This window comes from Triturus cristatus, chromosome 7 (assembly GCF_964204655.1).
Source record: "Triturus cristatus chromosome 7, aTriCri1.1, whole genome shotgun sequence".
Lineage (NCBI taxonomy): Eukaryota > Metazoa > Chordata > Amphibia > Caudata > Salamandridae > Triturus > Triturus cristatus.
This window is the reverse complement of record NC_140590.1, coordinates 1,116,536,558-1,116,608,646: the sequence shown is the minus strand read 5'-3', so window position 1 is coordinate 1,116,608,646 and position 72,089 is coordinate 1,116,536,558.

Here is a 72,089-nt window from a genome sequence, read left to right as displayed (position 1 = left end):
CTCCAGACGTCTTCAAATACATCCTGGCCCTACGCAATCAGACCCGGCGCTTCAGAGAGATGGCCAAGGAGAACCTCGAGGCCAGCCAGGAGGACATGAAGAGGTGGTATGATCACAATGCCTCCTCCGTTGAGTTCGAGCCTGGACAACAAGTATGGGTGATGTCCCCCACCGAACCATGTGCCTTGCAAGATAAGTGGACGGGGCCCTTCAAAGTGGTCGAGCGCAAAAGCCCCGTCACTTACCTCATCGACCTGGGGACCTCCCGGAACCCCCTTCGGGTCCTCCACACCAACCGACTCAAACCACACTTTGTGCGCTCAGAACTCAGCCTCCTGATGGCTACGGACAGTGGGGCAGAGGAAGACTCCGAACCCCTCCCGGATCTTCTGAAGACTCAGGAGAATGACGGCTCCGTGGACGGGGTCCGGCTCTCTGACGCCCTCACTTCGGAGCAACGCCAGGGCTGCCGGAACCTCCTGCTGCAGTTCGCTACCCTGTTCTCCCTCACCCCCGGGGTCACCCCTTGGTGTTTGCACGACGTGGACACCGGGGACAGTCCCCCTGTCCGACACCGGGCCTACCGCGTACCAGATCGGGTACGGGCCTGCATACAGGAGGAAGTGGCCAAGATGCTCACAATCGGGGTCATCGAGCCCTCGGACAGTCCCTGGGCCAGTCCGGTTGTATTGGTTCCCAAAGCCGCTGCCCCCGGCACCGCACCTGAACTGAGATTCTGCGTCGACTACCGGGGCTTGAACGCTGTCACCCGGACCGACGCTCATCCGATCCCCCGAGCAGACGAGCTGATCGACCGGCTGGGGGCCGCCCGCTACCTCAGTATCTTCGACCTAACAGCGGGCTACTGGCAGATCGGCCTCACACCCAGGGCTCAGGAACGGTCAGCCTTCTCTACCCCCGATGGCCACTACCAATTCAAGGTCATGCCCTTCGGCATGAAGAATGCCCCCGCCACGTTTCAACGCCTCGTGAACCAGGTCTTGGCGGGGCTCGAAGAGTTCAGCACTGCCTACCTGGACGATATCGCTGTATACAGCCGCCACTGGCCCGACCACCTCCGTCACCTCCAAGAGGTCCTACAGGCCCTCCAGCGGGCCGGCCTCACAATTAAGGCCGGCAAGTGCCAAATTGGCCAAGGGTCTGTGACCTACCTTGGGCACCAAGTGGGAAGCGTGCTGGTGGCCCCGCTACAACTTAAGATTGCTGCCATCCAGTCCTGGCAGCCCCCCGTCACCCAGACCGAGGTCCGAGCCTTCTTGGGGCTCACCGGCTACTACCGGCGGTTCGTGAAGGACTACGGCAGCATCGTGGGGCCCCTCACGGGTCTCACGTCCAAGAACCAACCGAAGCGGATTAACTGGACCCCCGATTGTCAAGCGGCCTTCGAGAAGCTGAAGGCCGCCCTGTGCACCGCCCCTGTGCTCCAGGCCCCCGATTACAGTCGGGAATGTGTGGTACAGACCGACGCCTCCGACCACGGCATCGGAGCTGTCCTTTCTCAGTTAAACCCCGAAGGTCATGACCAGCCGGTGGCCTTCATCAGTCGACGTCTCCTGGCCCGAGAACAGCGCTGGAGCACCATCGAGAGGGAGGCCTTCGCAGTGGTGTGGGCCCTCAAAAAGCTCCGGCCCTATCTCTTCGGTACCCACTTCCGGGTACAAACCGACCATCGACCCCTGCAGTAGCTGATGCAGATGCGGGGGGAGAACCCAAAACTCTTGCGCTGGTCCATTTCCCTGCAGGGAATGGACTTCACTGTGGAGCACCGACCAGGCCAAGACCACGCCAACGCGGATGGCCTGTCCCGCTTTTTCTGCCTCGACGAAGAGAGTCCCCAAGGAGATGGGTGACTCTCCCCGCCTTCAGCTAGGGGGGACGCATGTTGGACAGGCCACACGAAGGGCTTGCTCCCTCCCCGCACGACAGGGCCCGAGCTCCGGACCACCAGGCATAACCCACGAAAAGCACCTGTACCCCGTCTCCCGACGGATCTTCTGCCCTCGGACCTCTACTCATCACGGGGCCCAGCCCCACCGGCTCCCCCGGCCGGTTCAAGCCGCCATCCTGGGCCCTGCACCACGAGGCCGCGTGGCCTCGCCCCGACCCTAACCCCGGGCCTGGCCGGCCCCGACATCCCGGCACCACCATCCACCCAGGAGGTGAGCGGACCACTTGGCAGGTCAATGGGAGAACGAAGTGTCAAGAGCTCTTTCCCCGCCAGGTGCCGATCGCCTCCAGCTCCCCCAGGCGCTGGCTCCACCCCCTGCTGGGTGTCTGGACACCTTCATCCCGGGCCCTCCGACCTCCAAGTGCGAGGGTCCGGACATCAAAGGGCGCCTGCCCTATAACTGGGGCAACTCCGGAGCAGGAAGGCAGTTGTATCCTGGAGTCGAGAGACACCGAGAGAACTCAGCCTTGACGGACTACTGGCGCTGCCGTAGCCCGCTCTTGTGAACCATCGTCCTGCCTGCTGGCGCTGCCGCGGCCTTCTGCAACATCCATCCTCGTCGGGACCTGCTGGCGCTGCCGCGGCCCGTTGTAATGACCATCCTCACCGGGACCTGCTGGCGCTGCCGCGGACCGTGTACCGACCATCTCGACCGGGACCTGCTGGCGCTGCAGCGGCCCGTACCAACTAAACCACCAAGCTCGAGGATTGTGAGCTAGTCATCATCTCATCCGAACTACCTGACTGGTAAACAGACTGTCCCGCTACCCCTTACCCTGCATTGAGAGACTTGAATCGAGGGGACCCCTGAGTCCAGACCTCCTTGTACCATTCAACCGTACCTGAAGGAGTGCTTATAAAGAACACTGAACCTTATCCGTGTGTGGTATCTGTCTGTGGGGGGGGGGGAAGTTACTTGTCTGTACGATCGCTGGAGACGGCTCTCCCCGGAGACCTCTCCACCTGACCCCGGCCGACCCTCCCGGTCCGTCTACCCTTTCTAACATACTTTAATTATGTCTTTTAAACCTGTAACATGTCGCCCATGCTGGCCTTTAATTCTCTGGATATTATTCCATTCTATCTTTTGTTTAGTACGGAGAGCCAATAATTTACCCACTGATTCTCCATATTCATAGCTATCCTCTTTATGCGCCTGGTACGCTGCTGCACACTTCTTTTTATGATAACTAGTCATTTCAGCTTTATTCATCGCAATTTCTTGCTGCAGGGATAATACTGTTGCCTGTTGCTTTTGACTGATTTCTAAGAGGTGGTCCTTTTTTAAAACCGTTAATCTACCGGTCAGACCCTCTATTTCCTCCTTTTCCTGGCGTCTCTTCGTCCCAACAAAGCTAATAACTTCCCCGCGTAGACCGGCCTTAAAGCTGTCCCAGACCATACTTTGAGAGGCACTAAAGCGGTTTACTTCAAAATATTGTAGAATCCATTGCCTGATAAGTTATATAAAGGGGACATTATAAATCAGCTTCCTATCAAGGTGCTGATTCCGATCCTGTAAAACCCGGGTACGAACCGTCGTACGGAGCGTTTTCTCCGTCCGACTCGTACCCGGTAAAACCACCTTACAAACCCGCAAGTACGATTCGTACAGAAATACCATTTCCGTACGAATCGTAAAAAACACCGACCGGCTAAAACATACCCACAATTCCAATCCGGGACACCGCATACGTGACGTCCGGATGGAGTCAGGCAGCGTTTTACGAACCAGCAAGTACGATTCGTGCCTACGTCACTCCGCACGGATAATATTTTAAGGCAGCCAAAAACTGCCGGGAAATTGAGGAGGACGCGAGAAAGGAGCACCTGTACGCAATGGACAGCCATGGACACCATCCTACGTGTCATCCCGGCCCTCATAGCCTACGACCTGGTGCACAGGAACCGACGCAGACGCCGCAGAAGGTCAGAACAACACCCAGGGGCAAAGGTGGGGGGCAGGGGCAGGAAACATAACCCCCACCCAAGGCAAAATGTATACATGCCCTGTACATACCGTACCTCCAGGGTCTGGTCACTTCGGGGAGGGGAGCGTGTCCACCAAGGCCTGTGTCCCACCACAACGGAAGTGGACGTGGACGCGTCCCGTCACCACAACAATTGTGGTACGCACCGTACCCACGCCTTAAGAGAGTGGGTACGGGTCGTACCATGCCTACCCCTACGTCACCCCAACATTGGGGGTACGGCCCGTACCCAGGCCTTAAGAGCGTGGGTACGGGTCATACCACGCCTACACCTACGTCACCCCAACAATGGTGGTACGGCCCGTGCACACGTTCTGAAGGCCTGCGTACAGGCCGTACCACCATTGTTGGGGTGACGTAGGGGTACGGCCCGTACCCAGGCATGAAGAGCATGGGTACGGGCCGTTCCACCATTGTTGGGGTGCCGTAGGGGTACGGCCCGTACCCAGGCCTACAGAACGTGGGTATGGGCTGTACCACCATTGTTGGGGTGACGTAGGAGTAGGCGTGGTATGACCCGTACCCACGCTCTTAAGGCCTGGGTACGGGCCGTGCCCCTACGGCACCCCAACAATGGTGGTACGGCCCGTACCCAGGCCTACAGAACGTGGGTACGGGTCGCACCACGCGTACCCCTACGGCACCCCAACAATGGTGGTACGGGCCATACCCACGTTCTGAAGGCCTGGGTACGGCCGTACCACCATTGTTGGGGTGACGTAGGGGTACGGCCCGTACCCAGGCCTAAAGAGCGTCGGTATGGGTCATACCACGCCTACCCCTACGTCACCCCAACAATGGTGGTACGGCCGGTACCCACATTCTGTAGGCCTGGGTACGGGCCGTTTTCACTACGGCACCCCAACAATGGTGGTACGGCCCATACCCACGCTCTTCATGCCTGGGTCCCGTCCGTACCCCTACGGCACCCCAACATTTGGGGTACGGCCCGTACCCAGGCCTGAAGAGGGTGTGGGCGGGTGGGTGGGTGTTGTGCTACAATCCACCTCAGTGGACAGAGACATAGAGGTGGGTGCCTATCACTCCCAGCAGTGCCCAGCCATCTGAGGGGTGGGTGCAGAGGACTCCCAGCAGTGCCCAGACATATGAGGGGTGGGTGCCTATCACTCCCAGCAGTGCCCAGACATATGAGGGGTGGGTGCAGAGGACCCCCAGCAGTGCCCAGACATATGAGGGGTGGGTGCCTATTACTCTCAGCAGTGCCCAGACATATGAGGGGTGATTGCAGAGGCCTCCCAGCAGTGGACAGAGACATGGGGGTGGGTGCCTATCACTCCCAGCAGTGCCCAGACATATGAGGGGTGGGTGCAGAGGACCCCCAGCAGTGCCCAGACATATGAGGGGTGGGTGCCTATCACTCCCAGCAGTGCCCAGACATATGAAGGGTGGGTGCCTATCACTCTCAGCAGTGCCCAGACATATGAGGGGTGGGTGCAGAGGATCCCCAGCAGTGCCCAGACATATGAGGGGTGGGTGCCTATCACTCCCAGCAGTGCCCAGACATATGAAGGGTGGGTGCCTATCACTCTCAGCAGTGCCCAGACATATGAGGGGTGGGTGTCTATCACTCCCAGCAGTGCCCAGACATATGAAGGGTGGGTGCAGAGGACTCCCAGCAGTGCCCAGACATATGATGGGTGGGTGACTATCACTCCCAGCAGTGCCCAGACATATGAGGGGTGGGTGCAGAGGACTCTCAGCAGTCCCCAGACATATGAGGGGTGGGTGCCTATCACTCTCAGCAGTGCCCAGATATATGTGGGGTGGGTGCAGAGGACTCCCAGCAGTGCCCAGACATGTGAGGGGTGGGTGCCTATCACTCCCAGCAGTGCCCAGACATATGAGGGGTGGATGCCTATCACTCCCAGCAGTGCCCAGACATATGAGGGGTGGGTGCCTATCACTCTCAGCAGTGCCCAGACATATGATGGGTGGGTGCAGAGGACGCCCAGCAGTGCCCAGACATATGAGGGGTGGATGCAGAGGACTTTCAGCAGTGCCCAGACATATGAGGGGTGGGTGCAGAGGACTCCCAGCAGTGCCCAGACATATGAGGGGTGGGTGCTTATCACTCCCAGCAGTGCCCAGACATATGAGGGGTGGGTGCAGAGGACCCCCACCAGTGCCCAGACATATGATGGGTGGGTGCCTATCACTCTCAGCAGTGTCCAGACATATGAGGGGTGGGTGCAGAGGCCTCCCAGCAGTGGACAGAGACAGGGGGGTGGGTGCCTATCACTCCCAGCAGTGCCCAGACATATGAGGGGTGGGTGCAGAGGACCCCCAGCAGTGCCCAGACATATGAGGGGTGGGTGCCTATCACTCCCAGCAGTGCCCAGACATATGAGGGGTGGGTGCAGAGGACTCTCAGCAGTGGACAGCCATATGAGGGGTGGGTGCCTATCACTCTCAGCAGTGCCCAGACATATGAGGGGTGAGTGCAGAGTATCCCCAGCAGTGCCCAGACATATGAGCGGTGGGTACCTATCACTCCCAGCAGTTCCCAGACATATGAGGGGTGGGTGCCTATCACTCTCAGCAGTGCCCAGACATATGAGGGTTGGGTGCCTATCACTCCCAGCAGTGCCCAGACATATGAGGGGTGGGTGCCTATCACTCTCAGCAGTGCACAGACATATGAGGGGTGGGTGCAGAGGACCCCCAGCAGTGCCCAGACATATGAGGGGTGGGTGCCTATCACTCCCAGCAGTGCCCAGACATATGAGGGGTGGGTGCAGAGGACCCCCAGCGGTGCCCAGATATATGAAGGGTGGGTGCCTATCACTCCCAGTAGTGCCCAGACATATGAGGGGTGGGTGCAGAGGACTCCCAGCAGTGCCCAGACATATGAGGGGTTGGTGACTATCACTCCCAGCAGTGCCCAGATATATTAGGTGTTGGTGCAGAGGACTCTCAGCAGTGCCCAGACATATGAGGGGTGGGTGCCTATCACTCTCAGCAGTGCCCAGCCATATGTGGGGTGGGTGCAGAGGACTCCCAGCAATGCCCAGACATATGAGGGGTGGGTGCCTATCACTCCCAGCAAGTACCCAGACATATGAGGGGTGGGTGCCTATCACTCCCAGCAGTGCCCAGACATATGAGGGGTGGGTGCCTATCACTCTCAGCAGTGCCCAGACATATGAGGGGTGGGTGCAGAGGACCCCCAGCAGTGCCCAGACATATGAGGGGTGGGTGCCTATTACTCTCAGCAGTGCCCAGACATATGAGGGGTGGGTGCAGAGGCCTCCCAGCAGTGGACAGAGACATGGGGGTGGGTGCCTATCACTCCCAGCAGTGCCCAGACATATGAGGGGTGGGTGCAGAGGACCCCCAGCAGTGCCCAGACATATGAGGGGTGGGTGCCTATCACTCCCAGCAGTGCCCATACATATGAGGGGTGGGTGCAGAGGACTCTCAGCAGTGGACAGACATATGAGGAGTGGGTGCCTATCACTCTCAGCAGTGCCCAGACATATGAGGGGTGGGTGCAGAGGATCCCCAGCAGTGCCCAGACATATGAGGGGTGGGTGCCTATCACTCCCAGCAGTGCCCAGACATATGAAGGGTGGGTGCCTATCACTCGCAGCAGTGCCCAGACATATGAGGGGTGGGTGCCTATCACTCCCATCAGTGCCCAGACATTTGAGGGGTGGGTGCCTTTCACTCTCAGCAGTGCCCAGACATATGAGGGGTGGGTGCAGAGGACCCCCAGCAGTGCCCAGACATATGAGGGGTGGGTGGTTATCACTCCCAGCAGTGCCCAGACATATGAAGGGTGGGTGCAGAGGACTCCCAGCAGTGCCCAGACATATGAGGGGTGGGTGACTATCACTCCCAGCAGTGCCCAGACATATGAGGGGTGGGTGCAGAGGACTCTCAGCAGTCCCCAGACATATGAGGGGTGGGTGCCTATCACTCTCAGCAGTGCCCAGATATATGTGGGGTGGGAGCAGAGGACTCCCAGCAGTGCCCAGACATGTGAGGGGTGGGTGCCTATCACTCTCAGCAGTGCCCAGACATATGAGGGGTGGGTGCAGAGGACCCCCAGCAGTGCCCAGACATATGAGGGGTGGGTGCCTATTACTCTCAGCAGTGCCCAGACATATGAGGGGTGGGTGCAGAGGCCTCCCAGCAGTGGACAGAGACATGGGGGTGGGTGCCTATCACTCCCAGCAGTGCCCAGACATATGAGGGGTGGGTGCAGAGGACCCCCAGCAGTGCCCAGACATATGAGGGGTGGGTGCCTATCACTCCCAGCAGTGCCCATACATATGAGGGGTGGGCGCAGAGGACTCTCAGCAGTGGACAGACATATGAGGGGTGGGTGCCTATCACTCTCAGCAGTGCCCAGACATATGAGGGGTGGGTGCAGAGGATCCCCAGCAGTGCCCAGACATATGAGGGGTGGGTGCCTATCACTCCCAGCAGTGCCCAGACATATGAAGGGTGGGTGCCTATCACTCTCAGCAGTGCCCAGACATATGAGGGGTGGGTGCCTATCTCTCCCATCAGTGCCCAGACATATGAGGGGTGGGTGCCTTTCACTCTCAGCAGTGCCCAGACATATGAGGGGTGGGTGCAGAGGACCCCCAGCAGTGCCCAGACATATGAGGGGTGGGTGTCTATCACTCCCAGCAGTGCCCAGACATATGAAGGGTGGGTGCAGAGGACTCCCAGCAGTGCCCAGACATATGAGGGGTGGGTGACTATCACTCCCAGCAGTGCCCAGACATATTAGGGGTGGGTGCAGAGGACTCTCAGCAGTCCCCAGACATATGAGGGGTGGGTGCCTATCACTCTCAGCAGTGCCCAGATATATGTGGGGTGGGTGCAGAGGACTCCCAGCAGTGCCCAGACATGTGAGGGGTGGGTGCCTATCACTCCCAGCAGTGCCCAGACATATGAGGGGTGGGTGCCTATCACTCCCAGCAGTGCCCAGACATATGAGGGGTGGGTGCCTATCACTCTCAGCAGTGCCCAGACATATGATGGGTGGGTGCAGAGGACGCCCAGCAGTGCCCAGACATATGAGGGGTGGATGCCTATCACTCCCAGCAGTGCCCATACATATGAGGGGTGGGCGCAGAGGACTCTCAGCAGTGGACAGACATATGAGGGGTGGGAGCCTATCACTCTCAGCAGTGCAAAGACATATGAGGGGTGGGTGCAGAGGATCCCCAGCAGTGCCCAGACATATGAGGGGTGGGTGCCTATCACTCCCAGCAGTGCCCAGACATATGAAGGGTGGGTGCCTATCACTCTCAGCAGTGCCCAGACATATGAGGGGTGGGTGCCTATCACTCCCATCAGTGCCCAGACATATGAGGGGTGGGTGCCTTTCACTCTCAGCAGTGCCCAGACATATGAGGGGTGGGTGCAGAGGACCCCCAGCAGTGCCCAGACATATGAGGGGTGGGTGTCTATCACTCCCAGCAGTGCCCAGACATATGAAGGGTGGGTGCAGGGGACTCCCAGCAGTGCCCAGACATATGAGCGGTGGGTGACTATCACTCCCAGCAGTGCCCAGACATATTAGGGGTGGGTGCAGAGGACTCTCAGCAGTCCCCAGACATATGAGGGGTGGGTGCCTATCACTCTCAGCAGTGCCCAGATATATGTGGGGTGGGTGCAGAGGACTCCCAGCAGTGCCCAGACATGTGAGGGGTGGGTGCCTATCACTCCCAGCAGTGCCCAGACATATGAGGGGTGGGTGCCTATCACTCCCAGCAGTGCCCAGACATATGAGGGGTGGGTGCCTATCACTCTCAGCAGTGCCCAGACATATGAGGGGTGGGTGCAGAGGACCCCCAGCAGTGCCCAGACATATGAGGGGTGGGTGCCTATCACTCCCAGCAGTGCCAAGACATATGAGGGGTGGGTGCAGAGGACCCCCAGCGGTGCCCAGACATATGAGGGGTGGGTGCCTATCACTCCCAGTAGTGCCCAGACATATGAGGGGTGGGTGCAGAGGACTCCCAGCAGTGCCCAGACATATGAGGGGTGGGTGACTATCACTCCCAGCAGTGCCCAGATATATTAGATGTTGGTGCAGAGGACTCTCAGCAGTGCCCAAACATATGAGGGGTGGGTGCCTATCACTCTCAGCAGTGCCCAGACATATGTGGGGTGGGTGCAGAGGACTCCCAGCAATGCCCAGACATATGAGGGGTGGGTGCCTATCACTCCCAGCAAGTACCCAGACATATGAGGGGTGGGTGCCTATCACTCCCAGCAGTGCCCAGACATATGAGGGGTGGGTGCCTATCACTCTCAGCAGTGCCCAGACATATGAGGGGTGGATGCAGAGGACCCCCAGCAGTGCCCAGACATATGAGGGGTGGGTGCAGAGGACCCCCAGCAGTGCCCAGACATATGAGGGGTGGGTGCCTATTACTCTCAGCAGTGCCTAGACATATGAGGGGTGGGTGCAGAGGCCTCCCAGCAGTGGACAGAGACATGGGGGTGGGTGCCTATCACTCCCAGCAGTGCCCAGACATATGAGGGGTGGGTGCAGAGGACCCCCAGCAGTGCCCAGACATATGAGGGGTGGGTGCCTATCACTCCCAGCAGTGCCCATACATATGAGGGGTGGGTGCAGAGGACTCTCAGCAGTGGACAGACATATGAGGGGTGGGTGCCTATCACTCTCAGCAGTGCCCAGACATATGAGGGGTGGGTGCAGAGGATCCCCAGCAGTGCCCAGACATATGAGGGGTGGGTGCCTATCACTCCCAGCAGTGCCCAGACATATGAAGGGTGGGTGCCTATCACTCTCAGCAGTGCCCAGACATATGAGGGGTGGGTACCTATCACTCCCATCAGTGCCCAGACATATGAGGGGTGGGTGCCTATCACTATCAGCAGTGCCCAGACATATGTGGGGTGGGTGCAGAGGACCCCCAGCAGTGCCCAGACATATGAGGGGTGGGTGTCTATCACTCCCAGCAGTGCCCAGACATATGAAGGGTGGGTGCAGAGGACTCCCAGCAGTGCCCAGACATATGAGGGGTGGGTGACTATCACTCCCAGCAGTGCCCAGACATATGAGGGGTGGGTGCAGAGGACTCTCAGCAGTCCCCAGACATATGAGGGGTGGGTGCCTATCACTCTCAGTAGTGCCCAGATATATGTGGGGTGGGTGCAGAGGACTCCCAGCAGTGCCCAGACATGTGAGGGGTGGGTGCCTATCACTCCCAGCAGCGCCCAGACATATGAGGGGTGGGTGCCTATCACTCCCAGCAGTGCCCAGACATATGAGGGGTGGGTGCCTATCACTCTCAGCAGTGCCCAGACATATGATGGGTGGGTGCAGAGGACGCCCAGCAGTGCCCAGACATATGAGGGGTGGATGCAGAGGACTTTCAGCAGGGTCCAGACATATGAGGGGAGGGTGCAGAGGACTCCCAGCAGTGCCCAGACATATGAGGGGTGGGTGCCTATCACTCCCAGCAGTGCCCAGACATATGAGGGGTGGGTGCAGAGGACCCCCAGCAGTGCCCAGACATATGAGGGGTGGGTGCCTATCACTCTCAGCGGTGTCCAGACATATGAGGGGTGGATGCAGAGGCCTCCCAGCAGTGGACAGAGACATGGGGGTGGGTGCCTATCACTCCCAGCAGTGCCCAGACATATGAGGGGTGGGTGCAGAGGACCCCCAGCAGTGCCCAGACATATGAGGGGTGGGTGCTTATCACTCCCAGCAGTGCCCAGACATATGAGGGGTGGGTGCAGAGGACTCTCAGCAGTGGACAGCCATATGAGGGGTGGGTGCCTATCACTCTCAGCAGTGCCCAGACATATGAGGGGTGGGTGCAGAGGATCCCCAGCAGTGCCCAGACATATGAGGGGTGGGTGCCTATCACTCCCAGCAGTGCCCAGACATATGAGGGGTGGGTGCCTATCACTCTCGGCAGTGCCCAGACATATGAGGGGTGGGTGCAGAGGACCCCCAGCAGTGCCCAGACATATGAGTCGTGAGTGCAGAGAACCCTTAGCAGTGCCCAGACATATGAGGGGTGGGTGCCTATCACTCCCAGTAGTGCCCAGACATATGAGGGGTGGGTGCAGAGGACTCCCAGCAGTGCCCAGACATATGAGGGGTGGGTGACTATCACTCCCAGCAGTGCCCAGATATATTAGGTGTTGGTGCAGAGGACTCTCAGCAGTGCCCAGACATATGAGGGGTGGGTGCCTATCACTCTCAGCAGTGCCCAGACATATGTGGGGTGGGTGTAGAGGACTCCCAGCAATGCCCAGACATATGAGGGGTGGGTGCCTATCACTCCCAGCAAGTACGCAGACATATGAGGGGTGGGTGCCTATCACTCCCAGCAGTGCCCAGACATATGAGGGGTGGGTGCCTATCACTCTCAGCAGTGCCCAGACATATGAGGGGTGGGTGCAGAGGACCCCCAGCAGTGCCCAGACATATGAGGGGTGGGTGCAGAGGACTTCCAGCAGTGCCCAGACATATGAGGGGTGGGTGCAGAGGACTCCCAGCAGTGCCCAGACATATGAGGGGTGGGTGCCTATGACTCCCAGCAGTGCCCAGACATATGAGGGGTGGGTGCCTATCACTCTCAGCAGTGCCCAGACATATGAGGGGTGGGTGCATAGGACTCCCAGCAGTGCCCAGGCATATGAGGGTTGGGTGCCTATCACTCCCAGCAGTGCCCAGCGTGGGTACGGGTCATACCACGCCTAACCCTACATCACCCCAACAATTGTGGTACAGCCCGTACCCACGTTCTGTAGGCCTGGGTACGGGCCGTACCCCTACGGCACCCCAACAATGGTGGTACGGCCCGTACCCACGCTCTTCATGCCTGGGTACGGGCAGTACCCCTGCGTCACCCCAACAATGGTGGTACGGCCCATACCCAGGCCTTCAGAACGTGGGTACGGGCTGTACCACCATGGTTGGGGTGACGTAGGGGTAGGCGTTGCACGACCCGTACCCACGCTCTTAAAGCCTGGGTATGGGCCGTACCCCTACGGCACCCCAACAATGGTGATACGGCCCGTACCCACATCCTGTAGTCCTGGGTACGGGCCGTACCCCTATGGCACCCCAACAATGGTGGTACGACCCGTACCCACGCTCTTCAGGCCTAGGTACGGGCCGTACCACCATTCTTGGGGTGATGTAGGGGTACGTGTGGTGCGAGCCGTACCCACGCTCTGAAGGCCTGGGTACGGTCCGTACCCCTATGGCACCCCAACATTTGGGGTACGGCCCGTACCCAGGCCTGAAGAGGGTGTGGGCGGGTGGGTGCGTGTCATGCTACGATCCACATCAGTGGACAGAGACATAGGGGTGGGTGCCTATCACTCCCAGCAGTGCCCAGACATCTGAGGGGTGGGTGCAGAGGACTCCCAGCAGTGCCCAGACATATGAGGGGTGGGTGCCTATCACTCTCAGCAGTGCCCAGACATATGAGGGGTGGGTGCAGAGGCCTCCCAGCAGTGGACAGAGACATGGGGGTGGGTGCCTATCACTCCCAGCAGTGCCCAGACATATGAGGGGTGGGTGCAGAGGACCCCCAGCAGTGCCCAGACATATTAGGGGTGGGTGCCTATCACTCCCAGCAGTGCCCAGACATATGAGGGGTGGGTGCAGAGGACTCTCAACAGTGGACAGACATATGAGGGGTGGGTGCCTATCACTCTCAGCAGTGCCCAGACATATGTGGGGTGGGTGCAGAGGATCCCCAGCAGTGCCCAGATATATGAGGGGTGGGTGCCTATCACTCCCAGCAGTGCCCAGACATATGAAGGGTGGGTGCCTATCACTCTCAGCAGTGCCCAGACATATGAGGGGTGGGTGCCTATCACTCCCATCAGTGCCCAGACATATGAGGGGTGGGTGCCTATCACTCTCAGCAGTGCCCAGACATATGAGGGGTGGGTGCAGAGGACCCCCAGCAGTGCCCAGACATATGAGGGGTGGGTGCCTATCACTCCCAGCAGTGCCCAGACATATGAGGGGTGGGTGCAGAGGACTCCCAGCAGTGCCCAGACATATGAGGGGTGGGTGACTATCACTCCCAGCAGTGCCCAGACATATGAGGGGTGGGTGCAGAGGACTCTCAGCAGTGCCCAGACATATGAGGGGTGGGTGCCTATCACTCTCAGCAGTGCCCAGATATATGAGGGGTGGGTGCAGAGGACTCCCAGCAGTGCCCAGACATGTGAGGGGTGGGTGCCTATCACTCTCAGCAGTGCCCAGACATATGAGGGGTGGGTGCAGAGGACCCCCAGCAGTGCCCAGACATATGAGGGGTGGGTGCCTATTACTCTCAGCAGTGCCCAGACATATGAGGGGTGGGTGCAGAGGCCTCCCAGCAGTGGACAGAGACATGGGGGTGGGTGCCTATCACTCCCAGCAGTGCCTAGACATATGAGGGGTGGGTGCAGAGGACCCCCAGCAGTGCCCAGACATATGAGGGGTGGGTGCCTATCACTCCCAGCAGTGCCCATACATATGAGGGGTGGGTGCAGAGGACTCTCAGCAGTGGGCAGACATATGCGGGGTGGGTGCCTATCACTCTCAGCAGTGCCCAGACATATGAGGGGTGGGTGCAGAGGATCCCCAGCAGTGCCCAGACATATGAGGGGTGGGTGCCTATCACTCCCAGCAGTGCCCAGACATATGAAGGGTGGGTGCCTATCACTCGCAGCAGTGCCCAGACATATGAGGGGTGGGTGCCTATCACTCCCATCAGTGCCCAGACATATGAGGGGTGGGTGCCTTTCACTCTCAGCAGTGCCCAGACATATGAGGGGTGGGTGCAGAGGACCCCCAGCAGTGCCCAGACATATGAGGGGTGGGTGTCTATCACTCCCAGCAGTGCCCAGACATATGAAGGGTGGGTGCAGAGGACTCCCAGCAGTGCCCAGACATATGAGGGGTGGGTGACTATCACTCCCAGCAGTGCCCAGACATATGAGGGGTGGGTGCAGAGGACTCTCAGCAGTCCCCAGACATATGAGGGGTGGGTGCCTATCACTCTCAGCAGTGCCCAGATATATGTGGGGTGGGTGCAGAGGACTCCCAGCAGTGCCCAGACATGTAAAGGGTGGGTGCCTATCACTCTCAGCAGTGCCCAGACATATGAGGGGTGGGTGCAGAGGACCCCCAGCAGTGCCCAGACATATGAGGGGTGGGTGCCTATTACTCTCAGCAGTGCCCAGACATATGAGGGGTGGGTGCAGAGGCCTCCCAGCAGTGGACAGAGACATGGGGGTGGGTGCCTATCACTCCCAGCAGTGCCCAGACATATGAGGGGTGGGTGCAGAGGACCCCCAGCAGTGCCCAGACATATGAGGGGTGGGTGCCTATCACTCCCAGCAGTGCCCATACATATGAGGGGTGGGCGCAGAGGACTCTCAGCAGTGGACAGACATATGAGGGGTGGGTGCCTATCACTCTCAGCAGTGCCCAGACATATGAGGGGTGGGTGCAGAGGATCCGCAGCAGTGCCCAGACATATGAGGGGTGGGTGCCTATCACTCCCAGCAGTGCCCAGACATATGAAGGGTGGGTGCCTATCACTCTCAGCAGTGCCCAGACATATGAGGGGTGGGTGCCTTTCACTCCCATCAGTGCCCAGACATATGAGGGGTGGGTGCAGAGGACCCCCAGCAGTGCCCAGACATATGAGGGGTGGGTGTCTATCACTCCCAGCAGTGCCCAGACATATGAAGGGTGGGTGCCTATCACTCTCAGCAGTGCCCAGACATATGAGGGGTGGGATCCTTTCACTCTCAGCAGTGCCCAGACATATGAGGGGTGGGTGCAGAGGACCCCCAGCAGTGCCCAGACATATGAGGGGTGGGTGTCTATCACTCCCAGCAGTGCCCAGACATATGAAGGGTGGGTGCAGAGGACTCCCAGCAGTGCCCAGACATATGAGGGGTGGGTGACTATCACTCCCAGCAGTGCCCAGACATATTAGGGGTGGGTGCAGAGGACTCTCAGCAGTCCCCAGACATATGAGGGGTGGGTGCCTATCACTCTCAGCAGTGCCCAGATATATGTGGGGTGGGTGCAGAGGACTCCCAGCAGTGCCCAGACATGTGAGGGGTGGGTGCCCATCACTCCCAGCAGTGCCCAGACATATGAGGGGTGGGTGCCTATCACTCCCAGCAGTGCCCAGACATATGAGGGGTGGGTGCCTATCACTCTCAGCAGTGCCCAGACATATGATGGGTGGGTGCAGAGGACGCCCAGCAGTGCCCAGACATATGAGGGGTGGATGCAGAGGACTTTCAGCAGTGCCCAGACATATGAGGGGTGGGTGCAGAGGACTCCCAGCAGTGCCCAGACATATGAGGGGTGGCTGCCTATCACTCCCAGCAGTGCCCAGACATATGAGGGGTGGGTGCAGAGGACCCCCAGCAGTGCCCAGACATATGAGGGGTGGGTGCCTATCACTCTCAGCGGTGTCCAGACATATGAGGGGTGGGTGCAGAGGCCTCCCAGCAGTGGACAGAGACATGGGGGTGGGTGCCTATCACTCCCAGCAGTGCCCAGACATATGAGGGGTGGGTGCAGAGGACCCCCAGCAGTGCCCAGACATATGAGGGGTGGGTGCCTATCACTCCCAGCAGTGCCCAGACATATGAGGGGTGGGTGCAGAGGACTCTCAGCAGTGGACAGCCATATGAGGGGTGGGTGCCTATCACTCTCAGCAGTGCCCAGACATATGAGGGGTGGGTGCAGAGGATCCCCAGCAGTGCCCAGACATATGAGGGGTGGGTGCCTATCACTCTCAGCAGTGCCCAGACATATGAGGGGTGGGTGCAGAGGACCCCCAGCAGTGCCCAGACATATGAGGGGTGGGTGCCTATCACTCCCAGCAGTGCCAAGACATATGAGGGGTGGATGCAGAGGACCCCCAGCGGTGCCCAGACATATGAGGGGTGGGTGCCTATCACTCCCAGTAGTGCCCAGACATATGAGGGGTGGGTGCAGAGGACTCCCAGCAGTGACCAGACATATAAGGGGTGGGTGACTATCACTCCCAGCAGTGCCCAGATATATTAGATGTTGGTGCAGAGGACTCTCAGCAGTGCCCAGACATATGAGGGGTGGGTGCCTATCACTCTCAGCAGTGCCCAGACATATGTGGGGAGGGTGCAGAGGACTCCCAGCAATGCTCAGACATATGAGGGGTGGGTGCCTATCACTCCCAGCAAGTACCCAGACATATGAGGGGTGGGTGCCTATCACTCCCAGCAGTGCCCAGACATATGAGGGGTGGGTGCCTATCACTCTCAGCAGTGCCCAGACATATGAGGGGTGGGTGCCTATCACTCCCAGCAGTGCCCAGACATATGAGGGGTGGGTGCAGAGGACCGCCAGCAGTGCCCAGACATATGAGGGGTGGGTGCCTATCACTCCCAGCAGTGCCCAGACATATGAGGGGTGGGTGCCTATCACTCTCAGCAGTGCCCAGACATATGAGGGGTGGGTGCAGAGGACCCCCAGCAGTGCCCAGACATATGAGGGGTGGGTGCAGAGGACCCCCAGCGGTGCCCAGACATATGAGGGGTGGGTGCCTATCACTCCCAGTAGTGCCCAGACATATGAGGGGTGGGTGCAGAGGACTCCCAGCAGTGACCAGACATATAAGGGGTGGGTGACTATCACTCCCAGCAGTGCCCAGATATATTAGGTGTTGGTGCAGAGGACTCTCAGCAGTGCCCAGACATATGAGGGGTGGGTGCCTATCACTCTCAGCAGTGCCCAGACATATGTGGGGTGGGTGTAGAGGACTCCCAGCAATGCCCAGACATATGAGGGGTGGGTGCCTATCACTCCCAGCAAGTACCCAGACATATGAGGGGTGGGTGCCTATCACTCCCAGCAGTGCCCAGACATATGAGGGGTGGGTGCAGAGGACCCCCAGCAGTGCCCAGACATATGAGGGGTGGGTGCAGAGGACTTCCAGCAGTGCCCAGACATATGAGGGGTGGGTGCAGAGGACTCCCAGCAGTGCCCAGACATATGAGGGGTGGGTGCCTATGACTCTCAGCAGTGCCCAGACATATGAGGGGTGGGTGCCTATCACTCTCAGCAGTGCCCAGACATATGAGGGGTGGGTGCATAGGACTCCCAGCAGTGCCCAGGCATATGAGGGTTGGGTGCCTATCACTCCCAGCAGTGCCCAGCGTGGGTACGGGTCATACCACGCCTAACCCTACATCACCCCAACAATTGTGGTACAGCCCGTACCCACGTTCTGTAGGCCTGGGTACGGGCCGTACCCCTACGGCACCCCAACAATGGTGGTACGGCCCGTACCCACGCTCTTCATGCCTGGGTACGGGCCGTACCCCTGCGTCACCCCAACAATGGTGGTACGGCCCATACCCAGGCCTTCAGAACGTGGGTACGGGCTGTACCATCATGGTTGGGGTGACGTAGGGGTAGGCGTTGCACGACCCGTACCCACGCTCTTAAGGCCTGGGTATGGGCCATACCCCTACGGCACCCCAACAATGGTGATACGGCCCGTACCCACATCCTGTAGGCCTGGGTACGGGCCGTACCCCTATGGCACCCCAACAATGGTGGTACGACCCGTACCCACGCTCTTCAGGCCTAGGTACGGGCCGTACCACCATTCTTGGGGTGACGTAGGGGTACGTGTGGTGCGAGCCATACCCACGCTCTGAAGGCCTGGGTACGGTCCGTACCCCTATGGCACCCCAACATTTGGGGTACGGCCGGTACCCAGGCCTGAAGAGGGTGTGGGCGGGTGGGTGCGTGTCATGCTACGATCCACATCAGTGGACAGAGACATAGGGGTGGGTGCCTATCACTCCCAGCAGTGCCCAGACATCTGAGGGGTGGGTGCAGAGGACTCCCAGCAGTGCCCAGACATATGAGGGGTGGGTGCCTATCACTCTCAGCAGTGCCCAGACATATGAGGGGTGGGTGCAGAGGCCTCCCAGCAGTGGACAGAGACATGGGGGTGGGTGCCTATCACTCCCAGCAGTGCCCAGACATATGAGGGGTGGGTGCAGAGGACCCCCAGCAGTGCCCAGACATATTAGGGGTGGGTGCCTATCACTCCCAGCAGTGCCCAGACATATGAGGGGTGGGTGCAGAGGACTCTCAACAGTGGACAGACATATGAGGGGGGGGTGCCTATCACTCTCAGCAGTGCCCAGACATATGTGGGGTGGGTGCAGAGGATCCCCAGCAGTGCCCAGATATATGAGGGGTGGGTGCCTATCACTCCCAGCAGTGCCCAGACATATGAAGGGTGGGTGCCTATCACTCTCAGCAGTGCCCAGACATATGAGGGGTGGGTGCCTATCAATCCCATCAGTGCCCAGACATATGAGGGGTGGGTGCCTATCACTCTCAGCAGTGCCCAGACATATGAGGGGTGGGTGCAGAGGACCCCCAGCAGTGCCCAGACATATGAGGGGTGGGTGCCTATCACTCCCAGCAGTGCCCAGACATATGAGGGGTGGGTGCAGAGGACTCCCAGCAGTGCCCAGACATATGAGGGGTGGGTGACTATCACTCCCAGCAGTGCCCAGACATATGAGGGGTGGGTGCAGAGGACTCTCAGCAGTGCCCAGACATATGAGGGGTGGGTGCCTATCACTCTCAGCAGTGCCCATATATATGAGGGGTGGGTGCAGAGGACTCCCAGCGGTGCCCAGACATGTGAGGGGTGGGTGCCTATCACTCTCAGCAGTGCCCAGACATATGAGGGGTGGGTGCAGAGGACCCCCAGCAGTGCCCAGACATATGAGGGGTGGGTGCCTATTACTCTCAGCAGTGCCCAGACATATGAGGGGTGGGTGCAGAGGCCTCGCAGCAGTGGACAGAGACATGGGGGTGGGTGCCTATCACTCCCAGCAGTGCCCAGACATATGAGGGGTGGGTGCAGAGGACCCCCAGCAGTGCCCAGACATATGAGGGGTGGGTGCCTATCACTCCCAGCAGTGCCCATACATATGAGGGGTGGGTGCAGAGGACTCTCAGCAGTGGACAGACATATGCGGGGTGGGTGCCTATCACTCTCAGCAGTGCCCAGACATATGAGGGGTGGGTGCAGAGGATCCCCAGCAGTGCCCAGACATATGAGGGGTGGGTGCCTATCACTCCCAGCAGTGCCCAGACATATGAAGGGTGGGTGCCTATCACTCGCAGCAGTGCCCAGACATATGAGGGGTGGGTGCCTATCACTCCCATCAGTGCCCAGACATATGAGGGGTGGGTGCCTTTCACTCTCAGCAGTGCCCAGACATATGAGGGGTGGGTGCAGAGGACCCCCAGCAGTGCCCAGACATATGAGGGGTGGGTGTCTATCACTCCCAGCAGTGCCCAGACATATGAAGGGTGGGTGCAGAGGACTCCCAGCAGTGCCCAGACATATGAGGGGTGGGTGACTATCACTCCCAGCAGTGCCCAGACATATGAGGGGTGGGTGCAGAGGACTCTCAGCAGTCCCCAGACATATGAGGGGTGGGTGCCTATCACTCTCAGCAGTGCCCAGATATATGTGGGGTGGGTGCAGAGGACTCCCAGCAGTGCTCAGACATGTAAAGGGTGGGTGCCTATCACTCTCAGCAGTGCCCAGACATATGAGGGGTGGGTGCAGAGGACCCCCAGCAGTGCCCAGACATATGAGGGGTGGGTGCCTATTACTCTCAGCAGTGCCCAGACATATGAGGGGTGGGTGCAGAGGCCTCCCAGCAGTGGACAGAGACATGGGGGTGGGTGCCTATCACTCCCAGCAGTGCCCAGACATATGAGGGGTGGGTGCAGAGGACCCCCAGCAGTGCCCAGACATATGAGGGGTGGGTGCCTATCACTCCCAGCAGTGCCCATACATATGAGGGGTGGGCGCAGAGGACTCTCAGCAGTGGACAGACATATGAGGGGTGGGTGCCTATCACTCTCAGCAGTGCCCAGACATATGAGGGGTGGGTGCAGAGGATCCCCAGCAGTGCCCAGACATATGAGGGGTGGGTGCCTATCACTCCCAGCAGTGCCCAGACATATGAAGGGTGGGTGCCTATCACTCTCCGCAGTGCCCAGACATATGAGGGGTGGGTGCCTTTCACTCCCATCAGTGCCCAGACATATGAGGGGTGGGTGCCTTTCACTCTCAGCAGTGCCCAGACATATGAGGGGTGGGTGCAGAGGACCCCCAGCAGTGCCCAGACATATGAGGGGTGGGTGTCTATCACTCCCAGCAGTGCCCAGACATATGAAGGGTGGGTGCAGAGGACTCCCAGCAGTGCCCAGACATATGAGGGGTGGGTGACTATCACTCCCAGCAGTGCCCAGACATATTAGGGGTGGGTGCAGAGGACTCTCAGCAGTCCCCAGACATATGAGGGGTGGGTGCCTATCACTCTCAGCAGTGCCCAGATATATGTGGGGTGGGTGCAGAGGACTCCCAGCAGTGCCCAGACATGTGAGGGGTGGGTGCCTATCACTCCCAGCAGTGCCCAGACATATGAGGGGTGGGTGCCTATCACTCCCAGCAGTGCCCAGACATATGAGGGGTGGGTGCCTATCACTCTCAGCAGTGCCCAGACATATGATGGGTGGGTGCAGAGGACGCCCAGCAGTGCCCAGACATATGAGAGGTGGATGCAGAGGACGCCCAGCAGTGCCCAGACATATGAGGGGTGGGTGCAGAGGACTCCCAGCAGTGCCCAGACATATGAGGGGTGGGTGCCTATCACTCCCAGCAGTGCCCAGACATATGAGGGGTGGGTGCAGAGGACCCCCAGCAGTGCCCAGACATATGAGGGGTGGGTGCCTATCACTCTCAGCGGTGTCCAGACATATGAGGGGTGGGTGCAGAGGCCTCCCAGCAGTGGACAGAGACATGGGGGTGGGTGCCTATCACTCCCAGCAGTGCCCAGACATATGAGGGGTGGGTGCAGAGGACCCCCAGCAGTGCCCAGACATATGAGGGGTGGGTGCCTATCACTCCCAGCAGTGCCCAGACATATGAGGGGTGGGTGCAGAGGACTCTCAGCAGTGGACAGCCATATGAGGGGTGGGTGCCTATCACTCTCAGCAGTGCCCAGACATATGAGGGGTGGGTGCAGAGGATCCCCAGCAGTGCCCAAACATATGAGGGGTGGGTGCCTATCACTCTCAGCAGTGCCCAGACATATGAGGGGTGGGTGCAGAGGACCCCCAGCAGTGCCCAGACATATGAGGGGTGGGTGCCTATCACTCCCAGCAGTGCCAAGACATATGAGGGGTGGGTGCAGAGGACCCCCAGCGGTGCCCAGACATATGAGGGGTGGGTGCCTATCACTCCCAGTAGTGCCCAGACATATGAGGGGTGGGTGCAGAGGACTCCCAGCAGTGACCAGACATATAAGGGGTGGGTGACTATCACTCCCAGCAGTGCCCAGATATATTAGATGTTGGTGCAGAGGACTCTCAGCAGTGCCCAGACATATGAGGGGTGGGTGCCTATCACTCTCAGCAGTGCCCAGACATATGTGGGGAGGGTGCAGAGGACTCCCAGCAATGCCCAGACATATGAGGGGTGGGTGCCTATCACTCCCAGCAAGTACCCAGACATATGAGGGGTGGGTGCCTATCACTCCCAGCAGTGCCCAGACATATGAGGGGTGGGTGCCTATCACTCTCAGCAGTGCCCAGACATATGAGGGGTGGGTGCCTATCACTCCCAGCAGTGCCCAGACATATGAGGGGTGGGTGCAGAGGACCCCCAGCAGTGCCCAGACATATGAGGGGTGGGTGCCTATTACTCTCAGCAGTGCCCAGACATATGAGGGGTGGGTGCAGAGGCCTCCCAGCAGTGGACAGAGACATGGGGGTGGGTGCCTATCACTCCCAGCAGTGCCCAGACATATGAGGGGTGGGTGCAGAGGACCCCCAGCAGTGCCCAGACATATGAGGGGTGGGTGCCTATCACTCCCAGCAGTGCCCATACATATGAGGGGTGGGTGCAGAGGACTCTCAGCAGTGGACAGACATATGAGGGGTGGGTGCCTATCACTCTCAGCAGTGCCCAGACATATGAGGGGTGGGTGCAGAGGATCCCCAGCAGTGCCCAGACATATGAGGGGTGGGTGCCTATCACTCCCAGCAGTGCCCAGACATATGAAGGGTGGGTGCCTATCACTCTCAGCAGTGCCCAGACTTATGAGGGGTGGGTGCCTATCACTCCCATCAGTGCCCAGACATATGAGGGGTGGGTGCCTATCACTCTCAGCAGTGCCCAGACATATGAGGGGTGGGTGCAGAGGACCCCCAGGAGTGCCCAGACATATGAGGGGTGGGTGTCTATCACTCCCAGCAGTGCCCAGACATATGAAGGGTGGGTGCAGAGGACTCCCAGCAGTGCCCAGACATATGAGGGGTGGGTGACTATCACTCTCAGCAGTGCCCAGACATATGAGGGGTGGGTGCAGAGGACTCTCAGCAGTCCCCAGACATATGAGGGGTGGGTGCCTATCACTCTCAGCAGTGCCCAGATATATGTGGGGTGGGTGCAGAGGACTCCCAGCAGTGCCCAGACATGTGAGGGGTGGGTGCCTATCACTCCCAGCAGCGCCCAGACATATGAGGGGTGGGTGCCTATCACTCCCAGCAGTGCCCAGACATATGAGGGGTGGGTGCCTATCACTCTCAGCAGTGCCCAGACATATGATGGGTGGGTGCAGAGGACGCCCAGCAGTGCCCAGACATATGAGGGGTGGATGCAGAGGACTTTCAGCAGGGTCCAGACATATGAGGGGAGGGTGCAGAGGACTCCCAGCAGTGCCCAGACATATGAGGGGTGGGTGCCTATCACTCCCAGCAGTGCCCAGACATATGAGGTGTGGGTGCAGAGGACCCCCAGCAGTGCCCAGACATATGAGGGGTGGGTGCCTATAACTCTCAGCGGTGTCCAGACATATGAGGGGTGGGTGCAGAGGCCTCCCAGCAGTGGACAGAGACATGGGGGTGGGTGCCTATCACTCCCAGCAGTGCCCAGACATATGAGGGGTGGGTGCAGAGGACCCCCAGCAGTGCCCAGACATATGAGGGGTGGGTGCCTATCACTCCCAGCAGTGCCCAGACATATGAGGGGTGGGTGCAGAGGACTCTCAGCAGTGGACAGCCATATGAGGGGTGGGTGCCTATCACTCTCAGCAGTGCCCAGACATATGAGGGGTGGGTGCAGAGGATCCCCAGCAGTGCCCAGACATATGAGGGGTGGGTGCCTATCACTCCCAGCAGTGCCCAGACATATGAGGGGTGGGTGCCTATCACTCTCAGCAGTGCCCAGACATATGAGGGGTGGGTGCAGAGGACCCCCAGCAGTGCCCAGACATATGAGGGGTGGGTGCCTATCACTCCCAGCAGTGCCCAGACATATGAGGGGTGGGTGCAGAGGACCCCCAGCGGTGCCCAGACATATGAGGGGTGGGTGCCTATCACTCCCAGTAGTGCCCAGACATATGAGGGGTGGGTGCAGAGGACTCCCAGCAGTGCCCAGACATATGAGGGGTGGGTGACTAGCACTCCCAGCAGTGCCCAGATATATTAGGTGTTGGTGCAGAGGACTCTCAGCAGTGCCCAGACATATGAGGGGTGGGTGCCTATCACTCTCAGCAGTGCCCAGACATATGTGGGGTGGGTGCAGAGGACTCCCAGCAATGCCCAGACATATGAGGGGTGGGTGCCTATCACTCCCAGCAAGTACCCAGACATATGAGGGGTGGGTGCCTATCACTCCCAGCAGTGCCCAGACATATGAGGGGTGGGTGCCTATCACTCTCAGCAGTGCCCAGACATATGAGGGGTGGGTGCAGAGGACCCCCAGCAGTGCCCAGACATATGAGGGGTGGGTGCAGAGGACTTCCAGCAGTGCCCAGACATATGAGGGGTGGGTGCAGAGGACTCCCAGCAGTGCCCAGACATATGAGGGGTGGGTGCCTATGACTCTCAGCAGTGCCCAGACATATGAGGGGTGGGTGCCTATCACTCTCAGCAGTGCCCAGACATATGAGGGGTGGGTGCATAGGACTCCCAGCAGTGCCCAGGCATATGAGGGTTGGGTGCCTATCACTCCCAGCAGTGCCCAGCGTGGGTACGGGTCATACCACGCCTAACCCTACATCACCCCAACAATTGTGGTACAGCCCGTACCCACGTTCTGTAGGCCTGGGTACGGGCCGTACCCCTACGGCACCCCAACAATGGTGGTACGGCCCGTACCCACGCTCTTCATGCCTGGGTACGGGCCGTACCCCTGCGTCACCCCAACAATGGTGGTACGGCCCATACCCAGGCCTTCAGAACGTGGGTACGGGCTGTACCACCATGGTTGGGGTGACGTAGGGGTAGGCGTTGCACGACCCGTACCCACGCTCTTAAGGCCTGGGTATGGGCCGTACCCCTACGGCACCCCAACAATGGTGATACGGCCCGTACCCACATCCTGTAGGCCTGGGTACGGGCCGTACCCCTATGGCACCCCAACAATGGTGGTACGACCCGTACCCACGCTCTTCAGGCCTAGGTACGGGCCGTACCACCATTCTTGGGGTGACGTAGGGGTACGTGTGGTGCGAGCCGTACCCACGCTCTGAAGGCCTGGGTACGGTCCGTACCCCTATGGCACCCCAACATTTGGGGTACGGCCCGTACCCAGGCCTGAAGAGGGTGTGGGCGGGTGGGTGCGTGTCATGCTACGATCCACATCAGTGGACAGAGACATAGGGGTGGGTGCCTATCACTCCCAGCAGTGCCCAGACATCTGAGGGGTGGGTGCAGAGGACTCCCAGGGTGCCCAGACATATGAGGGGTGGGTGCCTATCACTCTCAGCAGTGCCCAGACATATGAGGGGTGGGTGCAGAGGCCTCCCAGCAGTGGACAGAGACATGGGGGTGGGTGCCCATCACTCCCAGCAGTGCCCAGACATATGAGGGGTGAGTGCAGAGGACCCCCAGCAGTGCACAGACATATTAGGGGTGGGTGCCTATCACTCCCAGCAGTGCCCAGACATATGAGGGGTGGGTGCAGAGGACTCTCAACAGTGGACAGACATATGAGGGGTGGGTGCCTATCACTCTCAGCAGTGCCCAGACATATGAGGGGTGGGTGCCTATCACTCTCAGCAGTGCCCAGACATATGAGGGGTGGGTGCAGAGGACCCCCAGCAGTGCCCAGACATATGAGGGGTGGGTGCCTATCACTCCCAGCAGTGCCCAGACATATGAGGGGTGGGTGCAGAGGACTCCCAGCAGTGCCCAGACATATGAGGGTTGGGTGACTATCACTCCCAGCAGTGCCCAGACATATGAGGGGTGGGTGCAGAGGACTCTCAGCAGTGCCCAGACATATGAGGGGTGGGTGCCTATCACTCTCAGCAGTGCCCAGATATATGTGGGGTGGGTGCAGAGGACTCCCAGCAGTGCCCAGACATGTGAGGGGTGGGTGCCTATCACTCCCAGCAGTGCCCAGACATATGAGGGGTGGGTGCAGAGGACCCCCAGCAGTGCCCAGACATATGAGGGGTGGGTGCCTATCACTCCCAGCAGTGCCCAGACATATGAGGGGTGGGTGCAGAGGACTCCCAGCAGTGCCCAGACATATGAGGGGTGGGTGACTATCACTCCCAGCAGTGCCCAGACATATGAGGGGTGGGTGCAGAGGACTCTCAGCAGTGCCCAGACATATGAGGGGTGGGTGCCTATCACTCTCAGCAGTGCCCAGATATATGTGGGGTGGGTGCAGAGGACTCCCAGCAGTGCCCAGACATGTGAGGGGTGGGTGCCTATCACTCCCAGCAGTGCCCAGACATATGAGGGGTGGGTGCCTATCACTCCCAGCAGTGCCCAGACATATGAGGGGTGGGTGCCTATCACTCTCAGCAGTGCCCAGACATATGAGGGGTGGGTGCAGAGGACCCCCAGCAGTGCCCAGACATATGAGGGGTGGATGCAGAGGACTTTCAGCAGTGCCCAGACATATGAGGGGTGGATACAGAGGACTCCCAGCAGTGCCCAGACATATGAGGGATGGGTGCCTATCACTCCCAGCAGTGCCCAGACATATGAGGGGTGGGTGCAGAGGACCCCCAGCAGTGCCCAGACATATGAGGGGTGGGTGCCTATCACTCTCAGCAGTGCCCAGACATATGAGGGGTGGGTGCAGAGGCCTCCCAGCAGTGGACAGAGACATGGGGGTGGGTGCCTATCACTCCCAGCAGTGCCCAGACATATGAGGGGTGGGTGCAGAGGACCCCCAGCAGTGCCCAGACATATGAGGGGTGGGTGCCTATCACTCCCAGCAGTGCCCAGACATATGAGGGGTGGGTGCAGAGGACTCTCAGCAGTGGACAGCCATATGAGGGGTGGGTGCCTATCACTTTCAGCAGTGCCCAGACATATGAGGGGTGGGTGCAGAGGATCCCCAGCAGTGCCCAGACATATGAGGGGTGGCTGCCTATCACTCCCAGCAGTGCCCAGACATATGAGGGGTGGGTGCCTATCACTCTCAGCAGTGCCCAGACATATGAGGGGTGGGTGCAGAGGACCCCCAGCGGTGCCCAGACATATGAGGGGTAGGTGCCTATCTCTCCCAGTAGTGCCCAGACATATGAGGGGTGGGTGCAGAGGACTCCCAGCAGTGCCCAGACATATGAGGGGTGGGTGACTATCACTCCCAGCAGTGCCCAGATATATTAGATGTTGGTGCAGAGGACTCTCAGCAGTGCCCAGACATATGAGGGGTGGGTGCCTATCACTCTCAGCAGTGCCCAGACATATGTGGGGCAGGTGCAGAGGACTCCCAGCAATGCCCAGACATATGAGGGGTGGGTGCCTATCACTCCCAGCAAGTACCCAGACATATGAGGGGTGGGTGCCTATCACTCCCAGCAGTGCCCAGACATATGAGGGGTGGGTGCCTATCACTCTCAGCAGTGCCCAGACATATGAGGGGTGGGTGCAGAGGACCCCCAGCAGTGCCCAGACATATGAGGGGTGGGTGCAGAGGACCCTCAGCAGTGCCCAGACATATGAGGGGTGGGTGCCTATTACTCTCAGCAGTGCCCAGACATATGAGGGGTGGGTGCAGAGGCCTCCCAGCAGTGGACAAAGACATGGGGGTGGGTGTGCCTATCACTCCCAGCAGTGCCCAGACATATGAGGGGTGGGTGCAGAGGACCCCCAGCAGTGCCCAGACATATGAGGGGTGGGTGCCTATCACTCCCAGCAGTGCCCAGACATATGAGGGGTGGGTGCAGAGGACTCTAAGCAGTGGACAGACATATGAGGGGTGGGTGCCTATCACTCTCAGCAGTGCCCAGACATATGAGGGGTGGGTGCAGAGGATCCCCAGCAGTGCCCAGACATATGAGGGGTGGGTGCCTATCACTCCCAGCAGTGCCCAGGCATATGAAGGGTGGGTGCCTATCACTCTCAGCAGTGCCCAGACATATGAGGGGTGGGTGCCTATCACTCCCATCAGTGCCCAGACATATGAGGGGTGGGTGCCTATCACTCTCAGCAGTGCCCAGACATATGAGAGGTGGGTGCAGAGGACCCCCAGCAGTGCCCAGACATATGAGGGGTGGGTGTCTATCACTCCCAGCAGTGCCCAGACATATGAAGGGTGGGTGCAGAGGACTCCCAGCAGTGCCCAGACATATGAGGGGTGGGTGACTATCACTCCCAGCAGTGCCCAGACATATGAGGGGTGGGTGCAGAGGACTCTCAGCAGTCCCCAGACATATGAGGGGTGGGTGCCTATCACTCTCAGCAGTGCCCAGATATATGTGGGGTGGGTGCAGAGGACTCCCAGCAGTGCCCAGACATGTGAGGGGTGGGTGCCTATCACTCCCAGCAGTGCCCAGACATATGAGGGGTGGGTGCCTATCACTCCCAGCAGTGCCCAGACATATGAGGGGTGGGTGCCTATCACTCTCAGCAGTGCCCAGACATATGATGGGTGGGTGCAGAGGACGCCCAGCAGTGCCCAGACATATGAGGGGTGGATATAGAGGACTTTCAGCAGTGCCCAGACATATGAGGGGAGGGTGCAGAGGACTCCCAGCAGTGCCCAGACATATGAGGGGTGGGTGCCTATCACTCCCAGCAGTGCCCAGACATATGAGGGGTGGGTGCAGAGGACCCCCAGCAGTGCCCAGACATATGAGGGGTGGGTGCCTATCACTCTCAGCGGTGTCCAGACATATGAGGGGTGGGTGCAGAGGCCTCCCAGCAGTGGACAGAGACATGGGGGTGGGTGCCTATCACTCCCAGCAGTGCCCAGACATATGAGGGGTGGGTGCAGAGGACCCCCAGCAGTGCCCAGACATATGAGGGGTGGGTGCCTATCACTCCCAGCAGTGCCCAGACATATGAGGGGTGGGTGCAGAGGACTCTCAGCAGTGGACAGCCATATGAGGGGTGGGTGTGTTGTAAATTGAAACCACGATGTGATTAAGCATTTACTAAAGACATGAATTCTCCTTCCTTAGAAATGTCTCTTTCGTTATGTTGACTAAAGTCTGGACTCCATTTTGTATTGTCATGTCTCCACGTGCTCAACATGAGAAGAGTCCTATCTTCGTGTTAGTTGCTCTTGTAATCTGCCTAGTAACAGTCTATAAATAGTTCCTTTGTCCGCCTGGCGCATGCCCAGGCTTGACCACATCTGTTATCAGTTAGTCCTTGCTTGACCATGTTTTCGCGGGCTCAAGGAGTATGTCAGCTCCGCCCACATATTGATCTTGTATCGAAAATGTCCATAAAAGGTAACATTCCTTGCCTCATGTTGTATCCTCCCACTTATGAGCCCCTCTGTTGTGTATAAAAGGGGACCGTGTACGCAAGTTCTGTGTGCTACTCTATGCAATACCGAAGGGTATTGTATGGATTGTAGGACCACCCTTAAGGGTTAATAAACTTTGTCTTTGTACTTTGCAGTTTCCGTGCCAACTTCCTTGTAGATTCCATTGCAGGAGAGCGAACCCTTGTGTCCTGCGGGCCTAGCTGGGGCCTGTATTCATCAATTGGCACCCGTCACGTGGGGCTCATCGGCGACTCGGATGCTCGAAGGATTGGTCGCGACGAAGGTGAGGAATTTGGCCGGGGATGTGATCACTGCCAGAGGCACTTTAGTCCTGGCATCCCGAGGTTTTTCTTCCTTCCCTTCCGAGCTGCCCATCTGGGTGGCGCCGGTCCTCGACTGAGACCTCTTCTGTCGGTCCTGCCGTGACAGCCGTTTGGGCGAATTTTGGAGCTTGGCAGTTGGAATCTGGACTCTTGATTGGTAAGAACAGTTGTACGGTACTTGCTCCGAGTTTTTGAAGCCTGGTTTGGCTATTTGACTTTGATTTGTGATGACCGGTCATATCTTGTATTGGTTATTGTGAGAATATATGCGTTGCAACACATATAGGCAGGTAATGTGGAGATATTTCTCCGGAATTGTGTAACTTTGAACGGCACAAAGTTTAAGTGCCATTTTTGATAATACTGCATATTTTGCATTATTTTTGAGCATGCCTGCTTTTAGCGCACTCCGTAAGTGGTGCTGCTGTTTTGGAAACCGGTTAAACCTCGAGGAATCTGCTCCAGCTCCCCCAGAGGGGACTCCTAATAGGGATATGTATGTGAAGCATGGTCTTTCCTCCATAATGTACAGCACAGTATGGAGGAAATATACCAGAAAGGATCCTGAGCTACGGTGGCCGTTGTATGGGTCGTTTGATATGCGTAAGATTGAGTATGTGGAACAGTGTATGTGTAAGCGGCGTGCTCGGCAAGACATGTTTGAATGTGTGCGATTATGGGTGAAGGAAGTGCGTGAGCGTGAGAAACGTGAGAAAGCGCTGTTTGATAAAGAGCAACGGAAGAATGATCATGTGAGAGCACAGGAAGCAAAGCGTCGGGAGGAGCGAGAACAGACGGAGAGGCAAGAGAAAGAGCGTAGGTTACAAGTCTCGGGTCAATATGCTGTTCGTCAGTCATTTTATCCTGTCCTTGATAATCATGACGATGATTTTTATTTATTAGATCGTTCTCCGCCTCCTTATGTCGGTGCGTCTGCCCCGAGGCCACAAGATTCTGGATCGAGTTCGGGTAAGGTAGACACGCGGTCCATGTTATCGGCTGACCGAATGGGTGAGCTTCGGCAAGTTTCCTATCGTGCACTCAAGGGCAAGTTATCCCTTGCTGAGTTGTTGAATTCCTGGGAGTTGTGGCAGGATAGAGAAAGGTTGGGTTTTTTGGGTCACTTTTCTGAGGAAGTGATTGCTGCTTTCCGGAAATATTCCAGTGTCTTTGAGCCTGACGATGTGGTATTAGATGCTAAAGCATTGCGTAATGGTGTTTTCTCTCCCTCTAAGGCGCCTGATGCGGTTCGGCGGCTGTTTGCGTTGCGGGACGCGGCGAGGGACCTTAAAGAGAAAGCACGCCAACAAGCTGAGGAGGAGAAGCGGTCGGATTCGCGTACCGGAGATGGCCATTCATCCACCTCTCAGTCAGATAAGAGCGACCTAGTGCATGCTAAACCAATGCGAGAGGCGGCGCCTTTGTATGTTCCTTCTAAAGGAGCGGGGACTAGCTCGGATATTACCTCCGCCGATGCTAAGGGATATTTTGTGTATAATTGGGTTTATACTCCCTGGCACAGGGCTGACGTCATGGCATTAAAGAATGCGTTGCCTGATCCCCGCAAGAATCCAGCGGCCTTTTACGAAGAAGTCGAGGGGGCCTTGAATTCTTGTACTATGACCTTAGCAGATATAGATTTGTTCTTTGGGCTTATTTTACCACCAGATACGTGGCGATCTGTGCGGAAGGTGGATGATGTTGCCGCTTTTAAGGCTCGGTGGTCTGAGCTTGAGGATGAGGATAGGGAGAGGAAGCCCGCGCAGAAACCACCTCAGATTATCTTAGATCTCCCCGCTGCTATTCTGACTAAGTTGAAGACAATCATTCCCCCTAAAAAGATTGACTGGAATATGCTAGCCTCGTGTAAGCAGAAAGTTGATGAATCAGTTGCAGATTTCTTTACGCGCTTTGAGGAGACGTTTCATGATTTTAGTGGTCAGTCACTTACGGATGATACGGGTCGACACCTTTTTGCTGATAAATATGTGGTGAATTTACTACCGGCGATCGCAGCCCGCTTAAAAGCGAGTGAAAGTTCTTGGTCCACTGCGACCCCGACAGCCCTCCTGACTATAGCTCAGTACTATGAGCGCCAGGAGCAAGAAGCGAAGGGGCAGGAGGAGAAGAAATCGAAGGATTTAAAAACGAAGGTGATGTTAGCGCAAGTATATGGTCCGCCCCGCCGGGGTGTCAATAGAGGTAGGGGAGGATTTTATGGTCCTACCTCGGGTCGATCTGATTTGAACAGGAATCAATGTGCGTATTGTAAGCAATCGGGACACTGGGCCAGAGATTGCCCGGCGTTGCATACTTCGCGGCAGGGACACAATCAGGGTGGCCCGAGAGGTAGAGGGGGTTTCTCGAATTTTAGAGGGAATTCTGTCGATCACGCTCGTTTTGACCCTGCCGGGCAGCAACGAGATAGGCCTAATGTTTTCGATCGACAAAACCAGTATCAAGTGTCGGGGATTGACCGTTCTGGGTACCATGATTCTCAGCATGCATAGGAATGCGTTGGATGGGGGTTAGAATCAGTTGAGGTGCCGGTTGATCAGAAGGGTCCTTACGTATCAGCTGAGGTTTTGGGTTCTACTGATCAGTTCCTAGTGGATACAGGAGCGACTCGTAGTGCGCTGTCTAAACAATTGGTTCCGAGGGCTCCCCCATCTGGCTTAATGGTTACATCGGTAGGGTTTGATGGTACACCCTCCCGAAGCCCTCTTTCGCGGCCCCTCACATTTCAGGTTGATTCTTTTTCTGCACCCTGTCCATTTCTGCTTGCCCCGAACACGCCGGACAATATTATGGGCCTTGATATGTTGAAGCACTTCAGAGCTACGATCCGCTGCTCCCCTGCTGGAGTGCGGGTGATATTAAATGACAATTACCCCCTGTCTGAACGGATGTGTGTGGTTGCAGAAGATGCTGTGTTAGCTACCCTCCCTTGTGCTTTGTGGGCCACCTCGGATACTGATGTGGGACAGATGGTGATTCCGCCTGTTCACATTAGTGTCCAGGAGGGGGCGGTGTTACCACGCCTTCCACAGTATCGTATTTCGCAGGAGGGGGAAGAGGCTCTTATACAGATTGTGCAGGATTTGATTAAGGTGGGAGTAGTGGAGGAAGTTCCCTACAATGTCTGTAATAGCCCGATTCTACCCATTTTGAAAAAGGATACGGATGCTAAAGTCTATCGGTTTATAATTGACTTGAGGGAAGTGAACAAGATCGTGATACCTCAGTACCCAGTGGTTTCTGATATCACGACGTTGCTTACTTTGGTCCCGCCGACGGCGACCACGTTTTCAGTTATCGATTTGAAAAATGCCTTCTTTTCAATTCCTATTCATCCCGATAGTCGATACCTCTTTGGTTTCACTCTAAATAATAGGTCTTACCGATTTTGTAGAATCCCTCAGGGTTACACGGAAAGCCCTAGCATTTACAGTCAAGCTTTGAAAAGACAATTGGACTCCTTTGTTCTGCCCGAGGGTGTCGCCCTCATTCAATATGTCGATGACATCTTGCTGGCGGCCGACACTCCGGAGTTGTGTGAAACGAGTACGTTGTCTTTACTTTCCTTTTTGGCATCCCACAATCACAAAGTATCTCGGAAAAAGTTACAGTTCTGTAGACCAAAGGTGACTTATCTGGGTCACCTTTTGTCTAAGGAGGGGCGTGCACTCACACCAGATCGTGTCCAAGTAATTCTGGACACGCCGACGCCGTCCACGCAGAAGGACGTGCGTGCATTTTTGGGTCTTGTGTCGTTTTGTAGGCAATGGATACTAGGGTTTTCACACATAGCTAAGCCATTGTTAGCCCTTTTGACAAAAGACACACCTATCCCGCTTCCTTGGACGAATGAGTGTGACACTGCCTTTCAGAAATTGCGACAGGCCCTCTGTTCAGCACCAGTGTTAGGGACTCCTGATTATACCAAACCTTTTTCGCTGTATGTGCATGAGAAAGATGGATGTGCATTATCAGTTTTAGTGCAGATGCACGGCGACAAGCAGTGCCCTTGTGCATATTTTTCGGCTGTACTTGATCCTGTTGCCCGAGCATTGCCTGGTTGTTTTCGCTCGGTTGCGGCGACAGCTGTGTCAATACGTCAAAGTGAGGGAATTGTGTTATCTCATAAGCTGTTGGTATTAGTCCCCCATGCTGTTGATGCCCTGCTTAATCAGACAAAGACGCAGCATTTGACCAGTGCCCGTTTAACGGGATATGAGCTGACGCTTTTGGCTCCTCATATTACGTTAAAGAGGTGCGTAACGTTAAATCCGGCCACATTGTTGCCGTACCCCGAGACTCAGTCTGAGGCACGGAAAGCACATGATTGTATTCTTGTGACTGAGGAACAAACAAAGGGTCGTATTGATCTCCAGGATACGCCCTTTTCAGATGTAGATGGAGAACTGTGGGTGGACGGGTCATGCCTGAAGCTACCAGATGGTACGACTTCAGCAGCGTATGCAATTGCCACATTGCAAACAATAGTGGAGACAGCACGCATACCACAGAAATCAGCTCAAGCAGCGGAACTGATAGCATTAACACGAGCGTGTGAGCTCAGTACAGGATTGTGTGTGAATGTTTATACAGATAGCCGGTATGCCTTCGGAGTAGCGCACGATTTCGGCCTGCTCTGGAAGGAGAGAGGGTTTTTAACGTCACATGGAGTACAAATAATGCATGCGGAGTTAGTTCATAATCTTTTAACTGCATTGACATATCCGAAGAAAATTGCCATCGTTAAATGTAGCGCCCATAGGAAAGTAGTCGATAAAGTTGGAGAGGGGAATGCGTTAGCAGACCGGGTGGCACGGGAGACTGCGATGCAGCCTGGTGCTACTGCCATGTATGTAGTGAAGTCGCAAGTAGAAAGATGGCACGATGCGAAGGAAGAAGTGCGAGAAATACAGAGGACCGCTTCTGATAAAGAACGGGAGCAATGGTCCGGTGAGGGAGAATTGGATGATGAGGGTTGCTGGAGAAATAAGCAGATGGATAGATGGAAATTACCCACGGCTTTTGTACAACCTATGGTTCAGATGGCACATGGGCTAGCACATGTTGGAGCTTCCGCAATTGTAAAATTGCTTACCCAAGTCTGGGAGCATCCAGAGATTGCTAGCACGGCAAAGAGAGTGGTGCAGACCTGTATGATCTGCCTGAGGTACAACCCAGGAAAGGGTACTCGAACTCCAGCAGGAGGATTTGTAACGCCCACTGCACCCTTTGAGGTTTTGCAGATGGATTACATCCAGCTTGAGCGCTGTAACAATTTGAAGTATGTTCTAGTAGTGGTTTGTGCCTTTAGCAAATGGGTTGAGGCATACCCTACGAAAGACAATACTGCAATGACTACCGCCAAGATGCTGTTGAAGGAGTTCTTCCCTCGATATGGCGTTTGTAGACTTCTGTGGAGTGATAACGGACCCCACTTTATAGCGGATGTTATAAAGTATGTTTTGAAGGGTCTGGGCATCACCCAGAAGTTCCACGCAGTGTTTCACCCTCAATCTGCAGGACTAGTCGAGAAGTATAATGGTACACTGAAGCTCAAGATCGCTAAAATCCAAGGTTCGACATCTTTGACTTGGCCAGATGCTTTACCACTGGCGTTATTGTCAATTAGGTCGGTACCGCACTCTCGAACCGGTCTTACACCGTACGAGATTGTCTTTGGACGTCCAATGAATATTTGGGGTCCACCAAAACCTAAGACTGTGTATGATGTACCTTGTGTAATGATGAATGATTATCTGGCACAGTTAACGGATAACTTGGTTTCTATTCATCAACAGGTCCGGGAGGCGCTCCCTGATCGGTCCACCGGTGAAGGACATGGTCTCCGGCCTGGCGACCATGTCATGATAAAAATCTTTGACAGGACGAACAGCCTGGAGCCGAGATGGGTTGGTCCTGAGCAAGTCCTACTGGCAACGAGGACGGCTGTGCGAGTTTCCAACAGAAAGAATTGGATTCATTCCCTGCACTGCCGCAAAGTACCGCCCGGATTGGTGGAGCCTGCTGTATTGACCGATCAACGAGAGATTCTGACCACAGAGAAAGGCCGTGCTGTGGAACCGAACGACGCTGAGGAGCTCTTTCCGGACCACGTGACTCCTGGAGGAAAGCGATATCATCTCAGGCCAAGGAAGTGAACTCTTCAGTATCGGGACATGATGTCAGAACGGCCCTTGGGTTAGTGAAATGGAGAGCCAATGAGGCAAGGGGGGGGATCAGCCCTGCATTAGTGTAGCGACACCCGTCTTGGCCCGTTGGTGAAGAAATCGACCGCTGCCCAAGGGGAAGAGTTCTGACAAACTTTTAGTTTCAGGAAGATATTGATTCTTTATCTTGACATGGAGAAAAAGAAGATCCTTTGTGCAACAGGTTTTATGCTTACAGTAGCTATTGTTGGGATAACCACATGGTTTGTGGAGGATGTGACTCCTGCTCGAGAGTTACTTGTGTTGACCACTCCAGTGCCTGAGGAGCACTACTTCTATACCCTTCCGTATCAAGAATTGAAGCATCGTCAGTCTTATTTGAATAACACTTTCATCCAGATGTTGCATCATACCCACGTTGCCACGAATGCTACGAACTGTTGGATATGTGGTATGATGCCAGCTCATCAGAAGAAAGGAGGAACGCCATTCATACCTCTTCCTTTCTCTCATAATGGCTCTTGTAGAGCATGGTACACTTTGCTTTTTGCCACCCGGAAACCCACAGTGGGACGATTACTCTTCAGACTCAATAAAGAATGTCATCAGGATAAAGATGGATATCCGCAAGCGAATGGGACAATTTGGGAATGGGAAGAGTATCGACCAGACAATGAATCGATTCCTTATATTTTCACGAACACCAGAGACACTGTGGGAAAAGACAAATTTGTGATTCAAGTGGCACAAGCTCAAGCGGACCTGTGTGTCCAGAGTGTGGGTTATATTCCTGTTGGTGTTAGTGATTGCATTACCATATTAAACATCGACGGGTTGAATAACAGTACCTTCTTAGCATCCCATAATACATACTTCGTATGTGGAAATAAAGTTTATTACCGTTTGCCAGCCGGTTGGTCCGGAGTATGTTATGTAGCCTTCCTATTGCCTCCTGTATTTTTGGCGCCTGCATCCTATCATAAGGATTTGAAGTTGTTAAATAATGTGACTGTAAATAGGTACAAACGTACTCTATCAATTGATGATGTGGACCAGACTGACACCAGTCTGCAGCAGTACATTGATTTTAATTTAGGATTGTTTTTCTTCGTTGGAGCTGCCCTAAATAGTAGGAAAGTTCGAAGGTTAACAAGAGTGGTAGAGGCTGTGACAAACCAAACCGCTGCTGCTCTTGGGAATCTTACGGAAGAATTGCAGATTACTAGAATTGTTGCATTACAGAATCGCATGGTGTTAGATGTTATGTTAGCTGACCGAGGTGGAGCTTGTAAAATTATCGGAAGTAGTTGCTGTGTGTTTATCCCTGACCACACGCCGTCAGTCTATAATGCAATCAACAGGTTGCATAAAATTGCAGCTGAAATCCATACAGAAAACGGCACTTGGTCCTTTTCTGGATGGTTTTGGGCATTGATCACTGCTTGGGGTTGGAAGGTTTTAACTGGTCTCTGTATAATTATAGCAGTTCTGTTTTCTTGTTGCATCTGTGTTCAATGTGGTCCTTTGCTCTGTTCTTTATGTGTATCATTCTGTATTCCTGATAAGAAAGCTATTGCCAATGTCACCTATCAGAAACGTTTAGCTAAAGAAGTAGAAGAAATGATGGCAATTGACATATACGATGATTATCCTAATAAACCGGATGTCTTCAGTAAATGCTGAAAGGGTCGTCTGTTGTAAATTGAAACCACGATGTGATTAAGCATTTACTAAAGACATGAATTCTCCTTCCTTAGAAATGTCTCTTTCGTTATGTTGACTAAAGTCTGGACTCCATTTTGTATTGTCATGTCTCCACGTGCTCAACATGAGAAGAGTCCTATCTTCGTGTTAGTTGCTCTTGTAATCTGCCTAGTAACAGTCTATAAATAGTTCCTTTGTCCGCCTGGCGCATGCCCAGGCTTGACCACATCTGTTATCAGTTAGTCCTTGCTTGACCATGTTTTCGCGGGCTCAAGGAGTATGTCAGCTCCGCCCACATATTGATCTTGTATCGAAAATGTCCATAAAAGGTAACATTCCTTGCCTCATGTTGTATCCTCCCACTTATGAGCCCCTCTGTTGTGTATAAAAGGGGACCGTGTACGCAAGTTCTGTGTGCTACTCTATGCAATACCGAAGGGTATTGTATGGATTGTAGGACCACCCTTAAGGGTTAATAAACTTTGTCTTTGTACTTTGCAGTTTCCGTGCCAACTTCCTTGTAGATTCCATTGCAGGAGAGCGAACCCTTGTGTCCTGCGGGCCTAGCTGGGGCCTGTATTCATCAGGTGCCTATCACTCTCAGCAGTGCCCAGACATATGAGGGGTGGGTGCAGAGGATCCCCAGCAGTGCCCAGACATATGAGGGGTGGGTGCCTATCACTCCCAGCAGTGCCCAGACATATGAGGGGTGGGTGCCTATCACTCTAAACAGTGCCCAGACATATGAGGGGTGGGTGCAGAGGACCCCCACCAGTGCCCAGACATATGAGGGGTGGGTGCCTATCACTCCCAGAAGTGCCCAGACATATGAGGGGTGGGTGCAGAGGACCCCCAGTGGTGCCCAGACATATGAGGGGTGGGTGCCTATCACTCCCAGTAGTGCCCAGACATATGAGGGGTGGGTGCAGAGGACTCCCAGCAGTGGACAGAGACATGGGGGTGGGTGCCTATCACTCCCAGCAGTGCCCAGACATATGAGGGGTGGGTGCAGAGGACCCCCAGCAGTGCCCAGACATATGAGGGGTGGGTGCCTATCACTCCCAGCAGTGCCCAGACATATGAGGGGTGGGTGCAGAGGACTCTCAGCAGTGGACAGCCATATGAGGGGTGGGTGCCTATCACTCTCAGCAGTGCCCAGACATATGAGGGGTGGGTGCAGAGGATCCCCAGCAGTGCCCAGACATATGAGGGGTGGGTGCCTATCACTCCCAGCAGTGCCCAGACATATGAGGGGTGGGTGCCTATCACTCTCAGCTGTGCCCAGCCATATGAGGGGTGGGTGCAGAGGACCCCCAGCAGTGCCCAGACATATGAGGGGTGGGTGCCTATCACTCCCAGCAGTGCCCAGACATATGAGGGGTGGGTGCAGAGGACCCCCAGTGGTGCCCAGACATATGAGGGGTGGGTGCCTATCACTCCCAGTAGTGCCCAGACATATGAGGGGTGGGTGACTATCACTCCCAGCAGTGCCCAGATATATTAGGTGTTGGTGCAGAGGACTCTCAGCAGTGCCCAGACATATGAGGGGTGGGTGCCTATCACTCTCAGCAGTGCCCAGACATATGTGGGGTGGGTGCAGAGGACTCCCAGCAATGCCCAGACATATGAGGGGTGGGTGCCTATCACTCCCAGCAAGTACCCAGACATATGAGGTGTGGGTGCCTATCACTCCCAGCAGTGCCCAGACATATGAGGGGTGGGTGCCTATCACTCTCAGCAGTGCCCAGACATATGAGGGGTGGGTGCAGAGGACCCCCAGCAGTGCCCAGACATATGAGGGGTGGGTGCAGAGGACTTCCAGCAGTGCCCAGACATATGAGGGGTGGGTGCAGAGGACTCCCAGCAGTGCCCAGACATATGAGGGGTGGGTGCCTATGACTCTCAGCAGTGCCCAGACATATGAGGGGTGGGTGCCTATCACTCTCAGCAGTGCCCAGACATATGAGGGGTGGGTGCATAGGACTCCCCGCAGTGCCCAGGCATATGAGGGTTGGGTGCCTATCACTCCCAGCAGTGCCCAGCGTGGGTACGGGTCATACCACGCCTAACCTTACATCACCCCAACAATTGTGGTACAGCCCGTACCCACGTTCTGTAGGCCTGGGTACGGGCCGTACCCCTACGGAACCCCAACAATGGTGGTACGGCCCGTACCCACGCTCTTCATGCCTGGGTACGGGCCGTACCCCTGCGTCACCCCAACAATGGTGGTACGGCCCATACCCAGGCCTTCAGAATGTGGGTACGGGCTGTACCACCATTGTTGGGGTGACGTAGGGGTAGGCGTTGCACGACCCGTACCCACGCTCTTAAGGCCTGGGTATGGGCCGTACCACTACGGCACCCCAACAATGGTGATACGGCCTGTACCCACATCCTGTAGGCCTGGGTACGTGCCGTACCCCTATGGCACCCCAACAATGGTGGTACGACCCGTACCCACGCTCTTCAGGCCTAGGTACGGGCCGTACCACCATTCTTGGGGTGACGTAGGGGTACGTGTGGTGCGAGCCGTACCCACGCTCTGAAGGCCTGGGTACGATCCGTACCCCTATGGCACCCCAACATTTGGGGTACGGACCGTACCCAGGCCTGAAGAGGGTGTGGGCGGGTGGGTGCGTGTCATGCTACGATCCACATCAGTGGACAGAGACATAGGGGTGGGTGCCTATCACTCCCAGCAGTGCCCAGACATCTGAGGGGTGGGTGCAGAGGACTCCCAGCAGTGCCCAGACATATGAGGGGTGGGTGCCTATCACTCTCAGCAGTGCCCAGACATATGAGGGGTGGGTGCAGAGGCCTCCCAGCAGTGGACAGAGACATGGGGGTGGGTGCCTATCTGTTGGACCCGGCCTCGTAGCATGGCCCTACTTGCCCCCGCACCACATAACCTGGTACCTGCAGCCCCAAGCACACGGCCTAGCCGATCCTTCCCACCAGAACACACGCACCCAACCCGGACATCCTCGTCCATGGCCTCTCTCCTTTCGGCCACCCTGGGCCCGCGTGCCCACTTTATGCACCAAGATGGCCGCCCGGCCCCAGCGCGACCCGGGCCTAGCGGCGCCACTCCGGCTGGAGGACATCACGCTTGCCAGGGGATGAGAGAGGGAGGAGCAGTTTCTATCGCACCTCTGAACTCCCCTGGGACGATGGGTTTCGATCGGCCCTCCGGCCTCCCTGAGGGCTGGCTCCATGCCTGCTGGGTGTCTCGGACTCCTCCCGACCCGGCCCTGAAAGGATCAAAAGACAATGGCAGGAAACCTCGACAAGCGACCCCCAGGTGACAAGACCCCTGCCTGCACAGACTCCGGACATCAAAGAGGGGTCGACCTATAACAAGGGGTGCTCTGGGACTGTCCGGTAGATTCGACGCTGGAACAACGAGAGCCTGCTGACGTGGTCGCGGCTCCCTGAAGATCGTAAGACCTCCGAACTTGTACCTGAGCCCGCTGAGTGACTCGCGGCTCCCTGAAGATCGTAAGACCTCCGAACTTGTACCTGGGCCCTGCTGAGTGACTCGCGGCTCCCTGAAGATCGTAAGACCTCCGAACTTGTACCTGAGCCCTGCTGAGTGACTCGCGGCTCCCACAGACTCTCACGGTCCCGCCGGACCCCAACTACAACAAGCGTATCCCCCAGCTCGAGGATTGTGAGCTGTGCGCCGGGTACGTCCCTGCCTTGAACCTTTGCCAGAGACTGTCCCGCTACCCCCTATCCCTTCCGAGACTCATTGAGCCCACGCTCTTCTTGTACATATTTGCAGTGCTAATCTGATTGATAAAGATTGATTCCTAAGAACGCACGGTGTGGTGTCTCTGTGTCGTGTGGTGCCAGGGGTACGGTCCTAGATACGAGATTCCTCCCCCTGAGGAGTCTCCCGCCAGTGCCCGGCTACGATACTTCGAGGGTGGGTCTCAGGGTAGTCAGGACCCCTTTCCGGGCTCCTCTGAGGTCGCCGTCTAACATTGGTGGCAAGCGACGGGATTCGGGCCCATCACCTAAAGATCGTACCGTGAACGACGGACGCACTACCGACAAAGATGGCAGAAGGAAGCGCCATGAGCCCCGCAGAAACCAACGCCAACAGGGTGTTCCAGGTGGAACAACTAGAAGAATACACGCACAAAGAACTAAAGCAATTCTGCAAAGAACTTAAAATCGCTACCACCGGTCTCAACACCAAAGAAGATTTGCAGAAAGCACTGAAAGCTTGGGTGGATGCCGGGGCCTCCCGCCCAGAAGGCACGGGGGAGCGCCCCGACGAAGCCGAACCCCCCCAAGGCGAAAGCAGCAGCAATCAGGTGCGAGGCATCGTACCAGACGGGGGCCTATCCCCGGAAGAACTCGCGGACAGAGAGAGAAGTTGCAATCACGAACTCGAGTTAGCCAAACTCAAAATCGAAGGCGAATTGAAGTTAGCGGAAAAAAAACTAGCAGTAGAGCAAATGCGTGTACAAGGCGAACTGGAAGAGAAGAAGCTCCAACGGGAGCACGAAGGAAGGAAGCTCCAACTAGAGCACGAACGCAGCTTGAAGGAAATCGAGCTCAAGGCCAGAAACGAGGAAGGGAGGCCCCCGGGAAACCGAGAGGCGGCCTCCCCAGCGGAGCAGAAGGTCCACATCCCCAAGGACGTGGTCAAAGAATATTATAAAAACGATGACATTCAACAATGGTTCAGGGCCTACGAGGTCGCCATGACCTCCCATCGGGTCCTGCAGAAGGACTGGGGGGCAGGGTTGTGGGGACGGTTTCTGAGCGAAGGAAGAGACACCCTGCTCGACCTACCCATCTCTCTGCAGACCTCCTACAGCCACATGAAAGAGGCTCTACTCACAAGGTACGGCCTCACCCCCGAGATGTACCGTCAGCGATTCCGGGACTGCAGGAAGATCCCGGGCACCACCTGGGTGGAGTATGTAAACTTTTTCAGTCGGGCCTTCGATGGGTGGATCAAGGGCAGCAAAGTCACCACCCTTGAGGAACTCACCGACCTCATGTTGTGGGAACACCTGGCTGCGAACTGCTTTGTGGAACTACGCCAGCATCTGCTCGACAGCAAACTCACCGATCCCAGGAAGCTGGCTGTGGAAGCAGACCGCTGGACCAACACCCGGGTCCCCCGGGGCATGGTAGGAGAATACCTCCGAGCCAGTCAGGGACCATCCCGCCAGAGAGGAGGAGGGAACCAGGGAGGGCAGCGAGAGTCCCAGCCTAGCCCCCCAAAGACCCAACCTCCACCTTTCCCAGCGCCCCCCCCACCAGTAACCGGACCCCCCGGGAGACGGGGACACCGGGTAACCGTCACTTGTTTCCGTTGCCAGAAGCCCGGGCACTACGCCAATGACCCAGAGTGCCCCATGGCCACCCAAGTCCCCCCTGCGGCAACCCCTGCGAGACAGATAGCCAACGTAGCCCTGGGGGAGGAGGTTGAGGAAACCGGGGAGTGGGAACCCGCAGCTATGGCCCTAGTATCCCTGGGAGATAGAGAGATGGTCCCTGGTAGCCTCCTGCCCTCCAACACGAAGAAATACGGGCAGCTCGTCAAGATCAATGGCCACCAAATAGAGGCCCTGCGGGACACCGGGGCCAGCATCATCGGTGTCCTCAGGCACTTAGTCCCCGAGGAGCAGATCCTCCCCAACGTCTTTTGCCCGGTAATTTCCACAGATAATAGAGAGAGTATGTGTCAGGTAGCCCTGGTGCCGTTTGAGTGGGGTGGGGTGATAGGTAAACTAAGGGTTGCCGTAAGAACCTCCCAGCTGGTCGACTGCCTCTTAGGGAACGACCTGGAGAGTTCTCCCTGGAAGCACGTCGAGCGCAAGGCCCACCTAGGAATGATGGGACTCCCCGAGTGGGTGTGCGCCACCACCCGATCTATGTCAGCCCGACTCACCCCCCTGGGAGAAGTCGAAGACGCCCCGACCGAAGAAGTCAGAACAGTAACCGCCGAGGGTCCTCCCGTCCCCCCATCGGAAGGGTCAGTCGCCAGCGACGAACCCTCACCGTCCGACACCGCCCCGGTCCCCGAGTTAGGCGATCTACCCGAATTGGCCCAATGGCGCCACGAGGGCGGGCCCACCCGGGAGGAATTTTGCCGGGAGCAAGCCACTTGTCCTTCCCTGGTCGGACTGCGGCGCCAGGCCGAGGGCCAAGCCGCAGGCGACCAAACCGGAACGCACTGAGTTTATTGGGAGAATAACATTTTGTACAGTGAGCAGAAGTCGGGGGAGCTGGGATCCGGCCGGGTGCTGGTGGTACCCCTACGCTTCCGAGACTTCCTCCTGGGCTTAGCCCACGACGTCCCCCTCGCCGGCCACCTGGGTCAAGACAAGACCTACAGCCGTCTCGTGACCCACTTTTACTGGCCTAGAATGAGAGCAGCTGTAGAAGCCCACTGCAAGTCCTGTCCCACGTGCCAAGCTAGTGGGAAGAGTGGGGGGAAGCGCAAGGCTCTCCTCCAACCCTTCCCGGTCGTCAGTACCCCCTTCGAACGAGTCGGGATCGACATCGTGGGGCCCCTGGACCCCCCCACCTCCCAAGGTCACCGGTTCATCCTGGTCCTAGTGGATCACGCCACCCGCTATCCTGAGGCTATCCCCCTACGCACCGTCACGGCCCCCGTGGTGGGCCGGGCCCTGATGGGGATCTTTTCCCGGGTGGGTTTTCCCCGCGAGGTCGTGAGCGATCGCGGCACTCATTTTATCTCGAAGTACATGACGTCCCTGTGGCAACAATGTGGAGTGTCCTATAAGTTCACCACCCCGTACCATCCCCAAGGGAACGGCCTAGTAGAGAGGTTTAACAGGACTCTGAAAGGGATGATCACCGGCCTAGAAGAGCCCCTCCGGCGTAAGTGGGACGTCCTGCTCCCCTGCCTCTTGTTCGCTTACCGGGAAGTCCCCCAGAAGTCCCTAGGGTTCAGCCCGTTTGAGTTGCTCTATGGACACCCCGTCCGAGGTCCCCTCAGTTTGGTTAAGGAAGTGTGGGAGGCGGCACCCCAGACCACCCCACGAGATGTGTTCCAATATGTTCTGACCCTCCGGAACCAGACCAGGAAGTTCCGAGCACTGGCCGAGGCCAACCTAGAGGCAAGCCAAGAAGAGATGAAGCGCTGGTACGACCAGAATGCCACTCTGGTCGAGTTCCAGCCGGGCCAGCAAGTATGGGTCATGGCCCCCGTGAAACCTGGCGCCCTCCAGGACAGGTGGACGGGCCCTACAAAGTGATTGAGCGGAAGAGTCGTCACATACTTGGTGGACGTCCAGTCGCCTCGGGATCCCCTTCGGGTCCTTCACGTGAACCGCCTCAAGCCTCACTTCGTGCGGACAGAACTGAGCCTCCTGCTGGCCACCGATGACGGGGCCGAAGATGAGTCCGATCCCCTCCCGGACCTCCTGTGTGTCAAGGAGCAGGATGGCTCCGTGGAAGGAGTGAACCTCTCCCCAGCCCTCACTGCCCAGCAACAAGAGGACTGCCGCCAGCTCCTAAGACAATTTTCCGACCTCTTCTCCCTGGTCCCCCGAGTCACTGACTGGTGTGTCCATGACGTGGACACCGGGGACAGCCCGCCGGTGAGACACCGAGCATACCGGGTCCCTGACCGGGTATGGTCCTGCATTCAAGCTGAAGTCTCGAAGATGTTGACCCTGGGGGTGATCGAGCCATCTGACAGTCCCTGGGCCAGCCCCGTGGTCCTGGTCCCGAAGGCAGCGGCCCCCGGTGTTGCCCCCGAGCTCCGATTCTGCGTGGACTACCGGGGGCTCAATGACGTCACCCGAGCCGATGCCCACCCCATTCCACGAGCCGACGAGCTCATTGACCGACTCGGGGCAGCCCGGTTCCTCAGCACATTCGACCTCACCTGCGGATACTGGCAGATTGCGCTCACCGAGGGAGCCAAGGAGCGGTCCGCCTTCTCCACCCCAGATGGGCACTACCGTTTCCGCGTAATGCCCTTCGGAATGAAAAATGCCCCGGCCACCTTCCAGCGACTGGTGAATAGAGTCCTGGCCGGGCTGGAACAGTTCAGCGCGGCCTATCTAGACGACATCGCCGTTTTCAGTTCCGAATGGAGTGAGCACCTCCAGCACCTCCGGAGGGTGCTAACCGCCCTGCGCCAGGCAGGCCTCACAGTAAAAGCCAGCAAGTGCCAGATTGGGCAAGGATCAGTAGTCTACCTGGGGCACCAGGTCGGGAGCGGCCAGGTCGCCCCTCTACAGCCGAAGATCGACGCCATCTTAGCCTGGGAACCACCCACCACCCAAACGGAGGTCCGAGCCTTTCTGGGCCTCCCTGGCTACTACCGAAGATTCATCCAGGGGTATGGCAGCCTTGTCGGCCCCCTCACAGAACTCACATCCAAAAAACAGCCAAAGAAGGTGCAGTGGACGACTGCCTGCCAGGAGGCGTTCGATGCCCTAAAGAAGGCCATGTGTACTGCCCCCGTCCTCCAGGCTCCCGACTACTCCAAGGAGTTTGTAGTCCAAACCGATGCCTCCGAGCATGGCATTGGGGCCGTCCTGTCCCAGATGAATGACCAAGGCCTAGACCAGCCCATCGCCTTCCTCAGCCGGCGGCTGTTGCCCAGAGAACAGAGATGGAGCACCATTGAGCGCGAAGCCTTTGCCGTGGTCTGGGCACTCAAGAAGTTACGCCCCTACCTGTTCGGCACCCACTTCAAAGTGCGATGGCTCATGCAGATGCGAGGAGAAAACCCCAAGCTACTGCGGTGGTCAATCTCCCTCCAGGGGATGGATTTCACCGTAGAACATCGCCCTGGTACGGACCACGCCAACGCTGACGGCCTCTCCCGGTTCTTCCGCCTCAGCGAAGAGAACCCCCCAAGATGATGGGCAGTTCTCTCCGGCTTTCAGCTGGGGGGGACGCGTGTTGGACCCGGCCTCGTAGCATGGCCCTACTTGCCCCCGCACCACATAACCTGGTACCTGCAGCCCCAAGCACACGGCCTAGCCGATCCTTCCCACTAGAACACACGCACCCGACCCGGACATCCTCGTCCATGGCCTCTCTCCTTTCGGCCACCCCGGGCCCGCGTGCCCACTTCATGCACCAAGATGGCCACCCGGCCCCAGCCCGACCCGGGCCTAGCGGCGCCACTCCGGCTGGAGGACATCACGCTTGCCAGGGGATGAGAGAGGGAGGAGCAGTTTCTATCGCACCTCTGAACTCCCCTGGGACGATGGGTTTCGATCGGCCCTCCGGCCTCCCTGAGGGCTGGCTCCATGCCTGCTGGGTGTCTGGGACTCCTCCCGACCCGGCCCTGAAAGGATCAAAAGACAATGGCAGGAAACCTCGACAAGCGACCCCCAGGTGACAAGACCCCTGCCTGCACAGACTCCGGACATCAAAGAGGGGTCGACCTATAACAAGGGGTGCTCTGGGACTGTCCGGTAAATTCGACGCTGGAACAACGAGAGCCTGCTGACGTGGTCGCGGCTCCCTGAAGATCGTAAGACCTCCGAACTTGTAGCTGAGCCCGCTGAGTGACTCGCGGCTCCCTGAAGATCGTAAGACCTCCGAACTTGTACCTGGGCCCTGCTGAGTGACTCGCGGCTCCCTGAAGATCGTAAGACCTCCGAACTTGTACCTGAGCCCTGCTGAGTGACTCGCGGCTCCCACAGACTCTCACGGTCCCGCCGGACCCCAACTACAACAAGCGTATCCCCCAGCTCGAGGATTGTGAGCTGTGCGCCGGGTACGTCCCTGCCTTGAACCTTTGCCAGAGACTGTCCCGCTACCCCCTATCCCTTCCGAGACTCATTGAGCCCGCGCTCTTCTTGTACATATTTGCAGTGCTAATCTGATTGATAAAGATTGATTCCTAAGAACGCACGGTGTGGTGTCTCTGTGTCGTGTGGTGCCAGGGGTACGGTCCTAGATACGAGATTCCTCCCCCTGAGGAGTCTCCCGCCAGTGCCCGGCTACGATACTTCGAGGGTGGGTCTCAGGGTAGTCAGGACCCCTTTCCGGGCTCCTCTGAGGTCGCCGTCTAACACTATCACTCCCAGCAGTGCCCAGACATATGAGGGGTGGGTGCAGAGGACCCCCAGCAGTGCCCAGACATATTAGGGGTGGGTGCCTATCACTCCCAGCAGTGCCCAGACATATGAGGGGTGGGTGCCTATCACTCTCAGCAGTGCCCAGACATATGAGGGGTGGGTGCAGAGGATCCCCAGCAGTGCCCAGATATATGAGGGGTGGGTGCCTATCACTCCCAGCAGTGCCCAGACATATGAAGGGTGGGTGCCTATCACTCCCAGCAGTGCCCAGACATATGAGGGGTGGGTGCCTATCACTCCCATCAGTGCCCAGACATATGAGGGGTGGGTGCCTATCACTCTCAGCAGTGCCCAGACATATGAGGGGTGGGTGCAGAGGACCCCCAGCAGTGCCCAGACATATGAGGGGTGGGTGCCTATCACTCCCAGCAGTGCCCAGACATATGAGGGGTGGGTGCAGAGGACTCCCAGCAGTGCCCAGACATATGAGGGGTGGGTGACTATCACTCCCAGCAGTGCCCAGACATATGAGGGGTGGGTGCAGAGGACTCTCAGCAGTGCCCAGACATATGAGGGGTGGGTGCCTATCACTCTCAGCAGTGCCCAGATATATGTGGGGTGGGTGCAGAGGACTCCCAGCAGTGCCCAGACATGTGAGGGGTGGGTGCCTATCACTCCCAGCAGTGCCCAGACATATGAGGGGTGGGTGCCTATCACTCCCAGCAGTGCCCAAACATATGAGGGGTGGGTGCCTATCACTCTCAGCAGTGCCCAGACATATGAGGGGTGGGTGCAGAGGACCCCCAGCAGTGCCCAGACATATGAGGGGTGGATGCAGAGGACTTTCAGCAGTGCCCAGACATATGAGGGGTGGGTGCAGAGGACTCCCAGCAGTGCCCAGACATATGAGGGGTGGGTGCCTATCACTCCCAGCAGTGCCCAGACATATGAGGGGTGGGTGCAGAGGACCCCCAGCAGTGCCCAGACATATGAGGGGTGGGTGCCTATCACTCTCAGCAGTGCCCAGACATATGAGGGGTGGGTGCAGAGGCCTCCCAGCAGTGGACAGAGACATGGGGGTGGGTGCCTATCACTCCCAGCAGTGCCCAGACATATGAGGGGTGGGTGCAGAGGACCCCCAGCAGTGCCTAGACATATGAGGGGGGTGCCTATCACTCCCAGCAGTGCCCAGACATATGAGGGGTGGGTGCAGAGGACTCTCAGCAGTGGACAGACATATGAGGGGTGGGTGCCTATCACTCTCAGCAGTGCCCAGGCATATGAGGGGTGGGTGCAGAGGATCCCCAGCAGTGCCCAGACATATGAGGGGTGGGTGCCTATCACTCCCAGCAGTGCCCAGACATATGAGGGGTGGGTGCCTATCACTCTCAGCAGTGCCCAGACATATGAGGGGTGGGTGCAGAGGACCCCAGCAGTGCCCAGACATATGAGGGGTGGGTGCAGAGGACTTCCAGCATTGCCCAGACATATGAGGGGTGTTAGAAGGCGACCTCAGAGGGGCCCGGAGGGGGCCCTGACTGTCCTGAGGTATTGTAGCCGGCCACTGGCGGGAGACTCCTCAGGAGAGGATTCTCGTATCTAGGATCGTACACTCGGCACCACACGACAGAGGGACACCACACAGGGAGTTCTTAAGAGCAAATCTTTATCAGATCGGAGTGGTAGGATCTTTATGATCAGCAAGGCAAATATATACAAGTAGAGCGTGGGCTCACAGAGTCTTGGAGGGGGGTAGGAGGTAGCGGGACAGTCTTTGGGGATATGGATCAAATGCAGGAGCGTACCCGGCGCACAGCTCACAATCCTCGAGCTGGGGGATACGCTTGTCGTCGTGGGGTCCCGCGGGACCAAGAGAGTCTGTGGGAGCCGCGAGTCACTCAGCAGGGCTCAGGTACAAGTTCGGTGGTCTTACGATCTTCGGGGAGCCACGAGTCACTCAGCAGGGCTCAAGCACACAAGTTCGGAGGTCTTACGATCTTTAGGGAGCCGCGAGTCACTCAGCAGGGCTCAAGCACAAGTTCGGAGGTCTTACGATCTTCAGGGAGCCGCGAGTCACTCAGCAGGGCTCAAGCACAAGTTTGGAGGTCTTACGATCTTCAGGGAGCCGCGAGTCACTCAGCAGGGCTCAGGTGTTTCCAAGGCGAATCTGCCGGACAGTCCCAGAGCACCCCTTGTTATAGGGCGACTCCTCTTTGATGTCCGGAGTCTGTGCAGGCAGGGGTCTTGTCACCTGGGGGTCGCTTGTTGGGGTTTCCTGCCATTGTCCTTTGATCCTTCCAGGGCCGGGTCGGGAGGAGTCCCAGACACCCAGCAGGCGTGGAGCCAGCCCTCGGGGAGGCCAGCAGGTCGATCAAAACCCACCTTCCCAGGGAAGCGCAGAGGTGTGATAGAAACTGCTCCTCCCTCTCTCATCCCAAGGGGAGCGCGATGTCCTCCAGCCGGAGTGGCGCCTCTCGGCCAGGGTCGCGCTGGGGCCGGGCGGCCATCTTGGTGCATGAAGTGGGCACGCGGGCCCAGTGTGGCCGAAAGGAGGAAGGCCACGGACGGGGAAGTCCGGGTTGGGTGCGTGTGAGTTCTGGTGGGAAGGATCGGCTAGGCCGTGGGTTTGGGGGCTGGTGTGAGGTGCAGGTGTTAGGTCTAGCTATGTTACGAGGGCCGGGTCTAACATGCGTCCCCCCCAGCTGAAAGCCGGAGAGAACTACCCATCCTCTTGGGGGTTCTCTTCGCTGAGGCGGAAGAACCGGGAGAGGCCATCGGCGTTGGTGTGGTCAGTCCCAGGGCGATGTTCCACAGTGAAATCCATCCCCTGGAGGGAGATTGACCACCGCAGTAGCTTGGGGTTTTCTCCTCGCATCTGCATGAGCCATCGCAAGGGGCGATGGTCGGTTTGGACCTTGAAATGGGTGCCGAACAGGTAAGGGCGTAGTTTCTTGAGGGCCCTGACTACGGCGAACGCCTCGCGCTCGATGGTGCTCCATCTCTGTACCCTGGGCAATAGCCTTCGGCTGAGGAAGGCTACGGGCTGGTCTAGGCCTTGGTCATTTACCTGGGAGAGGACTGCCTCGATGCCATGCTCGGAGGCATCAGTTTGTACCACAAACTCTTTGGAGTAGTCGGGGGCCTGGAGGACGGGGCCAGTACACATGGCCGCTTTCAGGGCCTCGAACACCTCTTGGCAAGCAGGGGACCACTGCACCTTCTTGGGCTGCTTTTTGGACGTGAGTCCCGTGAGGGGACCGACCAGGCTGCCGTAATTCCGGATGAATCTCCGGTAGTAGCCCGTGAGGCCCAGAAAGGCTCGGACCTCCGTTTGGGTAGTGGGGGGTTCCCAGGCTAGGATGGCGTCGATTTTGGGCTGTAGAGGGGCGACCTGCCCGCTTCCGACCTGGTGCCCCAGGTAGGTTACCGAACCTTGCCCAATCTGGCACTTGCTGGCTTTCACGGTGAGGCCTGCCTGGTGCAGGGCGGTCAGCACCCTCCGAAGGTGCTGGAGGTGCTCACTCCACTCAGAGCTAAAAACTGCGATATCGTCGAGATATGCAGCACTGAATTTTTCCAGCCCGGCCAGGACTCTATTTACCAGTCGCTGGAAGGTGGCAGGGGCATTTTTCATCCCGAAGGGCATCACGCGAAAGCGATAGTGCCCATCCGGGGTGGAGAAGGCGGACCGCTCCTTGGCTAACTCTGTGAGCGCAATTTGCCAGTAGCCGCAGGTGAGATCGAAGGTGCTGAGGAACCGAGCAGCCCCGAGCTGGTCAATGAGCTCGTCGGCTCGGGGAATGGGGTGGGCATCGGCTCGGGTGACTTCATTGAGTCCCCGGTAGTCCACGCAGAAGTGGAGTTCTGGTGCGACCCCGGGGGCAGCTGCTTTTGGGACCAGGACCACGGGGCTGGCCCAGGGGCTGTCTGAGGGTTCGATCACGCCTAGGGTCAACATTTTCAAGACTTCGGCTTGGATACAGGACCGGACCCGATCAGGGACTCGGTAGGCCCGGTGTTTCACTGGCGGGCTGTCCCCGGTATCCACATCATGGACACACCAGCCGGTGACCTTAGGGACCAGGGAGAAGAGGTCCGAAAACTGCCCTAGGAGCTGGCGGCAATCCTCACGTTGCTGGGGAGTGAGAGACGGGGAGAGGTTCACTCCCTCTACGGAGCCGTCATCAGTGGCCAGTAGGAGGCTCAGCTCCGTCCGCACAAAGTGGGGCTTGAGGCGGTTCACGTGGAGGACCCGGAGGGGGTCCCGGGGGGACTGGACGTCCACCAAGTACGTGACCCGGCTCTTCCGCTCAAACACTTTGAAGGGCCCGGTACATTTATCCTGGAGGGTGCAGGGTTTCACGGGGGCCATGACCCATACCTGCTGGCCCGGCTGAAACTCGACCAGAGTGGCGTTCTGGTCGTACCAGCGCTTCATCTCCTTCTGACTCGCCTCCAGGTTGGCCTCGGCCATCTCTCGGAACCTCCTAGTCTGATTTCGGAGGGTCAGGACATAACGGAACACATCTCGGGGGGGCCTCGGGGCGCCGCCTCCCAGCCTTCCTTGACCGGGCTGAGGGGCCCCCTGACGGGGTGCCCGTAGAGTAACTCAAAGGGGCTGAACCCCAAGGATTTCTGGGGAACTTCTCGGTATGCGAATAGGAGGCAGGGGAGCAGGATGTCCCGCTTACTCCGGAGGGGCTCTTCCAGGCCCGCGATCATCCGCTTCAGAGTCCAGTTAAACCGCTCTACCAGGCCGTTTCCTTGGGGGTGGTACGGGGTGGTGAACTTATAGGACACCCCGCATTGTTGCCATAAGGACTTCATGTATCGGGAGATAAAGTTGGTACCGCGATCGCTCACGACCTCGCGGGGAAAACCCATGCGGGAGAAGATTCCCATCAACGCACGGCCCACCACGGGGGCTGTGACGGTGCGCAGGGGGATGGCCTCAGGGTATCGGGTGGCATGGTCCACCAGGACGAGGATGAACCGGTGCCCTTGGGAAGTTGGGGGGTCCAGAGGTCCTACAATGTCGATCCCGACCCGCTCAAAAGGGGTACTGACGACAGGGAAGGGTTGGAGGGGAGCCTTGCGCTTCCCTCCGCTCTTCCCACTGGCCTGGCACGTGGGACAGGACTTGCAGTGGGCTTCTACATCTGCTTTCATTCTGGGCCAGTAGAAGTGAGTCACGAGGCGACTGTACGTTTTGTCCTGGCCCAAGTGGCCTGCGAGGGGAACGTCGTGGGCCAAGCCCAGGAGGAGGTTTCGGAAGCGTAGGGGTACCACCAGCACCCGGCCGGACCCTAGCTCCACCGACTTCTGTTCGCTGTACAAAAGGTCATTCTCCCAATACACCCGGTGCGTCCCCGTCTGGTCGCCTGCGGCCTGGGCCTCTGCCTGTTGCCGGGGCCCGACCAGGGAGGGACAGGTAGCCTGCTCTCGGCAGAACTCCTCTCGGGAGGGGCCCCCCTCGTGGCGCCACTGGGCTAATTCGGGCAGATCGCCTAACTCGGTGACTTGGGTGGAGTCGGAAGGCGGAGGTTCGTCACTGGCGATCGACCCTTCTGGTGGGGGTATGTGGGGACCCTCGGCCGGGACCATCCTATCTTCAGGGGTCGGGGCGTCGTCGACTTCCCTCAGGGGAGTCAGTCGAGCCGCCATGGATCGAGTAGTGGCGCACACCCACTCAGGGAGGCCCATCATCCCTAGGTGGGTCTTGCGCTCGACTTGTCTCTAGGGGGAACTTTCCAGGTCGTTCCCCAGGAGACAGTCGACTGGTTGGGAGGTCCTCACTTCGACCTTCAGTTTACCGACCACCCCTCCCCACTCAAAGGGCACCAGGGCTACCTTACATAGGCTTTCTGTGTTGTCGGCGGAAATGACAGGGCAAAATACGTTGGGGAGGACCTGGTCTTTATGGACTAAATGGCTGAGGACACCGGTGATGCTGGCCCCGGTGTCACGGAGGGCTTCTACTTGGTGGCCATTGATCGTTACGAGCTGCCCATATTTCTTTGTTTTAGAGGGCAGGAGGCTCCCAGGGACCATCTCTCTATCTCCTAAGGATACTAGGGCCATGGCTGCGGGTTCCCACTCCTCGGCCTCCTCAACCTCCTCCCCCAGCGCTACATTGGCTATCTGTCTAGCGGGGGGTGCTGCCTGGGTGGTGCGTGGGGCCATGGGGCATTCAGGGTCGTTGGCGTAATGCCCGGGCTTCTGGCAACGGAAACAAGTGATGGTTACCGGGTGCCCCCGTCTCAGGGGGGGGCCGGATACAGCTGGTGGGGGTGCCGGGAAAGGTGGAGGTTGGGACTTCTGGGGACTAGCCTGGGACTCTCTTGGCCCTCCCTGGTTTCCCCCCCTCTCTGGCGGGGTGGTCCCTGACTGGCTCGGAGGTACTCTCCTACAGGGCCCCGGGAGACCCGGGTGTTGGTCCAGTGATCCGCTTCGACAGCCAGCTTTCTCGGATCCGTGAGCTTGCTGTCGAGCAGATGCTGGCATAGTTCCACAAAGCAGTTCGCAGCCAGGTGTTCCCACAACATAAGGTCTGTTAGTTCTTCCAGGGTGGTTACCTTGCTGCCCTTGATCCACCCATCGAAGGCGCGGCTGAAGAAATTCACATATTCCACCCAGGTGGTACCCGGGATCTTCCTGCAGTCCCGGAACCGCTGGCGGTACATCTCGGGGGTGAGGCCGTACCTTGTGAGGAGGGCCGCTTTCATGTGGTCATAGGAGGTCTGCATGGAGGTGGGTAGGTCGAGAAGGGTGTCTCTCCCTTCGCTCAGGAATCGTCCCCACAACCCAGCCCCCCAATCCTTCTGCGGGACCCGATGGGAGGTCATGGCGACCTCGTAGGCCCGGAACCACTGTTGAATGTCATCATTTTTGTAATACTCTTTGACCACATCCTTGGGGATGTGGACCTTCTGCTCCACCGGGGCGGCCGCCTCTCGGTTCCCCGGGGGCCGCGCTTCTTTGCTTCTTGCTTTTAGCTCTATTTCCTTCAAGCTGCGTTCATGTTCCAGTTGAAGTCTCCTTCCCTCGTGTTCTCGTTGGAGTTTCTTCTCTTCTAGTTCTCCTTGTACTCGCATCTGTTCTACTGCTAGCTTTTTCTCGGCTAATTTCAACTCGCCCTCAATTTTGAGCTTGCTAATTCGAGCTCGTGATGGCGACTTCTTTCTCTGTCTGCGAGTTCCTCCGGAGATAGGCCCCCGTCTGGTACGAAGCCTCGCACCTGGTTGCTGCTGCGTTCTCCTTGGGAGGGTCCAGCTTCGTCGTGGGGCTCCCCCGCTCCTTCTGGGCGGGAGGCTCCAGAATCCACCCAAGCTTCCAGTGCCTTTTGCATATCTTCTTTGGTGTTGAGACCAGTGGTAGCGATTTTGCGTTCCTTACAGACTTGCTTTAGTTCTTTGTGTGTGTACTCTTCCAGCTGTTCCACCTGGAACACGGTACTGGTGTCGTTTTCTGTGAGAACCACGGCGTTTTCTTCTGCCATCTTTGTCGGTAGTGCGTCAGCCGTTCACGGTACGATCTCTAGATTATGGGCCCGAATCCCGTCGCTTGCCACCAATGTTAGAAGGCGACCTCAGAGGGGCCCGGAGGGGGCCCTGACTGTCCTGAGGCCCACCCTCGAGGTATCGTAGCCGGCCACTGGCGGGAGACTCCTCAGGAGAGGATTCTCGTATCTAGGATCGTACACTTGGCACCACACGACAGAGGGACACCACACAGGGAGTTCTTAAGAGCAAATCTTTATCAGATCGGAGTGGTAGGATCTTTGTGATCAGCAAGGCAAATATATACAAGTAGAGCGTGGGCTCACAGAGTCTTGGAGGGGGGTAGGAGGTAGCGGGACAGTCTTTGGGGATATGGATCAAATGCAGGAGCGTACCCGGCGCACAGCTCACAATCCTCGATCTGGGGGATACGCTTGTCGTCGTGGGGTCCGGCGGGACCAAGAGAGTCTGTGGGAGCCGCGAGTCACTCAGCAGGGCTCAGGTACAAGTTCGGTGGTCTTACGATCTTCAGGGAGCCGCGAGTCACTCAGCAGGGCTCAAGCACAAGTTCGGAGGTCTTACGGTCTTTAGGGAGCCGCGAGTCACTCAGCAGGGCTCAAGCACAAGTTCGGAGGTCTTACGATCTTCAGGGAGCCGCGAGTCACTCAGCAGGGCTCAGGTGTTTCCAAGGCGAATCTGCCGGACAGTCCCAGAGCACCCCTTGTTATAGGGCGACTCCTCTTTGATGTCCGGAGTCTGTGCAGGCAGGGGTCTTGTCACCTGGGGGTCGCTTGTTGGGGTTTCCTGCCATTGTCCTTTGATCCTTCCAGGGCCGGGTCGGGAGAAGTCCCAGACACCCAGCAGGCGTGGAGCCAGCCCTCGGGGAGGCCGACAGGTCGATCGAAACCCACCTTCCCAGGGAAGCGCAGAGGTGTGATAGAAACTGCTCCTCCCTCTCTCATCCCAAGGGGAGCGCGATGTCCTCCAGCCGGAGTGGCGCCTCTCGGCCAGGGTCGCGCTGGGGCCGGGCGGCCATCTTGGTGCATGAAGTGGGCACGCGGGCCCGGTGTGGCCGAAAGGAGGAAGGCCACGGACGGGGAAGTCCGGGTTGGGTGCGTGTGAGTTCTGGTGGGAAGGATCGGCTAGGCCGTGGGTTTGGGGGCTGGTGTGAGGTGCAGGGGTCAGGTCTAGCTATGTTACGAGGGCCGGGTCTAACAAGGGGTGGGTGCAGAGGACTTCCAGCAGTGCCCAGACATATGAGGGGTGGGTGCCTATGACTCTCAGCAGTGCCCAGACATATGAGGGGTGGGTGCCTATCACTCTCAGCAGTGCCCAGACATATGAGGGGTGGGTGCAGAGGACTCCCAGCAGTGCCCAGACATATGAGGGGTGGGTGCCTATCACTCCCAGCAGTGCCCAGACATATGAGGGGTGGGTGCCTATCACTCTCAGCAGTGCCCAGACATATGAGGGGTGGGTGCAGAGGACCCCCAGTAGTGCCCAGACATATGAGGGGTGGGTGCAGAGGACTCCCAGCAGTGCCCAGACATATGAGGGGTGGGTGCCTATCACTCCCGGCAGTGCCCAGACATATGAGGGGTGGGTGCAGAGGACTCTCAGCAGTGCCCAGACATATGAGGGGAGGGTGCAGAGGACCCCCAGCAGTGCCCAGACATATGAGGGGTGGGTGCCTATCACTCCCAGCAGTGCCCAGACATATGAGGGGTGGGTGCAGAGGACTCCCAGCAGTGCCCAGACATATGAGGGGTGGGTGCAGAGGACCCCCAGCAGTGCCCAGACAAATGAGGGGTGGGTGCAGAGGCCTCCCAGCAGTTGACAGAGACATGGGGGTGTGTACATCATCCTCCCATTAGCAAAACTCCATGGGTGCATGAAGGCATCCACAATGTGTGACTATGTTGAGAGTGCCATGACAACACATCACTGACAGCAGTGTCCCACTCCCATGAGGATGAATGTCCTTCCCCCACTGCATGACACACCACATGTGGGTGTGATGACAAATTACATATGCATACCGACCCCTGGCTGTGGCAGCACAATACACACACTGAGGTCATGCAACAAGACTGTATCCTCATGTTAAACCCCACTCAACTAAGAGAGCCTAAGGGAACACCCACGGTCACCCACATTCCAGGACTGATAGGAATGTACAGGTGCTGGGGCACCCAACAAGTTGTTGCCTCCCATGGAGGGAAAAGGGTGGAGTACCCACAGATACAATGCCCACAATTGTCAGTCAGGGGCCCAAATACCCTGCAGAACAAGTAACACATGTGTGCTAGGCTTTGAGTACACACATGCATAGTGCGGAAAAGGGACCATGTCGACATGAAGCCATGGCAATATACACCATACGAAAAACAATTTTGGGGCGACATGCGCCCCAACCAAAGGCACAGCGACGAAATCCTTGAATCCTCAATTTATGTTTGGACCAATTAATCATTTCTTAAGACGTGTAATCGTTTGCTTGCTCATTTTTCTCTCTTAACTCCCGTTTGTTCCACAAGCGCAGTGTCATGCCAATTTTCCAAATTTCTAATGCCATTGATGTGCCCATCCGGACCTCTTTGCAATAACACGTACTGAAGCATTAAATTCATCCAACGACAGCTTTAATTAAAATACCCAATGCATTTCGGGCTGCTCGAGCCCTTCGTCAGGGGTCACTACAAGTAACAATAAAATCACATATTAATTGCGCAATCATTATTTGAAAAAACATATTAGTTGCAAAATCATTTTTTGAAACTCTCATATTGGTAAAACTAGAACCCCATCGCTGAACCCCTAGCTAATCCCTGTCTGCTTGCTGTTCTGACTATCCATACACTGAACCCTACGGTCACCACTTCGTTACACAGCCTCTGGCACCATGCGAATTAATCCTTTCCATTCTAAATTTTAATTTAAGAAAACACAGCTCTTTTCTACCTTTCACTCCCCTTGAAATGCTGCTATTTAAACGAACAACCCCTTCCTAATTCATTATCCTCCCCAGCTTTTAAACATTCACAGAAAAATGCTGCTCTAATGTTCTTACTCTTTCTGCTCTGTCACGTTTATGGCACCTAAATATACAGCGCCTTTGAAACATTTAAACTAAGCCCTGTGGTGCACACCTTCACCTTACTTATTATTCTGAAACCACTGTTGTTCTCCATGGGCTCAATGTTACTAAAGCCTGCCTAGTTTAAACCTCTCTGCAACACGTACCTGCCGTGAATCTGCCCTCCTCATCTATTTTTTTAAAGGAATTGGTGACGTCGTTGTTCGCCCTTCATTTTTAAACTCGCTGTGTTGCTAGAAACCCTCCCATGTTCGCCGTTAATTAATTGATACCACCTGTTGCTGGTAACTCTCTTCAGAACGCCCCTCCCTCCTGACAAAAGCACTACAACTCCCACAGTTCAACATTTGGATCGTCAAAGACATGGCTTTACCACTGTTCAAAAAACAGAAACATTTTAGTGTGATCATGCAAAAGACTCGCAAAAAAATAAAATATCATATGCTCTGTAAAATCCGCTGTTCATATTACAATATAAAGTGAACATGAATCAAAAGTCACTTGTTTGTCCCATTTCTTATTGCAAACTGTATGGATGTGATCTTCCGCCGAACTTGTGGAAAAAACGACCTCCGCTCTGTTCCATCTTGACTCATTTAATTGAAATGCGGGCGGGTGCAAACCCAGAGTGGGCAAAAATTGTGGTTTATACTTCATTCAAAGAAGGGAATGCACACCTATTCAAACTGTAATCCTTTAGTAATCCTCATGTTGCAATGTAGCGTGCTCCTTGGGGAAAAGTGCCTTGCCCTGTGGCACTTGAAATAACATGAAAAACAATTTTGGGGCGACATGCGCCCCAACCAAAGGCACAGCGACGAAATCCTTGAATCCTCAATTTATGTTTGGACCAATTAATCATTTCTTAAGACGTGTAATCGTTTGCTTGCTCATTTTTCTCTCTTAACTCCCGTTTGTTCCACAAGCGCAGTGTCATGCCAATTTTCCAAATTTCTAATGCCATTGATGTGCCCATCCGGACCTCTTTGCAATAACACGTACTGAAGCATTAAATTCATCCAACGACAGCTTTAATTAAAATACCCAATGCATTTCGGGCTGCTCGAGCCCTTCGTCAGGGGTCACTACAAGTAACAATAAAATCACATATTAATTGCGCAATCATTATTTGAAAAAACATATTAGTTGCAAAATCATTTTTTGAAACTCTCATATTGGTAAAACTAGAACCCCATCGCTGAACCCCTAGCTAATCCCTGTCTGCTTGCTGTTCTGACTATCCATACACTGAACCCTACGGTCACCACTTCGTTACACAGCCTCTGGCACCATGCGAATTAATCCTTTCCATTCTAAATTTTAATTTAAGAAAACACAGCTCTTTTCTACCTTTCACTCCCCTTGAAATGCTGCTATTTAAACGAACAACCCCTTCCTAATTCATTATCCTCCCCAGCTTTTAAACATTCACAGAAAAATGCTGCTCTAATGTTCTTACTCTTTCTGCTCTGTCACGTTTATGGCACCTAAATATACAGCGCCTTTGAAACATTTAAACTAAGCCCTGTGGTGCACACCTTCACCGTACTTATTATTCTGAAACCACTGTTGTTCTCCATGGGCTCAATGTTACTAAAGCCTGCCTAGTTTAAACCTCTCTGCAACACGTACCTGCCGTGAATCTGCCCTCCTCATCTATTTTTTTAAAGGAATTGGTGACGTCGTTGTTCGCCCTTCATTTTTAAACTCGCTGTGTTGCTAGAAACCCTCCCATGTTCGCCGTTAATTAATTGATACCACCTGTTGCTGGTAACTCTCTTCAGAACGCCCCTCCCTCCTGACAAAAGCACTACAACTCCCACAGTTCAACATTTGGATCGTCAAAGACATGGCTTTACCACTGTTCAAAAAACAGAAACATTTTAGTGTGATCATGCAAAAGACTCGCAAAAAAATAAAATATCATATGCTCTGTAAAATCCGCTGTTCATATTACAATATAAAGTGAACATGAATCAAAAGTCACTTGTTTGTCCCATTTCTTATTGCAAACTGTATGGATGTGATCTTCCGCCGAACTTGTGGAAAAAACGACCTCCGCTCTGTTCCATCTTGACTCATTTAATTGAAATGCGGGCGGGTGCAAACCCAGAGTGGGCAAAAATTGTGGTTTATACTTCATTCAAAGAAGGGAATGCACACCTATTCAAACTGTAATCCTTTAGTAATCCTCATGTTGCAATGTAGCGTGCTCCTTGGGGAAAAGTGCCTTGCCCTGTGGCACTTGAAATAACATGAAAAACAATTTTGGGGCGACATGCGCCCCAACCAAAGGCACAGCGACGAAATCCTTGAATCCTCAATTTATGTTTGGACCAATTAATCATTTCTTAAGACGTGTAATCGTTTGCTTGCTCATTTTTCTCTCTTAACTCCCGTTTGTTCCACAAGCGCAGTGTCATGCCAATTTTCCAAATTTCTAATGCCATTGATGTGCCCATCCGGACCTCTTTGCAATAACACGTACTGAAGCATTAAATTCATCCAACGACAGCTTTAATTAAAATACCCAATGCATTTCGGGCTGCTCGAGCCCTTCGTCAGGGGTCACTACAAGTAACAATAAAATCACATATTAATTGCGCAATCATTATTTGAAAAAACATATTAGTTGCAAAATCATTTTTTGAAACTCTCATATTGGTAAAACTAGAACCCCATCGCTGAACCCCTAGCTAATCCCTGTCTGCTTGCTGTTCTGACTATCCATACACTGAACCCTACGGTCACCACTTCGTTACACAGCCTCTGGCACCATGCGAATTAATCCTTTCCATTCTAAATTTTAATTTAAGAAAACACAGCTCTTTTCTACCTTTCACTCCCCTTGAAATGCTGCTATTTAAACGAACAACCCCTTCCTAATTCATTATCCTCCCCAGCTTTTAAACATTCACAGAAAAATGCTGCTCTAATGTTCTTACTCTTTCTGCTCTGTCACGTTTATGGCACCTAAATATACAGCGCCTTTGAAACATTTAAACTAAGCCCTGTGGTGCACACCTTCACCTTACTTATTATTCTGAAACCACTGTTGTTCTCCATGGGCTCAATGTTACTAAAGCCTGCCTAGTTTAAACCTCTCTGCAACACGTACCTGCCGTGAATCTGCCCTCCTCATCTATTTTTTTAAAGGAATTGGTGACGTCGTTGTTCGCCCTTCATTTTTAAACTCGCTGTGTTGCTAGAAACCCTCCCATGTTCGCCGTTAATTAATTGATACCACCTGTTGCTGGTAACTCTCTTCAGAACGCCCCTCCCTCCTGACAAAAGCACTACAACTCCCACAGTTCAACATTTGGATCGTCAAAGACATGGCTTTACCACTGTTCAAAAAACAGAAACATTTTAGTGTGATCATGCAAAAGACTCGCAAAAAAATAAAATATCATATGCTCTGTAAAATCCGCTGTTCATATTACAATATAAAGTGAACATGAATCAAAAGTCACTTGTTTGTCCCATTTCTTATTGCAAACTGTATGGATGTGATCTTCCGCCGAACTTGTGGAAAAAACGACCTCCGCTCTGTTCCATCTTGACTCATTTAATTGAAATGCGGGCGGGTGCAAACCCAGAGTGGGCAAAAATTGTGGTTTATACTTCATTCAAAGAAGGGAATGCACACCTATTCAAACTGTAATCCTTTAGTAATCCTCATGTTGCAATGTAGCGTGCTCCTTGGGGAAAAGTGCCTTGCCCTGTGGCACTTGAAATAACATGAAAAACAATTTTGGGGCGACATGCGCCCCAACCAAAGGCACAGCGACGAAATCCTTGAATCCTCAATTTATGTTTGGACCAATTAATCATTTCTTAAGACGTGTAATCGTTTGCTTGCTCATTTTTCTCTCTTAACTCCCGTTTGTTCCACAAGCGCAGTGTCATGCCAATTTTCCAAATTTCTAATGCCATTGATGTGCCCATCCGGACCTCTTTGCAATAACACGTACTGAAGCATTAAATTCATCCAACGACAGCTTTAATTAAAATACCCAATGCATTTCGGGCTGCTCGAGCCCTTCGTCAGGGGTCACTACAAGTAACAATAAAATCACATATTAATTGCGCAATCATTATTTGAAAAAACATATTAGTTGCAAAATCATTTTTTGAAACTCTCATATTGGTAAAACTAGAACCCCATCGCTGAACCCCTAGCTAATCCCTGTCTGCTTGCTGTTCTGACTATCCATACACTGAACCCTACGGTCACCACTTCGTTACACAGCCTCTGGCACCATGCGAATTAATCCTTTCCATTCTAAATTTTAATTTAAGAAAACACAGCTCTTTTCTACCTTTCACTCCCCTTGAAATGCTGCTATTTAAACGAACAACCCCTTCCTAATTCATTATCCTCCCCAGCTTTTAAACATTCACAGAAAAATGCTGCTCTAATGTTCTTACTCTTTCTGCTCTGTCACGTTTATGGCACCTAAATATACAGCGCCTTTGAAACATTTAAACTAAGCCCTGTGGTGCACACCTTAACCTTACTTATTATTCTGAAACCACTGTTGTTCTCCATGGGCTCAATGTTACTAAAGCCTGCCTAGTTTAAACCTCTCTGCAACACGTACCTGCCGTGAATCTGCCCTCCTCATCTATTTTTTAAAGGAATTGGTGACGTCGTTGTTCGCCCTTCATTTTTAAACTCGCTGTGTAAACTAGGCAGGCTTTAGTAACATTGAGCCCATGGAGAACAACAGTGGTTTCAGAATAATAAGTAAGGTGAAGGTGTGCACCACAGGGCTTAGTTTAAATGTTTCAAAGGCGCTGTATATTTAGGTGCCATAAACGTGACAGAGCAGAAAGAGTAAGAACATTAGAGCAGCATTTTTCTGTGAATGTTTAAAAGCTGGGGAGGATAATGAATTAGGAAGGGGTTGTTCGTTTAAATAGCAGCATTTCAAGGGGAGTGAAAGGTAGAAAAGAGCTGTGTTTTCTTAAATTAAAATTTAGAATGGAAAGGATTAATTCGCATGGTGCCAGAGGCTGTGTAACGAAGTGGTGACCGTAGGGTTCAGTGTATGGATAGTCAGAACAGCAAGCAGACAGGGATTAGCTAGGGGTTCAGCGATGGGGTTCTAGTTTTACCAATATGAGAGTTTCAAAAAATGATTTTGCAACTAATATGTTTTTTCAAATAATGATTGCGCAATTAATATGTGATTTTATTGTTACTTGTAGTGACCCCTGACGAAGGGCTCGAGCAGCCCGAAATGCATTGGGTATTTTAATTAAAGCTGTCGTTGGATGAATTTAATGCTTCAGTACGTGTTATTGCAAAGAGGTCCGGATGGGCACATCAATGGCATTAGAAATTTGGAAAATTGGCATGACACTGCGCTTGTGGAACAAACGGGAGTTAAGAGAGAAAAATGAGCAAGCAAACGATTACACGTCTTAAGAAATGATTAATTGGTCCAAACATAAATTGAGGATTCAAGGATTTCGTCGCTGTGCCTTTGGTTGGGGCGCATGTCGCCCCAAAATTGTTTTTCATGTTATTTCAAGTGCCACAGGGCAAGGCACTTTTCCCCAAGGAGCACGCTACATTGCAACATGAGGATTACTAAAGGATTACAGTTTGAATAGGTGTGCATTCCCTTCTTTGAATGAAGTATAAACCACAATTTTTGCCCACTCTGGGTTTGCACCCGCCCGCATTTCAATTAAATGAGTCAAGATGGAACAGAGCGGAGGTCGTTTTTTCCACAAGTTCGGCGGAAGATCACATCCATACAGTTTGCAATAAGAAATGGGACAAACAAGTGACTTTTGATTCATGTTCACTTTATATTGTAATATGAACAGCGGATTTTACAGAGCATATGATATTTTATTTTTTTGCGAGTCTTTTGCATGATCACACTAAAATGTTTCTGTTTTTTGAACAGTGGTAAAGCCATGTCTTTGACGATCCAAATGTTGAACTGTGGGAGTTGTAGTGCTTTTGTCAGGAGGGAGGGGCGTTCTGAAGAGAGTTACCAGCAACAGGTGGTATCAATTAATTAACGGCGAACATGGGAGGGTTTCTAGCAACACAGCGAGTTTAAAAATGAAGGGCGAACAACGACGTCACCAATTCCTTTAAAAAAATAGATGAGGAGGGCAGATTCACGGCAGGTACGTGTTGCAGAGAGGTTTAAACTAGGCAGGCTTTAGTAACATTGAGCCCATGGAGAACAACAGTGGTTTCAGAATAATAAGTAAGGTGAAGGTGTGCACCACAGGGCTTAGTTTAAATGTTTCAAAGGCGCTGTATATTTAGGTGCCATAAACGTGACAGAGCAGAAAGAGTAAGAACATTAGAGCAGCATTTTTCTGTGAATGTTTAAAAGCTGGGGAGGATAATGAATTAGGAAGGGGTTGTTCGTTTAAATAGCAGCATTTCAAGGGGAGTGAAAGGTAGAAAAGAGCTGTGTTTTCTTAAATTAAAATTTAGAATGGAAAGGATTAATTCGCATGGTGCCAGAGGCTGTGTAACGAAGTGGTGACCGTAGGGTTCAGTGTATGGATAGTCAGAACAGCAAGCAGACAGGGATTAGCTAGGGGTTCAGCGATGGGGTTCTAGTTTTACCAATATGAGAGTTTCAAAAAATGATTTTGCAACTAATATGTTTTTTCAAATAATGATTGCGCAATTAATATGTGATTTTATTGTTACTTGTAGTGACCCCTGACGAAGGGCTCGAGCAGCCCGAAATGCATTGGGTATTTTAATTAAAGCTGTCGTTGGATGAATTTAATGCTTCAGTACGTGTTATTGCAAAGAGGTCCGGATGGGCACATCAATGGCATTAGAAATTTGGAAAATTGGCATGACACTGCGCTTGTGGAACAAACGGGAGTTAAGAGAGAAAAATGAGCAAGCAAACGATTACACGTCTTAAGAAATGATTAATTGGTCCAAACATAAATTGAGGATTCAAGGATTTCGTCGCTGTGCCTTTGGTTGGGGCGCATGTCGCCCCAAAATTGTTTTTCATGTTATTTCAAGTGCCACAGGGCAAGGCACTTTTCCCCAAGGAGCACGCTACATTGCAACATGAGGATTACTAAAGGATTACAGTTTGAATAGGTGTGCATTCCCTTCTTTGAATGAAGTATAATATACACCATACACAAGTACAGTGACTACCAAGGATGGCACAGACACAGGTCAGCACAACAATTGGGAAACACCCTGCAGGGAAGAAGTCAGGTGCCACAGAGGAAGGAACACTCCTTGGGACAATGTCACCATACAGTAAGAGCTTACATGTCCAAAGATTATTTGCAGAGACCTTGTGATGGCACGCAGATACCAGGGTCCTCTCCATGAGCAGCACACTTCAACATTTCCCAGACACCTAACACATTATCACCACCCCAACTCAGGGAGCAGCAGCACCAACAGCAATACCAGAAAAGCATTTGTGTGCAAGTGAAAAACAAAATGCTTTATTCAGCATAAAAAATGATTGGATTTGAAATGTACACTATATACAAGGCCCATAGGCCAGTCCATATGCGAATACCTGGGGGGGACACATTGGGACGCGTGTTCCCTAGCTTGCCTGCACAGTTCAGAGTTCGTTTTCATCCACAGGGGGGGGCATCATGTGGGGGGGAAGGACCAGGCACCGCAGGGACAGGTGGGGCAAGGGTAGGTGTTGTGGGTGCAGGGACGGACGACTCCACCACAGGGGGTGGGGCAGCACCAAAGGTGGTGGTTAGGATGGTGCTGCACACGGTTGCAAGGTCTGCCAGCGTCTCCCCTGCACCCGAAGGAACCAGAGGCCCCAAGGAGGGGGGGTCAGAGGGATGGGTTGCAGCGCTACTGGGGGAGGGTGTGGACAGGGGAGGGACTCAACTCCCCTACCTGGGGACTTCCTCGACCGCTTGCGGGGTGGTGTCACACTGGGGCTGAGGGACTGACTGGCCATGAAGGACTCTCTGTCTGACTGTTGGGCAGGGGAGCTAAGGGGAGTGGTTTTGGAGGAAGTGGGTCGTGAGGACTGCGGACTCCCACTCTGGCTGCGTGGCTGCCGTTTGCCCCCAGACCCAGTGGGTGGGCCTACTTCCCCCTGTGTGTGCGTGACAGGAGGTGTGCGCTTGGCCTTCCCTGTTGGTGTGCTGCCTGTGTCTGGTGGGGTGCGTGCATGGGGATGTCTGGGTGTGCTTGGGACAGGCATGGGAGTGGGAAGTGTGGATGGTGCAGGGGTAGGGGGGGACGGAGCACTGCAGGAGACCCACTGCTGCCATCAGTGACGAGTCCATGGACCTCAGCAACATCCGTTGGTCAGACATCGCTGCTGACATGCCCTCCATGTACGACACCATCTGTGTCAGCAGTCTGGTGTGGCCATAGAGGGCATTAAGCAGCGATGTCTGACCAACCTGCAACTGCCGCAGGATGTCCACAGACTCGGCATTGACGGCAGCAGGGGAGACAGGGGCAGTGGGTGCGGTGCCTGGCACGAAGGAGACATGTTGTCGCCTAGCACGGACAGAAGGGACCCGAGCAAGTGGGAGGGCGGTGATGGGAATGGAGGGGGTGGCGAGAGATGTACTGCTGCTTTCAACTGTGGGAGCAGCCTCCGCCCCCTCTAGGAGCTCAGCCTCGGACCCGTCAGCGTCATAGTCGGTGTTGGGACTGGACAGGTCCTCCGCCTGACTCCCCTCGCCCTCCATGACACTTGCTGCGTCAGACTCCCCAGCACTGGTGGTCCCTCCTCCATGTCCGTGCCGGTGTCTCTCTTGGTGTCCCTCGACGATGCTGTGGGCAAGGTGAAGAGACAGGAAATAATCAGACACCTGTATACATATGACACATGAGTCCAAACTACATAGGTCACAGTGCATAGCATGAAAAGCATCATGAGTAACATCTACAGTAGTATGCACATATGTAGGCCCTGCACTACACAGTTGGTTGACCCACCATGCCACTTTGAAACAATGGAGAGCATGACACAACAGCAAAGAACTTGATATCGAATTATATAGAGAAGCTAGTGTCTGTGGCCAGTCGAGCACAGCATCTGGACCACACACCGTTGCCAAAAAAGGATGAGCAGGAACCATGTCTTTTAACCTTTGACACATGCTGCAAAGCACAAACATTAAACCCTGCACAACATGACTGGGTCAATACTTGTTGAGTGTCTGTTCAGACTATCATCACACACAGGCCAGACCTGGCAAGGAGACATAAGCTTTGGACATGTAGGCCTTACCCGCACAAACACCCCCCTACCTGAGACAATGTGATTGAGACAGAGGAAGGACTTACACCTCTTAATCAGGGATCAGAAAAATGAGCTCCATTAAATCCTAATTGCACTCTAACTACCCCTTGTGGGGCTGACCACACATATTATTGACAAACAACCATCATCAGATAGCTGTACACAGACACACAGGCACTGGCCAGTGTGAGGATGCACAAGCCACATTGGGTCACCCTGTACAGTGGACACATGTAGCACACTTTACGTAAATACAAATGAGGCCAGTGTACAATGCCACAGAGGCCAACCTATGCTGAAGACACTGAGAATGTCCACAGTGTTGGATGACACACATGATTCCTAGGAAAAGGTGTCTCAGGGGACTGTAGTGGCCACACTGCTCCATGGTCCTGGATAGATCTGACTGCAACAGGAGCAACCGTCCCCGCACTATGCATATCTCCCCCTCATGCACATCATGTCTGAGGCCACAACATCGGTCATGCATGCTGCAAGTCAGTTCATTTTAAGCCTCACACTCCTATGTTGAGACTCTGCATCAGTGCCAACAATCATGGACCCGCAAATGACTGAACTGGACTGGGCACAGGCAAGGTCCCAACACATGTCACAGAATACCCCCACACATGATGCTGCAAGCATTGGGCACTTGGATTAACTGCCAGCCTAGATTACCTTGTGCAAGAGTGACTACACACAGACCAGGGAACACATGTCAAGGAGGGGAAGGGAGGAAGAACAGGACCGGTTGACTTTGAGGAACAGGATATGCACTGCACATATAAACCCTGGCAGTGTATCAAGGCGACTGAGCACTTCCAAAAGCTGGTGACACACAACAAACACACATGTACCTACCCCCTTCCTGCTGCTGCTTCTCCTGTAACCGCCTATCCATGTCAGGGATGACCACCGCCAGGACACGCTTCATTTGGTGGGTCAGGCGCCGGCACCCGCCGTGTTTGCGTGGAGGTGAGTCCCCCAGCAAGACCCGGGCGATCCTCCTGGTCCAGCACCGGATATCCTGCCAGCGTTTCCTCACCTGGGCCAGGCGCCGACTGCGACCCTCCACCGACCTCACGGCCCTGACGGCCCGCTTCCATATCTCCCCCTTGGCGTAGGCGGCTACCTGTGAGGATGACAAAGTGAGACAACATCAATACACCTCCTCCATGTCACAGAGACACACATTATAACAATTAGGCTTGTTTGAACAGGGCATAGTATGCAGCCAACTCATTGCACCTTTGTCATAGGGACATTCTCCTCTGGGGAAGGTCAAATGCACTAAGTGGCATTTAAAGTACAGGTGGCATGAGGGGTGCGACAGAATCAATGATCATGGCTCACACTGTGCATCACAAGCAACACCAGGATTATGGACAGCACCTCAAAGCAGTCACATGCCCCAGGCCACTGACGCAACCTCAGCGGAGTACACAGACACACACAGGCACAGGACAATCACCTGCCATTGGCAACTGCGGGTACAAACATCACTCTGCACATGTGTCACTTGACTGGGGGGAGTCACAGGTGTGGGGCTAGCTCAGCACTTCAGACACACAGCACGGCTCCCTGCTCACATCAGATGGGTAGGGCATATGCATCCTCCATGCATCTGGGGTGCAACACTCCACATAGACACTCACCCACATGACAGGGGAATTACACACACACAAATGTCCAGGGGCCGTACACATCATTTGGACACTATCACCACAGGTACACTCAACTCACACACATCTGTGGGTACAGTCACCTGTCACACTGGGGGGACCACAGAATCACATCAGGACTATAGAAACAACATTCCCAAGAGGATTAGCCAGGCTGAATGTGGCATGCACCATGCAGTGATTGTCACAGTAAGCACAATGCAAGTGAGGAGTGCAGATATGAACCACATCATGCTCTGCATGGGAGACATAAGGCATACCTCCCTGGGACCCACCATGAACAACATTGCATGTCTGTCACACCTGGACACAATGCAAGAAGTGACCGACACAAAAAAGGGGCACAGTCAAAGCTAGTGGAGTCAGCACTCACCTGCTCCCCTGGTCTCCCATACAGGCAGGGGTACTGTGTGAAGATGACGTCCAGCTACGCCTCATTCTCCTCTTGGGTGAAAGGCTGGGCCCTCTCCACAGACCTGGACATGGTGCCAGAGGAATCACAAGCAGCAGCAGTGGTGTGGAATGAAAGGTTGTGCAGGCAAGTGCTCTCTCATGGGTCCTGCCTGCCTTATATCTCCCTTGCTGGGCTGTTTCATTTACAGGAGTACAGAGTGATTGGTCAATCTCATTTGCATCCTACGTTTCCTCCAATCCCTTTAAACCTACCCCTTTGAGGGCCTTTGCATGGTTCAAAATTTGAGCATGATGTCAAGTCAACAACCACTTTGCAACATAGTATATTGTCTCCAACCGACTTTTGCTGGCCACCTGATGAAAAAATGTGAACTGGAAACTCGGTCTCCATGACAACCAGCATGCATTTAGGCCCATATACTTGTCCCTCATGTGTCCCCTATGTAATTTCACTATCCGCACCCAGGTACGGTGCGTTCCACACGTACCCCTAGGGCACCACTACTCCAGTGATACGGTCCGTACACGCGTGTGTAGGCTCCGTATCACTATGGTAGTGTTGCCGTAGGCGTACGCCATAGTGATACGGTCCGTACACGCGTGTCTAGGGCCCGTAGCACTATGGTAGTGTTGCCGTAGGCATATGCCATAGTGCTACGGGCCGTACATACGTGGGTACAGCCCGTATCTCTATGGCGTACGCCTACGCCAACACTACCCTAGTGCTACGGGCCGTATCCCGCGTGTGTAGGGCCCATAGCACTATGGTAGTGTTGCCGTAGGCGTACGCCATAGTGCTACGGGCCGTACATACGCGGGTACTGCCTGTATCTCTATGGCGTACGCCTACACCAACACTACCCTAGTGCTATGGGCCATACCCTCGTGTGTAGGGCCCGTAGCACTATGGTAGTGTTGCCGTAGGCGTACGCCATAGTGCTACGGGCCGTATATACGCGGGTATGGACCGTATCTCTATGGCGTATGCCTACGCCAACACTACCATGGGGATAGGACCAGTGTGTACACGTACGTGTGTACGGTCTGTGCACACACGCGTACTCCTACCCAAACCCCATATAGTGATACGACCGTACACACGCCCTCAGAGCGTGTGTACGGTGCGTTTCACAGCTTACACTGGTGATAGGAGGTGCACAGGAAAGGAATGGAGGTGTATGACTGGCACAAGGATGGACATCAAGTCATTGTCAGTGCAGTGCATCATGTGTAGGGCCTAGGTGTGTCAGGCAGTGAGCTGGCACATGTCTCCTCATGTTTTAACCCAATAGTTGTGTGATGAACTGTGTCCACATGTCACGTTTGATGGGGCACCATGTGGCGCACTTCCCCTTCACACCTTTTACATGTGTGCATGTAGTTCAAACTTGTCAAGCACTGCATCACTGGCATGGCACAGTCCCCAACACCCGCAACTGTCCCCTGATGCCAGGTACACGGATGATGACACCTGACATCTCACTACCAGCGTGCCACAATGTGACTATGTCATGTGTGTGTCATGTGTTCCCATGATCTTGCTGTTGGTGTTCCGTCAACGGCATCTGCTATAGCTGCATCCAACATGTGTCTGTGTGTAGATGCTCATGTCACACTATTACGCACTCCAGGGCACATGTGGAATAACAAGTGACGTGTGTCTGTATGCATCTAACAGGGACTTGCGAGCTTAGGACATATCTGCGTAGTCTCAATGGCTGTGTGATCATATTTGACATGTACCCCTTCATGGCAAGGTGTGTGGTCTGTCCTTTTTCCATGACATGTGACCTGTGCGTCTAGCTTGCCGGCAGCTGTCTGTATGAGATGACATCCTTCAAATGCACATATGTGGAAGTATGTCACTCCTGTAATGTGTCTGGCTGTTCACTCACACTGGCCCACAGCTACTTTCATGGCATGTCATGTAGACCTTTACTATCCATGTTTGTAGCTGGCTCTTGGTAGGAGTAGCACCTGGCTGGCATACGTGTGCAGGATGTATTGCACAGATCAGACTCTGTATGTGGCATATGTGTATTAGCTGATGAACATGTGCTTAGTTCATTGACATTGGTGTA